Here is a 70,049-nt window from a genome sequence, read left to right as displayed (position 1 = left end):
AGGCAGGACTACACAGAGAAACTTTGTCTGAAAAAACCATTAAAAAAAGAAAGGAAAGAAAAGAAAAAAAGAAAGAAGGAAAAAGAAAACACAAAAACAAAAATTTAAAAGAAAAAAAAGATGCAGATCTGGGCAGGGATGTGAGTCATCGGACCGTGATGAAGCCATTTCTCTAAAGAACCCCCACAGGAGCAGGAAGAGTCACACGCTTCTCTCTCCAGCAAGCACAGCCATGGCTGGAGGCTGCGAAGACTGTGTCCCGAGCGAGCCTAGGTGAACCTTGAAGGACCTGTCATTAGGGGTTCTCACGGATGTACATGCCAAGAAAGGCCACAGGTCTGTATTTTGTTGTTGCTTTAGTTTGGGTTTGTAGAGACAGCCCTGTCTGTTTTGTGGTGCTAAGAATCAAAAGCAGGGTCTTGCTGAGCATGATGGTGCACCCTTCCCAGTACTCAGGAAGTAAAGGCAGGTGGATCTCTGTAAGTTGCAGGCGAGCCTGGTCTACATAGCCAGTCCATGCCTCAAAATAAAGCTTTTGAAAACAACTCAGGACCTTGTATATGCTAGGCACATAATCTACTACTGAGCCACACCCCAGCCCCTCACTGGGGGATTCTAGGCTGGGGCTCTACCACTGAGCCACACCCCCAGCCCCTCACTGGGGGATTCTAGGCAGGTGATCTACCACTGAGCCACACCCCCAGCCCCTCACTGGGGGATTCTAAGCAGGTGCTCTACCACTGAGCCACACCTCCAGCCCCTCACTGGGGGATTCTAGGCAGGGGCTCTACCACTGAGCCACACCTCCAGCTCCTCACTGGGGGATTCTAGGCAGGGGTTATACTGCTTAGCCACACCCCCAGAGCCCTTTTGGGTTTCTGGGTTCTGTTTGTTTTCCCTTTTCGAGATGGTCTGTCTTCCAGTTGTAGCTCCTGCCTCTGCCTTCCAAGCGCTGGGGTAAGGGGATTTTCCCACCACAACCTGGCACTTTTTACTGGAATGTATGCTGTGCCAGGCCTGTTCTGAGAGGGGCCGAACTCTTTTGCCCCGCATAACCATCTGATAAGGCATACATGTTACCCCACTGAGTCAAGGAGGAAGCTAAAGTTCAGCGAGGCCAGCCATTTACCCAGGTGCAAAGCTGGTAGGTCTGTTTTTTGTTTTGTTTTGCCCCCCCCCTTTTTTTTCAGAAATGCTCTTACTGTGTGGCCCGGGCTGACCTCAAACTCATGACCCTCTTGCCTCAGCCTCCAAGTGCTGGGATGGCAGGTGTGCACCGCCATGCCTGGATCAACCTGGTTTGACAGTGTCTCCCTCACAGATGAGGACCTGATGGCCCACATTCATTGCATGGCCTGTCCGCTCAACCCCTGTATCCTTCTGGTCTATACCCAACCTTCCAAAATACGCAGCCACCCACCGAGGGGCAGGTGCCCACCTCCCCACATCCTGATCCTGTCCGTCCTGGCCGGTCAAAGTGGTTGGAGGAAGGGCACATGGGGTGTCACTCTCCCAGGCGGCAGAGAGAACAAGCCAGATGTTGCAATGCCCTGACTCAGCTCCTGCGTGCAGACCCAGGAGAGAGAGGAGGAAGATAAAGCCTTGGCCAAGCCTCACATGGGCTGATTCTGCCCAGTGCCAGGGACTCAGGCAGTTGCCAAGGCCCAAGGGGAGGAGCCTGGAGGTCCAGACCTTGCTCCAGGAAGCTGGCCTGCATTCACCCCTGGGGGCAGGGCATCCTAGTGGACCCAGGGTGGATGTCTAGCCCAGAGAGATGGCTGCTCGCAATCTCCTCATCTAGGCTCTTGCTTGTTATGTGGCTGGAGTCTAACTCCATTCCTTCTTGTTGCTATGGACGGTCTCTGCCCACCTACTCACCCCTCCTTGCTCCAAGCTGCTTCCCTTCCATGCCTCAGTTTCTCCATTCAAACCATTCCTTCCCAAGGAGTAAGGGCTGAGAATTCAGGCTAGTTTGCGCCCTCCAGGGCTGAGGGCTACCTGATCAAGTCAGCAGGTTGGAGATGGTTCTGGAGCCACAGGAACCTGCTTAAACCCTGCTTAAAGCCTGGCTCCTTTCAGTTCCTTGTGGTGTGAGCTGGGGAAGCAACTTCAACTGGGAATCTACTGTATTTTCATTTCATCTTGAGCTAGGATCTCATGTAGCCCAGGATGGCCTGAGACTTCACAATGTAGCTGAGGATGACCTTGAACTTCTGACCCTGCTGCCTCCACCTCGGGAATGTTGGGATTACAGGCCTGTGTCACCTTGACAGGTTTATATGGTACTGGGGAGGCACTGTACCAACATAGCCACAGCCCCAGGTCAGGCAGAAATAGCAGCTGAATTTCCTCACAAGGTGTGGCAGAGATTAAGTGGGCTGACCCCGGTGGGAACTTGACCAGAGTGAACATGCCCTTTCGGTCTCATTTGTGTGCATAAAAGGTGACAAGAAGGCCTGGCAGCTCGGCTGAGAGTTGAGGCAAGGAATGTGGCCGGGCAGGGCACCACACACGCTAGGTAACCCCAGCACTTAGGAAACTGAGGCATAGTTTGAGTCCAGCCTGGACTACATAGTGAGTCCCAGCTACAATTACATAGTGACTTTCATCAGAAGAACCACAGAGGAGCTGGAGGGTCACTCAGCAGTCAGGAGCACTGGCTGCATTTGCAGAGGACCTGGGTTCAATTCCCAGGAACCACGTGGTGGCTCATAACCATCTGTCGGGAGATCTGATGCCCTCTTCTGACCTCTACGGGCACCAGGTATGTACATGGTGCACAGACACACAAGTTGGCAAAGCACTCATGCACATAAACATAAAACAAATACATATATATATATATATATATATATATATATATATATATATATATGTGTGTGTGTGTGTGTGTGTGTGTGTGTGTGGTTTTTTGTTTTTTTTTTTTTTTTTCAACTGAACTCAGGTCCTATGCTTGGCAGGGCAAACACTTTATATATATGTATGTATGTATGTATATATGTATGCCAGGTGGTGGTGGTGGTGGCGGCGGCGGCGGCGGTGGCGGCGGTGGTGGCGCACGCCTTTAAACCCAGCACTTGGGAGGCAGAGCCAGGTGGATCTCTGTGAGTTCCAGGCCAGCCTGGTCTACAGCACGAGATCCAGGCACCAAAACTACACAGAGAAACCTGTCTCGAAAAACCAAAAAAAAAAACAAAAAACAAAACAAACAAACAAACAGAAAAAAAGCCCAGCATGGTGGCTCACACCCACAATCCCAGCACTCAGGAGAGGCTAGCCTGAACTACATAGCAAGACCCTGCCTCAGACAAATAGACAGATGGAGGAGAGGCCAACAGGCGAGGGAGAAAGCGCTGTCAGTAAAGTGCTTGCATGGTGGCGCACGCCTTTAATCCCAGAGTTCAGGAGGCAGAGGCAGGCGGATCGCTGTGAGTTTGAAGCTAGCCTGGTCTACAGAGTGAGTTCCAGGACAGCCAGGGCTACACAGAGTAAAGTGTTTGCCCTGCCAAGCACAGGACCTGAGTTCAGTTGAAAAAAACAACAAAACAAAAAACCACACATTAAAAATACCCAGCATGGTCTGGCACTGTCTGTAATTCCCACACTAGGAAATATTGACAACACATCCCTGGTGCTCACTGGCTTCTGCTCGGCTAACCTAGCCCATTCGGTCTCCCAGGCCAGTGAGAGACTGTGTCAAAAAAAGAAAAGGTGGGTGACATCAACAGACAGGAACACCACCCGACGTAGTCCTCTGCACACGCACACGAATGCCCGAATGTGCACACACATTTCTTAAAAGGGAGGTTAAAAAAAAAAAAAAGAAAAATGTGTTTTCTTGAACTTGTCCATTTAGCCTATGAGAGGATCGAGACTGAGTGAGGTCAACCCTGGACGCCACAGGCTAAAGTGTGGCTGGTAGGATTTGCACCCAGGCCTGCAGAACAAAGCTCGGAAATAAAGGTGGATGGGAGAGAATAATCCACGAGAGAGTGTAATCGCACTCTGGAGGGGAATCAAGGCCCAGGTACCCTTTGGTTCTCCCTGGAGACTCCTCCTTCCCGCTTCCCCGGAGAAGTCAGGGACAGAAGCAGGAGAGAAGAAGAAAAGAGCTGAACAGAGACAACGAGCCGAGCCGTTTGCATGAGGGAAAGTGGTTAGACACCAAGCAGGACTTCCCAGTCCTCTCTGGGAAGTTTTTGGGACTCATCCAGGGGCTGCCCCTGCCAGTGGGTGGGGGCCTCCAAAGCTGCAGAGCCTTAGAGGAGAGACCCTAGTCCTCCCCGCCTGGGGTTTGAAAAGCCAGGGGGGAAAGAGGGGGGTGGCCATCCTGGTTCCGCATCCTCCATTCCCGACACTGGAGGGGAGGCCGCTGTGGGAGCTGGGACTTTCCTAAGCAGCTGAACATTCTGGGAAATCAGAGACAGCTGCCGGGCGGGGCTCATTCCAGGCCTCCCTCCCTTCCCCTCCCCTCTGTCCCCACCGGGTCCCCAGGCGCAGTACCTTCCCCCTTCCCCAGAGGGCGGTCCTCAAAAACTGCTCCTTTGGGCCGCTAAGATGGCTCAGTGGGTACAGGGGCGTGCTGCCAAGCCTGACGGCCTGTCTTCAATCCCGGGGACCCAATAGTGGAGGGAGAGAACTGACTCTTGCAGGCTGCCCTCTGCACATGTGCACCCCTGGGCACACACAGTAAGTTAGTAAGTGTGAGCATGAGCTGTGTAAACACGCAAAGGCCTCAATCCTTACTCTGTGATTCTACCTTCAGGCCCCCTGGTCTCCTCCTGCAGAACTGACCTCCACTGTCAGATCCCTTCCACCTCCTCCCTCAGGCCCTCACCTCCTCTCTCAGGCCCTCACCTCCTCCCTCAGGCCCTCACCTCCTCTCTCAGACCCTCACCTCCTCTCTCAGACCCTCACCTCCTCTCTCAGACCCTCACCTCCTCTCTCAGACCCTCACCTCCTCCCTCAGGCCCTCACCTCCTCCCTCAGACCCTCACCTCCTCCCTCAGGCCCTCACCTCCTCCCTCAGGCCCTCACCTCCTCCCTCAGACCCTCACCTCCTCCCTCAGGCCCTCACCTCCTCCCTCAGGCCCACACCTCCTCCCTCAGGCCCTCACCTCCTCCCTCAGACCCTCACCTCCTCCCTCAGGCCCTCACCTCCTCTCTCAGGCCCTCACCTCCTCTCTCAGGCCCTCACCTCCTCTCTCAGACCCTCACCTCCTCTCTCAGACCCTCACCTCCTCTCTCAGGCCCTCACCTCCTCCCTCAGGCCCTCACCTCCTCCCTCAGGCCCTCACCTCCTCTCTCAGGCCCTCACCTCCTCTCTCAGACCCTCACCTCCTCTCTCAGACCCTCACCTCCTCCCTCAGGCCCTCACCTCCTCCCTAAGACCCCCATCTCCTCCCTCAGGCCCACACCTCCTCCCTCAGGCCCTCACCTCCTCTCTCAGGCCCTCACCTCCTCTCTCAGGCCCTCACCTCCTCTCTCAGGCCCTCACCTCCTCCCTCAGACCCTCACCTCCTCCCTCAGGCCCTCACCTCCTCCCTCAGGCCCTCACCTCCTCTCTCAGGCCCTCACCTCCTCCCTCAGACCCTCACCTCCTCCCTCAGGCCCTCACCTCCTCCCTCAGACCCTCACCTCCTCCCTCAGGCCCTCACCTCCTCCCTCAGACCCTCACCTCCTCTCTCAGACCCTCACCTCCTCCCTCAGGCTCTCACCTCCTCCCTCAGATACCCACCTCCTCCCTCAGGCCCTCACCTCCTCCCTCAGGCCCTCACCTCCTCCCTCAGGCCCTCACCTCCTCTCTCAGGCCCTCACCTCCTCTCTCAGGCCCTCACCTCCTCTCTCAGGCCCTCACCTCCTCTCTCAGACCCTCACCTCCTCCCTCAGGCCCTCACCTCCTCTCTCACCTCCTCCCTCAGGCCCTCACCTCCTCTCTCAGGCCCTCACCTCCTCCCTCAGGCCCTCACCTCCTCTCTCAGACCCTCACCTCCTCCCTCAGCCCTCACCTCCTCTCTCAGACCCTCACCTCCTCCCTCAGGCCCTCACCTCCTCTCTCACCTCCTCCCTCAGGCCCTCACCTCCTCTCTCAGGCCCTCACCTCCTCCCTCAGGCCCTCACCTCCTCTCTCAGACCCTCACCTCCTCCCTCAGGCCCTCACCTCCTCTCTCACCTCCTCCATCAGACCCTGTCCTTCTCCCTCAGGCCCTCACCTCCTCCCTCAGGCCCTCACCTCCTCTCTCAGGCCCTCACCTCCTCCCTCAGGCCCTCACCTCCTCTCTCAGACCCTCACCTCCTCCCTCAGGCCCTCACCTCCTCTCTCACCTCCTCCCTCAGGCCCTCACCTCCTCCCTCAGGCCCTCACCTCCTCCCTCAGGCCCTCACCTCCTCTCTCAGGCCCTCACCTCCTCTCTCAAACCCTCACCTCCTCCCTCAGACCCTCACCTCCTCCCTCAGGCCCTCACCTCTTCCCTCAGGCCCTCACCTCCTCCCTCAGGCCCTCACCTCCTCCCTCACCTCCTCCATCAGACCCTCACCTCCTCCCTCACCTCCTCTCTCAAACCCTCACCTCCTCCCTCAGACCCTCACCTCCTCCCTCAGGCCCTCACCTCTTCCCTCAGGCCCTCACCTCCTCCCTCAGGCCCTCACCTCCTCCCTCACCTCCTCCCTCAGGCCCTCACCTCCTCCCTCAGGCCCTCACCTCCTCCCTCAGACCCTCACCTCCTCCCTCACCTCCTCCATCAGACCCTCACCTCCTCTCTCAGGCCCTCACCTCCTCCCTCAGGCCCTCACCTCCTCCCTCACCTCCTCCCTCAGGCCCTCACCTCTTCCCTCAGGCCCTCACCTCCTCCCTCAGGCCCTCACCTCCTCCCTCACCTCCTCCCTCAGGCCCTCACCTCCTCCCTCAGGCCCTCACCTCCTCCCTCACCTCCTCCATCAGACCCTCACCTCCTCCCTCACCTCCTCCATCAGACCCTGTCCTTCTCCCTCAGGCCCTCACCTCCTCCCTCAGGCCCTCACCTCTTCCCTCAGGCCCTCACCTCCTCCCTCAGGCCCTCACCCCCTCCCTCAGGCCCTCACCTCCTCCCTCAGGCCCTCACCTCCTCCCTCACCTCCTCCATCAGACCCTCACCTCCTCCCTCACCTCCTCTCTCAGACCCTCACCTCCTCTCTCAGACCCTCACCTCCTCTCTCAGGCCCTCACCTCCTCTCTCAGGCCCTCACCTCCTCTCTCAGGCCCTCACCTCCTCTCTCAGGCCCTCACCTCCTCTCTCACCTCCTCCCTCAGGCCCTCACCTCCTCCCTCAGACCCTCACCTCCTCCCTCAGGCCCTCACCTCCTCCCTCACCTCCTCCATCAGACCCTGTCCTTCTCCCCAGGCCCTTTTGTCTCTCCTCCTCCTTTTTCACACACACATCAGCACCAAGTACCACCTCTCCCAGTACCTTGTGGCACCTCTGAGCCTGGCACCCACACTTTGGGCCACCTGCTCCAGTCCTGTGAGGGCCAAGCCACCACCCAGCTGTCCCAAATCACGCCCCCTAAGCCCTGCCCTCAGCTTCCGAATAGTGGTCAGAGCTCCCCAACTTCCTCTTGGGCTTTGAGGAGTGGGCTAGCAGATGCTGAATCAGCCCCCAGCCTTTCCAAGGTGACTCTTATTCTCACCGTGCTGTGCCCCCCACCCCCACGCTGGCAGGCAGAGGTGACATTGCCTAGCTGTCCAGAACAAACTGAGTCTCAAGAGAGGATTGGCGCCTCTCAGTTCACACAGGGAGAAGGTTCTGAATATTGAACTCAGGTCATTCAGCTTGCTGGCCAGCACCTTTGCCTGATAGGGCATCTCCCTGGCCGTTTGTTCACTTTTGGGACCATGTAGCCCAGGCTGGCCTCAAACCTTCTCTCTGTAGGTAGCTAAGGCTGGCCTTTGAACTCCTGGCCCTCCTGCCTTCACCTCTGTGGTGCTGGGGTACTAAGCGTGCACTTTTGTTTTGTTAGCTCATTTTGTTGAGATAGAGTCTCCACGGGTTGCCCAGGTTGGCTTTCAACTCACTTTGTAGCCCAGGCTAACCCAAACCTTTCTATCCTCTTGCCTCTGCTCCTGAGTACCTGGAATTACAGGCAGACACAACTCCCCCGGTGGCTTAGAGGTGAGATTTAAACCCAGGTCTGGTTCTCTCCCCTAATTCATCTGAAGGGCATCCTGTAGGGTGGGGGGTGGGAGAGGGGGGCAGCCAGAGCGAGACAAAAGCAGTGGGAAGAGGTAAGGTCAGCTGGCACCTCGAGTCCCACAGACCAGGTTAACCATCCACTCGGGTGCGGCCCCAGCCGACCAAAGTCCCCTCACAGGTTCCACGCCCACCTCGTGGTCCCAGGGCCGCGGAGGACGCAGAGGCAAAAAGAGGCAGAAAAACGGGGATGGTGGGCACACACCTGTGATCCCAGCACTCTGGAGGCCGAGGCAGGAGGATTGCCCCTAGTCCGTGGTCAGCCTGAGCTACCTTTCTAGTAAAAAAAAAAGAGTCAGGGAACAGAACAGGAGACAAGGGGGAAGGTTTGTAGAGAACATGGACATCCGGAGAGAGAGCCAGAGGACCCTGAGAATCCTCTGAGCGTGTTTGAGGCGCAGTGCCCATTCCCCTGCCTCCCCAAGTCTCCAGCCGCCCCCCGCCCCTCCGCCTCGCTGTGACTCAGTGACCTGGACTCAACCCCAGCGGCTGCTCCACCTCCAGGGATGTCCGGGAAAGCCCCAGCTGCGGCCCCGCCCCGGGGCGGGCCCTGGGGAGGCGGAGCCTCTGCCCCGCCTCCCCTGCTCCTGCGCCTTTGAGTCAGGGCCCCAACCAGCCGGGCCTGTTCCCCACCCTCCGGCCCCTCCTCGGGGTGGGAAGGGAAGTGGGGGAAGCTGAGGGAGTCAGCCTGCACCCCCAAGCGCCACAAGTGTCTGGCCTTGAGCCCTCACTGCGGCCTGCTGGCTCAACCTCTATACTCCCTAGCTATCGACGACGCTCCCAGGATCTGTCTCCAGGTCTCTTCCCTCTGCTTCTGGGATTCATGGCGCTCACTTCTCCTCTGAGGCCTCGGGCTGGGTGCAGGGACCCGGCAGAGACACACATTCAAAGCTCCCCTGCGCACACACACACACACACACACACACACACACACACACACACACTGCCCTGCAAGCCGGGAGGCACAAGGAAGGCAGAGTGTGCCTAGTTCCTGGGCACCAGCCAAAAACAAGTCCCTGCCCTGGTCTGAGATTTTCATTCTCTCAAAGAGTGAGTCTGAGCACTCCCCCTGATGGTGTAGGCCTGCCATCCCACCTCCTCAAGGGGCTGGCAGGAAGATTCCAAATTCAAAGCAGTCCGGGGCTACCAAGCAAACGCAAGGCCTGCTTGGGCAGCTGAGAAAGCTTGGAAAACAGAAAGAAGGCTGGACATCTCAGTGCCGGGCGATTGCTTGCTGTGCACAAGTTCCTAGTCTTCGGTATTGCCAAAAGAGGGGGGGGGGGGTTAAAAAAGGAAACGACTGGGGGAGGGAAGTGCATGGTCAAGGTCACCCAAGAGGAAGTAGAAGGCAGGATTCGAACCCATGTCCTAGCAACCCTGTGGTCTCCAGGAATTGCAGGGTTGGGGCCAGAGGAGGTGACTGAAAGACTCAGGAACACTAAAGGAAAGATGGGACCTGTGACAGCAGAGTCAAAGACAGGAAATGTGGACTTGTCTAGCCAGACACAGCCGTGGGATTCAGAGCTAGGGACCACAGAGGGGGCTGAGAAGCTCTGGTCCCTGGCATGCAGGAGGCCCCTGCTCAACCAACAGGAAAATCTGCCTGTTAATGGTGGTCCTCGTCCACAGCCTCAGCTTTTGGGAGGGAAGATAGGAGGCAGAGGCAGAAGGATCCGGAGTTCAAGGTCATTCCCTGCTACATAGCAAATTCAAGGCTAGCCTGGGCTACATGACCCCTGGACTAAGAAAAAGAAAGAAAGAACCAAGACCAAGTGGAACAGGTGTCTTCTCAGCACCTGGAGGTGGAAACAGGAAGATCAGAAGGTCCAGACCACCCTCTGCTACAGATCCAGGTCGAGGCTAGCCTGGGCTACAGAGAGAGAAAGAGAGAGAGAGAGAGAGAGAGAGAGAGAGAGAGAGAGAGAGAGAGAGAGAGAGAGAGAGAGAGAGAGAGAGATTATCTCTAGGACCAGACTGAGCTCTGGGCCAGAGGCACGCTGAGCAGAGTGGCGGGTGGGGACCAGGAGCGCGGGCTCCGCCTCCGAGACGCGGGTCCAGGAAACCCCTGGGGCGGACGGGTGGCCCTGGGGGCCCGGGGGCGGGGAGGCGGGAGGCGGGCGCCGCCCCGGCTGACAAAAGTCCCTTCAGTTCAGTCGGCAGCAGGGGAAGTCCCGCAGCCCGGCGAGACCGCCTTCCCGTGCCGAGCTTGCCGCGCGCCCCGGCGTCTCCGGGCGGCCCGATGCCCCGATGCCCCGCGGGGGCCATGGACGAGGGGCCCGTGGACCTGCGCACCCGGCCCCCCCAAGGGCACGCCGGGCGCCGCGCTGCCGCTCCGCAAACGCCCTCTGCGCCCCGCGTCCCCGGAGCCCGCAGCCCCGCGCGCCCCTGCCGGACCCCTGGACCCCCTGCGCAGCAGCTGCGACACCCTAGCTGTCCCTGGGCCCCCCCACGGCGTGGCCAGGCCCGAGGCGCTTTACTACCCGGGTGAGTAGCCTCCCCCGCGAGGGCCAGGGCCGGGTGGGGGCCACCTGAGGTCAGCAGAGCACAGGACACAAATAGATGGGGTTCCTGGTAGCAGGGACTCTAGGATGGAAGCTAGGAAACAGGTTGCAAAGCCCTGGAGCTCAGCCATGAGGGTGCCGAGAAACTGGAGGTCAGAGGGGTGCCCAAGGGTCAAATGGTCTGGGGGGGGATCAGGGGACAGTGTCCAGTGGCGCAGATATGGGATCCCAGAGACACGAAATTTCAGTCTGGGAGGGACCAGACGTTAAGGACTATGAAGAATTGTCACTCGGGCCTTGGAAACCGGGGTTCTGGTGTGCGGATATGTGGGGGGCATAGAAACAGAACAAGGATCTAAGAAGACTGGTACCTTAGGTTAAAATCTTGAGAACTGATATTTCAGGGTCATAGGGATCCAGAGAAAGGCATTGGGGTTCTGAACACCCCCGTGTTTGGATCCCAGCTCTAAATGATGACACGTAGAGCCCCAAGGACCCCAATACTGAAGGTTTGGAGGAGTTGGGCAACAGACCCAGCATTCTGCACATCCAGTTGTGCGTGTTCCCAAGTGTCCCTGTGTCAGGTGGCCCTAGGGGCAGGCTTGGGAACTGAGGTTCTAGGAAGGGAACACAACCAAGCAATTCAGAAACTGAAGAACTTAGATCCAAGGAAAGGGATTCAGGGTCCTGGAAAGGTGAGACTGCAGAAAGGGAACCCCAAAGCTGGTCAGATGGCAGGAAGGCAGGTACCCTTCTCCCCAACCTTTATATCAAGGAAGGGGCATTCCCCTGCAGTAACCACCTTCCTATCTGCTAGACACCCCAGAGTTGCTGACGACGACGGTTTCCTTGGGCCCTCTGGGTTCTGCAGCTGCTAGCCTATCCATGCTTCAGCATGAGGGCATCAAGCTGCGAAACAGGAGGCCTTCCTTGGCCTGATGAGACCCCAGCCTCTGTTTTCCCATCTTTGCAATGGTCCTTCCCGAAAGTTTCATCTAAAAGGTTCTAGGGCCAAGTTTTCTAACTGTCCTGGCTCCCCAGACCCACTGTGTGTTTATTATACACCCAGCACCCAGATCTTTAGTCCATCAACTGCATCCTTCAGCTACAAAGTTTCTCACAGTGTAACTTTGTAACTGGGGTACCCCTGCCGGGTGGTGACAGGGTTCTCTCTGCCCTTAAAGGTCTCTTCTGTGGATGTAGAGGCCAGACGTTCATGAGAAAAGAACTCGTCATAGGAGGGAATGGGGATGAGGCTAGGGGTTAGGGTGAGGAATGAAGGGTGCAGAAGCTGAGGAGGGGAAGGAATGAGAATGTGGTCTTGGGCCTTAAGGACCAAGTTTGAGGTGCTAACAGAATCTGGGATAGTCAAACATGGTGATGCATGCCTGTAATCCCAGCACTTGGGAAGCTGAAGCAGGAGGATCTCCATGAGTTTAAGGCCAGTCTGGGCTAAAACATAGTGACACTGTGTTTCAAAGGCAGGGTGGGGTCTAGAGAAATGACTCAGTGGTTAAGAGCACTTGCTGCTCTTGCAGAAGACCTGGGCTTGTTCCCAGCACCCAGGTCTCACAAAACCATCTGTATCTCCAGTTCTGGGAACACAAAGCCCTCTTCTGGCCTCTGAGTGCTTCAGGCAGGCATGTGGCGCATATACATACATGCAGGCAAAACATTCATACACATTACAAAGTTAGTACAGCTCTTAAAAGTAATAACTATAAAAAGTTCTTTAAAAGAAAAGGGACCTTAGGGCAGGAGAGCTGGCTCAGCAATTGAAAGTACTTAGTGTTCTTGCAGTGGACTTGACTTCAGATCTCAACATCCACATTGTAGGGACTTACAAGTCCCTGTAATCTCCAGTTTCAGGGGATCTGGCGCCCTCTACCGGCCTCCATGGGCACATGCACAAATGTGGTGCACATAAATACACTCAGGCACACACACATACATAGAAAATTAAAAATGAGTAAATCCATATATATAAAGTGAGAATGTAAGTGAAGTGATGCAGGTCTATAATTCCAGCACTGAGGAGATGGAGACGGGGATCAAGGTTTTGAGGTTATCTTCAGCTGCATATTAAATTCAAGGCCAGCCTGGGCTACATGAGAATGGGAGCAGGGGATTTGGGGAGATACCAAGGCCTGAAGGGAGAGACCCCTAGCTGAGGGTCTGTGGGTTTGGCTTCATCTGGGTCTTCCCTTTGTCTCTGCTGTATCCAGGACCTATGATGCCCATTTACTCTACCCCTACGGTGGGACCCCCCTTTCCGCTGCTGAACCTGCCTACACACCTCTACTCCAGGATGTGCCCTATGGAACACCCCCTTTCAGCCGACATTGCCCTGGCCACCCGTGCAGATGAGGATGGAGATACGTAAGTGACAGAGTGTGGAGGAGCCAAGCCCTCCATAACATGGGGACATTTGGCTCTGATCCACATTAGGATCTACCTCCAGACACTGAACAGGACCCTCCCTCTCTCTGAGCCTCAGTTTCTTCCTATGGAAAATAGGCACTTAAGAGCACTCATTGGCTAGGGCTGTTGTGGGGGTGGGAGACTGAACATTGCGCATGCTCCTTGCTTGCTCTAACAGGAAGTCACACCGCCAACCTCTCAATTTTTATCATAATCCAAAAAACGAGAACTATGTATCTTTCTTTGTTTTCAGTTTTTAAAATCGTATTTACATATATGGGTGTTTTGTCTGTGTGAATGTCTGTGCACCAGGTGCATGCCTGGTGCCTGAGGAGGCAAGCAGAAGGCACAGATCCCCTAGAAATGGAGTTACAGATGGTTGTGAGCTCCTATGGGTCCTCTGGAAGAGCAGCCACCCCTCTTAACCGCTGAGCCATCGCTCCAGCTCCCACCCATTTTTGAGTCAGGGTCTCACTATGTGGCCCTAACTGGCCTGGAACTCCTCTGTAGCCCAGGCTCAACTCAAACTTACATAGATACGCCTTCATCCGCCTCCTGAGTGCTGGGATCAAAGGTGTGCATCACCACGCCCAGCTCTGGGAACTGTATTTTATCTGCTGATTTTCTGGAGGTATTACAAAGTACATGAGAGATTTGAGTCTAGTGTGTCATATGTCCTGTGTTCAGCAAACTCTGATTAGAGTTCGGGGTGGTGATGTCCACCTGTAAGCCTTGTTCTGGGGGAAGCTAAGGGTAGAGGCTGGAGAATTCAAGAGTTCAAAGCCAGCCTGGACTACAGAAAATAAAACAAGTGGTTGGGGGTTGCAGCTCAGCACACATGAGACCCAGATTCCATTCCCAGCACCACAGAAGACACTGAGTGTTGTTTAGCCTTGCTGTTACTGTAGGGCGAGCCGATCCTGCCTGCTTTCAGGGTGTGTGCACACTCACATTCAGAGTGGAGCAGCACTCACCCTGGCTTGCTCCCAATCTTGGATCATTCCTATCCTAGTCCACATCATTCTTTCATGGCCATAGCCCACTGAGCTGATTTCCCAACCCTCTGACTTATCTCTTGGGTATCTGCTAGGTCACAGGAGGATTTAGGCCTGGGCGGAGCATATAATGAAGGTCCCATGCAATTGACTGCTGTTGTTCAACTAACCTGGGCATGAATCTCAGCTAGCTGTTTTCTCCCTCCCCTGTACCTCAGTTTCCCTCTCTGTAAAAACAGGAATTGTAAGTATGCCCCTCTTTGGAGAAGATAAACTGTTTTGTTTTGTTGAGTAAAGGTCACATGTAGGCCAGGCTGGCCCGGAACTCACAATCTAGCCTAAGACTACTTTGATCCTGCTCGCATCCCCCAGTGCTGGGATTCCAGACCTGCACCTCCATGTCCAGCTTTTCCATTTAAATTGAAACAGGGTCTCACTCTGGAAGGGAGTGGCCTGGAACTCACTATGTAGCCTAGGCCAGCTTATAACTAACTCACAGCAATCCTCCTGCCTCAGCCTCCCACATACGGGGATTATCATTTGGCAGAAATGATTTTTATAAGGAACCCTCATATGGGAATTGGCTTGGGGTCTGGAATCCCTAGCCAGAGATCAATAGGCCCATTTGTATAGAGAAAGGGTGGATATGTGGCTGGATATTATGAAGCCTCAGTTTCTGTTTGGAAACCAGGCCTGGTCACAGACCTTTCACAATGATGTATACACAAGAGCACACAGAACAGGGCTGGACAAACAGTAAGCGCTCAATACTTGAGTAGGTAATGTTTGAACAGAGTTGCCCTGGGGAGGCTGTAGGCTACCACGTGAGTTCAAGCAGGAGAAAGTGTCAGAGGTCCATAAAAGACTCAATAAACTCTAGCTGCTTCCCACCCCAGGGGCCAAATACGGAGAAGGTTTCATTCGTAACTGTCCCCTGGGGTGAGTTGTCTGTGGTCTGGTAGCAGGGTGCAGCCTGCAGTCACAGCCCCTCACCCCTCTCCCAGCCCCTCCCCGCCCCCCCAACGCAAACACTTCTGCCTCAGCTGCCGGCTCGGGGAAATCCCTTCTCGCAGAACTTGACCGCAGCCCAGCTGCTCTGCCTCCCCCACGTCAGCACCCTTCACTCACTCCGGCGCTCCCTCCAACCTTAACCCCTTCCGCTGGGGCCGAGGCTTACGGGAATGGGCAGCCGGCCAAACCCCAGCTTGCCTGCGCCAGCAGCCCCACTTCACACAGGCTGGGGGAGGGCAGGGCAGGGAGGCTGGCCAGGGGACCCTAGGTCTAAATCCTAGAGAACCAGAGGCCTGTTGTCTGGACTTGGCTTCTTTGAGGGCAACAGGAATCTCAGGAAAAGTCAGCATGGTAGTTCAAGCTTCTAATACTCCCAGCAAGTTCAGGGAGGGTCATCTCCAGCTTGAGGTTAGCCTGGGCTATAGATTAAGGCCATTTGGAGTCCAAAGACGTCAGAAACTGCAGATCTTTCTGCAAGAGACATGGGGTACATGCCTTAAGTCTCAAGGCAGGAACTGGGGTATAGAATTCCTCCATCTTCAAGGAGAATAAGGAAAGAGATGGGCGCGCGGGGTGGGGGTGGGCTTGTTTGGGGACCAGGCGCTTACACAGGTCTCATACACGAGTTTTCAGTCCTTTGTTCAAGAAAATTAATATTTCAGACAGTGGTGTGCATACCTGTAATCGCAGCACCAGAAAGGCGGAGGGTGGCGAGACCTTGTCTCAAAAACCAACCGTGGTTCCATGCATTTTAAAGGAAAGTGAAAGGATTTCCTTACGCCGGGAGAGGGTCTCGGGGGTCACGGCCCTCGGCTAGCCACGCGCACCAGAAATCAAGCAAACTTTAGAAACCGATGCCCGGTCGTTTGTAATAATGTGGTCTCACAGGCTAGTGAAGCTGCCTGCCTGTGGGCCTGGAAGTGTGTCCCCCAACGAGGTAAAAGATTGGAGTATTGTGATCCTGCGTCCTCCAAGGAACATGGAAGAGAGAGGGGCTACTTGGGGAGGGGGGAACCTCCCTGCTCGGTAGACTTATGACAGTGTATTTCCGAAGTCCCAAGAAAGACCTTGGTATGGATGACCTTGGAATGGAGAGGGGAAACGAGCCAGCTGAGGCTGGGCCCAGGGAAGCTGCAAGAGGGGCCCTAGGACTGGAGGACTCGGGGTTCTGTCTCTCTCCTCCCCCACTGGGAGAGTGGAAGTTGGGGTGCCAGGGTATGGCCGGGTAGATCCCCAACTGGCCAGGCTTCCCTCCCCCGGGAGCAGGAAGCCCAGCCCCGCCCCGCAGACCTGTTACTGGAAGTCCGAGGGCTGGGCCGCCCCTCCCGTCCCCACTTCCTCCAGCCCCGCCCCACCCCCTGCGGCCCGCGCATTTATGGGAACTGAAGCCTGGACGGTTTCTCTGAAATCATTCGCTCCCTCTGCCCTCGTTTAACCCCGCCCGCGCCGGGAGGGACCCTGGCGGACTGCGCACCTAGGGAGATGCTGCTGCCGGGGCATGCAGCGAATCCAAACTGGGAGGGGGCTCGGGGCTCGCCCCTCCCCCAGCATTTTCGATTTCCATCTGATTAACAACATCTGGATCTAGATTCAGGGATTCGCCCACTGTAATCTGTTCTTGTCTGCGGCGCTATTGTGGGAAGAAATGCCAGGCTACACAGGAGGCACTTTGCCCAGGCCTTCGCTAGGGAGCGCTGCTATCCAGTGTGCATTCCTGGAGGGATGAGCCCCTCCTCACCAAAGCCCCTTGGACCCTGAGATTTCAGGGCTCCCTCTGAATAATATGGGGAGGTGATTTGAACTGTGGATTCTGGATGCTCACTGGACCTTTCTGCTTTGGTAAGGATCTGGTTAATAAGAAGCAGTTGGCACGTGAGAAAGTAGATGCTTCATTAATGGACTTTTTTTTTTTTTTTTTTTTTTTTTTTTTTTTGTGGTGGTGAGAATGGAACCCAGAGCCTTGCAGGACCTAACCTAGATTCTAAGCAGGGGCTCTACCACTGAGCCACACCCCAGCCCCTCACTGGGGGATTCTAGGCAGGGGCTCTACCACTGAGCCACACCCCAGCCCCTCACTGGGGGATTCTAGGCAGGGGCTCTACCACTGAGTCACACCCCAGCCCCTCACTGGGGGATTCTAGGCAGGGGCTCTACCACTGAGCCACACTCCCAGCCCCTCACTGGGGGTTCTAGGCAGGTGCTCTGTTGCGCTGCATCAAAAAAGCATTTCTTTTCTTTTTTTTTTTTTTTTTTCCAAGACAGGGTTTCTCTGTGTAGCTTTGCGCTTTTCCTGGTACTCGCTTTGGAGACCAGGCTGGCCTCGAACTCACAGAGATCCACCTGCCTCTGCCTCCCAAGTGCTGGGATTAAAGGCGTGCGCCACCACCACCCGGCCGCAAAAAAGCATTTTATTCATTCATTCATTTATTTATCTTTATCGATTTATTTATTTGTTTGTTTGTTTGTTTATTTTGAGACAGGGTTTCTCTGTGTAACAGTCCTAGCTGTTCTGGAACTCGTTTTGTAGACCAGGCTGTCCTTGAACTCACAGAGATTCACCTGCCTCTGCCTCCCAAGTACTGGAATTAAAGGGGTGCGCCACCACCGCCCTGCCAACAAAACAAAACAAACTTTTTTTGGTTTGTTTGTTTTACTTTGTTTTTGAGACAGGGTTTCTCTGTGTAGCCCTGGCTGTCCTGGAACTCGCTCTGTAGACCAGGCTGGCCTCGAACTCACAGAGATCTGCCTGCCTCTGCCTCCCAAGGAGAAAGCCAGTCTCAAAAAGGAAGGTGGGCCGGGTGGTGGTGGCGCACGCCTTTAATCCCAGCACTCGGGAGGCAGAGCCAGGCGGATCTCTGTGAGTTCAAGGCCAGCCTGGTCTACAGAGTGAGATCCAGGAAAGGCACAAAGCTACACAGAGAAACCCTGTCTCAAAAAACCAAAAAAAAAAAAAAAAAGAAGGTGGAAGAGTGATGGGGCATAGTTTCTGACACCAACACACATGCGTGTGCACAAATGTGTACTCACACAAGGGCAAAACCGTGCATGCACACCACACTCACAGGAAAAGCAGAAAAAAGAAAACAATATAATAAATACAGTAGAGGGGTTGGGGGATGGCTCAGGGAGCCGAGAGGCTATAAGCAAGCCTAACAACCTGAGATTGATCACCAAAACCCACACGGTGGGGGAAGAGAAATGACCTCTGCGGGCCTCTGACCTCCAACAGGTGCTGGGGCACATATGCCCACACTCGTGCATACATGAACAATAAAGAGACAAATAAAGCCAGGTATAGTGGCGCACACCTTTAATCCCAGCACTGGGGAGGTAGAGCCAGGCGGATCTCTGAGTTTGGGGCCAGCCTGGCTTCCATATCGAGTTCCATGTCAGTCAAGGACTGAGATAGTGTGTCATATTATCAAATAATTAATTAAAAACTTGAAAGTAAGGTGGAGAGCACAGAGGGAGACACTTGATGCACACACAGGAACACATACACCCGCATACACCACAATGCACACACAGCAACACATACACCCGCATACACCACAATGCACACACAGCAACACACACACCCGCATACACCACAATGCACACACAGCAACACACACACACATGCCCACATACACCACAATGCACACACAGCATTACACACACACACACAGGCATACACAACAGTGCACACACAGCAACACACACACCCACATACACCACTATGCACACACAGCAACACACACACTTGCGTACACCACAATGCACACACAGCAACACACACGCCCGCAAACACCACAATGCACACACACCAACACACACGCCCGCAAACACCACAATGCACACACAGCAACACACACGCCCGCAAACACCACAATGCATGCGGGCATGCAGTCTGCCCAATGCTCTCCCTCTGAGCCCATGCACCAACAGATACAATGCTCCTGTTTGCCCTCAGCTCTGAATGGCAGGCTGGGATTCCTGGGAAGAGGGCAAGTGCCTCAGTGGGGAGCGCACTGAGGAGTCTGAAGAGGGCTTCGGGGATCCCACAGGAAATGGTGAAGCTGATGTGGCCTTCCTAGATGGGAGAGTGGGTAAGTGGAGCAATGACCAGTCTCTAGGAACTGTTGCATGGCAGCTGCTCCCATCCCACAGGGCATGACCTTGAGTGAGCAGCTCTTCCCAGCAGAGATAATCGTCAGGTTGTCAGAAGTGGAAGCCTTCGTGAGCTGGAGAACGGGTCCTTCACTTATAAGGACTGCTGAACCCAGCTCCAGAGCCAGGATCCATATCCCATGTGGGTCCTTCCTCCTTATTTTATTCTTTTTTGTTTGGTGGGTTTTTTGTTTGTTTTGTTTTGTTTTTTGAGGCAGGGTTTCTCTGTGTAGCCCTGGCTGTCCTGGAACTCATTCTGTAGACCAGGCTGCCCTCGAACTCACAGAGATCCACCTGCCTCTGCCTCCCAAGTGCTGGGATTAAAGGCATGAGCCACCACCTTATTTTATTCTTCTGAGACAGGTGTCACTCTGCAATCCTGACTGGCTTGGAGCTCCCTATGTAGGTCAGGGTGATCCCAAAATCACTGAGATCTTCCTGCTTCTGCCTCCTGAGTGCTGGGAGTAAAAGTTTGCACCCCACCACACCCGGGCTTTTCTCCTTTTAATCAAAGTCTGTGCTCCACAGAAAGCCCTGGAATGTCTTCAGCTGGAGGCTGAGCCTGATGTATGGCAGAGACCTTACAATGAGTTCACATGCCCCACTTCCCAGATGAGGAAGCCACAGCTTGGGGAAGGCTGGGGAAGCGGTCACGCAGCATCCAGGGTGACCATTTGGGATGTGCTTAGTCACTGTGTGCCTGCTCTCTGTCAGGTACGCCCTAGACTCTGGGCAGGGAATGTTGTCCTGCTGTGGAGCAGACATTCTGATGGAAAGAATCAAACAGGACATGATTGCAAACTGCACAATGAGCCACAGAGCACTTGGAGGCCAATGTGGCAGGGGAGGGGTGAGGGCATGCGAGTCTGCATGGAGGCCAATGTGTCCAAAGCGGAGAAGAGAGAGAGCAAGGAGATGGTAGATGACTTAGGGAGGCTGAGGCAGGAGGACTGCCCATTTGAGACCACTCTGAGTTACATAGGTAGACTGACACCCACTCACATAGGGCTTATCCATTTGTGATGTTTCCAAGCCTGTAATCGTAGCATTCAGAAGACAAGAGAATTACCATGAAGTTGAGGACATCTTGGGCCATTTAGTAAGATAAGAGACAACTTGAGTTATACAGTAACAACCTGTCAGAAAAAAAGTCATGTGAAGACTGGGGGCATGGTTCAGCAGCAGTATGCTTGCCTAGAATCCCCCAGTGAGGAACTTGGAGGGTGGCTCAGTGGTAGAGCCCCTGCCTAGAATCCCCCAGTGAGGGGCTGGGGTGTGGCTCAGTGGTAGATCCCCTGCCTAGAATTCCCCAGTGAGGGGTTGGGGGTGTGACTCAGTGGTAGAGCCCCTGCCTAGAGTCCCCCAGTGAGGGGCTGGGGGCATGGCTCAGTGGTAGAGCCCCTGCCTAGAATCCCCCAGTGAGGGGCTGGGGTGTGGCTCAGTGGTAGATTCCCTGCTTAGCCAGTAGAAACATTTTGTTTTGTTCCTAGCACACTAAAACCAAAAACTATCCAGTTTTTAAAAACTCACATTTTGGAACAAAAGACATATCTGAAAACGTTCCTCTGATGTGAGGGACTGACAGGGCAGGTGAAAGCCAGAGTGCCGGGATGGGGTGGGGTGGGGGCTGTAATGATGCCAGAGGAAGCCAATTTGAGCTGTCCCAGGATGGTTGTAAATGACTGTACTCAGCTGGGTGGTGGTGTTGGTGCACACCTTTAATCCCAGCACTAGGGAGGCAGAGGCAGGTGGATCTCTTTTGAGTTGGAGGCCAGCCTGGTCTACAGAGTGAGTTCCAGGACAGCCAGGGCTGCTACACAGAGAAACCCTGTCTCGAAAAACCAAAACCAAACAAGCAAAAAGCCCGTACTCTGAACGCCCTTCCAAAGCATCCCACACAGCACTTTCAGCAGTCTAGTGAGCAGCCCCTAATCCCATGATTGCTCCTGTGTGTCCCCTCAGGCCTCTTCACATTGCTGTGGTCCAGGATAACATGGCCGTTGCCCTCCGGTTAGTCCTCCTTTTCCAGCAGGGAGGCCGGGAACTGGACGTCCACAACAACCTGCAGCAGGTGAGATGGGCTGGGGAGCCGGAATTGGGGCTAAACAAAAGGCACTCCACACCCCAGCTTCCCTGGGGCTTTGGGGGTCTTGCTCCTGGGAAGGAGAAGTCCCGGAGGAGACATGCAGCAGGGAGCCAGCATCCAGGTCCCGGGAAGAGAGGGTACGGAATCTGGGCATGGTAGCATAAATCTGTCATCCAGCCTTTGGGAGACTGAACGCGAACTGGGCATAAACAATAGAGGGCTGGAGCCCAGCTGACTCTGCAGGTAAAGGTGCTTGCCGCCAAGCCTGACATCCTGAGTTTGAAACTCACTGCCTCAAGTTGTCCACTGACCTCCACCAGTGAACCGTGGCACACACGTACTCACACACGCAGACAACGTAAATATATAAAACGTTTAAAACCAAACCAAACAAGCAAAAGTCAGCATGGCCGCTCACTCCATTGGTCTCAGCACTTGGAGGGAGGTGGAGGCAGGACCATCAGGAATTGAGGTCATCCTCATCTATAGAGCAAGTCCGGGGTGGGTCCACATGGGCTCCTTGACACCTTATCCATATCACAACATCTCTATCGAGGCAGACTCTCTGGGTTCTGAGGTAGACGCGGGGGTCTCGGCCTCTTGAACTGGGAGAGACGTAAAAGGCTTCCATTAATAGACTCAGAAAACCCGAGGTGCACGCACAGGAGTACTCTGATCCCTCGCCGTCACTGTTCCCCAGACTCCACTCCACTTGGCTGTAATCACCACATTACCAGAGATGGTCCGGCTCCTGGTGACAGCTGGTGCCAGCCCCATGGCCCTGGACCGCCACGGCCAGACTGCAGCCCACCTGGCGTGCGAGCACCGCAGCCCCAGCTGCCTGCAGGCCCTGCTGGACAACGCAGCCCCGGGCTCCGTGGACCTGGAGGCTCGCAATTACGAAGGTGAGTCTCCAGAGGGGACCGGGTGAGATTGACACCGTCCAAACACAGGCCGGGGACTGACTGCGGTTTCCCCTCCCTCAGGGCTCACCGCTCTGCACGTGGCCGTGAACACCGGGTGCCAGGAGGCTGTTCTGTTGCTCCTGGAGCGCGGTGCAGACATCGATGCAGTGGTGAGCCAGGGAGGCAGGCGGTGAGGGGCGTGGCCTTGCTTGCGCGGGGGTGTGGCCTAGGAGGCGGAGCTGGCAAAAGGCGCCAGGGGGGCCGAGGGTTCAAGTGTCTAACGCGCCCGGAGGCTGGACCAAAGGGAGGGATGCTCAGAGCCTGCAGAGAAGGGGGTGACTGAGAGTCCTGCCCTCCCGCAGGACATCAAGAGCGGCCGCTCCCCACTCATCCACGCCGTGGAGAACAACAGCCTGAGCATGGTGCAGCTGTTGCTGCTGGTTCGTACCCATCTTTGGCTTCTCCTTCCCCTCCCCCTCCACCCCCCCCCCCCCCCCCCCCCGCCGCCTCTGTGGTCAGCTCAGCTGTCACCTCCGCCCCTGGCGAGGACCCCATTTTCCAGTTCAGACTCTGGTTACTGCTCCGCCTCTGGTGACTCTTCCCTTCAACATCTCATTTGCAAATTCAAGTTTCTTTTCTTTCTTTCTTTTCCATTTTTTTTTTTTTTTTTGAGAAAGGGTCTCGCTATGTAGAGTTGGCTAGCCTACAACTCCCTCTGTAGACCAGGTTGGCCTCAAAGTCAGAGATCTGCCTGCTTCTGCCTCCAGAGTGCTGGGAGGAAAGGCACAGAGCTACTAAGTTTGTTTTTTTTTTGCGGGGGGGGGGGGAGCTGAGGATCGAACCCAGGACCTTGCGCTTGCTAGGCTAGCGCTCTACCACTGAGCTAAATCCCCAACCCTGTTTTCTTTTTTTGTTGTACATAGGTGGTTTGCCTGCAAACAGGTCTGTGCACCAGGTGTGTGCAGTGTCCTCTGAGGCCAGAAGAGGGCGTCAGATCCCCTAGAACTGTAGTTACAGATGGTTGTGAGGTGCCATGTGAGTGCCGAGAATCAAGCCCTGCCCTCTGGAAGAGCAGATAGTGCTCTTAATCAGTGAGCCGTTTCTTCATCCCTCAAGTTTATTTTATTTTTTTTAAATTAATTTATTTATTATGTATACAGTGTTCTGCCGGCGTGCATGCCTGCAGGCCAGAAGAGGGCACAGATCTCATTATAGATGGTTGTGAGCCACCACATGGTTGCTAGGAATTGAACTCAGGACCTCCGGAAGAGCAGCCAGTGTTCTTAACCTCTGAGCCATCTCTCTAGCCCTCAAGTTTATTTTTTAATTTTTTGTTTCATTTTGTTTTGTTTTGTTTTATGTCTTGTTTTGTTTTGTTTTTGAGATAGGGTCCCACTACATAGTCCTGACTGTCCTGGAACTAACTCTGTAGACCAGGCTGGCCTTGAACTCAGAGAAATCTTGCCTCTGCCTCTTGAGGGCTAGGATTAAAGGTGCGTGTGCCATCATGCTGGCCCCTTTTTAAAATTAGACTTGGTCAGCCATATTGCGGAGGTCAGAGGACAGCCAATGTTGTCCTGCCAGCCTAGGCTTTAGCCTGGGATGACCTTGTTAACCCTGCTTCTGGCTTTCCCCTTGTCCTTCTGTCCTCTGCACTCATTCCATCTACTATCTGGAAGCCTCCCCTCCCTATTCCCCCCTTGAATGACTGGACCACAGTGTCCAGCTCTCCTAGCCTCCCTCCTTAGAGTCTGATGTAGCTGGGGCTGGACTTGAACTCACTTTGCAGCTCAGGTTAACCTTGAACTCTTGATCTTCCTGCATCCACTCTCCAAGTGCTAGGATTACAGGCCTATGTCATCTTGGACACTCCCCCCGCCGCCGCCCCGCCCCCCAGTCCCCTGTCAAGAATCGTTCCAGGTTCTGGTCACCCGTGTGAGCCCCAGTTGTGATCACCTGTCCCCTTCCCCCAGCTGACCCAGGCCAGGTGAGGCCACTAGCCCGCGTGGCTCCTGACCGGAATGTCCCATCCCACAGCACGGCGCCAACGTGAACGCGCAGATGTACTCCGGCAGCTCCGCTCTGCACTCTGCGTCCGGCCGCGGGCTCCTGCCTCTGGTGCGCACGCTGGTGCGCAGCGGGGCTGACAGCGGCCTCAAGAACTGTCACAACGACACGCCCCTCATGGTGGCGCGCAGCCGCAGGGTGAGTGCGTCGGCCTGGGGAGGGGTGTGAGCGTAGGCAGGCGAGGTAACAAAAGTGCCGGGAAGGGAGGCGGTGGGAGGGGGAAACCGAGTCACGAAGCAAAGGAAATGCCTGCACGCCCTCAGCTGGGACACCTTGCAGGGGGTGGGGGTGAGGGGTGTATGGAGGGAGGGAAGGAGGGCTGCGGAGGAGAGAGGGAAAGAGAGAATGAATAAAGGTTGGAATAGCCTCGGGTGACCCTCATTTTCCTACAGGTCATTGATATCCTAAGGGGGAAGGCCTCCCGGGCTGCCTCAGGGTCACAGCCCGACCCATCCCCAGACCAAAGTGCCACCACTTCCCCTGAGAGCGGCAGTCGTCTCAGCTCCAATGGTGAGAGTCTGCCCTGGGGCGCTCAGGACCCTGGAGCCAGCTCAGCCGCCTTCTCCCCGCCCTAACCCTGGTCTCTTCCTCCGCAGGTCTCCACTCCTCGCCAAGCTCCTCACCCTCACTGTCTCCCCCGAAGGACCCTCCTGGCTTCCCAGTGGCCCCCCAAAACTTCTTCCTCCCGACTACATCTCCACCTGCCTTCCTGCCCTTCCCAGGGGTCCTCCGAAGCCCGCCCGTGCCCCCGTCCCCAGCTCCAGGAAGCAGCTGAGACGGATGGGGGGGCAGACCCGGACTCATGAGGAGGGGCCTCCCTGCCCTGTGGGGACCACTCTTCTGGAACCTGTGAGGACCTTGTTCTGCTTCCCCCCAGTCTCCAGGACCAGGTTTTGCACGACCTCCTACTACTGAGCACAGATAGCCCTGATCTCACCCCTTGCCCAGGACTCTCAGTGTCCCATTATTCTCAGGCACCAGGTACCCTGTCTGGAATCTACTAGATGATTGATTCTTGGTTCCGTCCCAGGAGTGGAGGAACCAGAGGACAGCCCCTCCCCTGCCCTCCTCCACCCTGAGGAACCAGGAGGAGCACAGGGGTCTGGGGCAGCACTGATCACAATGTAAATTATTAGGTTTGGGTCAGATTTCTTTTGTAATAAACTATTTTTGTACCATATCCCTTGCTTTGGATCTGTCCTAACCAGGTGTGGCAGAAGTGTGCCTGTGAGTGCTCACCTGTGCACTGAGTGGCCTTGTGTCCCAATGCCGTTGAGAGAGGGGGCTGGGGCTGGTGATGGCTTCGGAGCTAAAATGAGTTACTAGAACATTGTGACATCTTCCCTGGGGATGCTGTGGGTGTTTCTGAGGAACTCAGCAATTTGTGGGTCACTGTGGGAACCTCAGCTGACTGTGGTGTTTGGGCTTTAAAGAAACATAGATGTATATAAATATATGTGTATATAATGAATGTAAATAATATATAATTATATCTTATATGTACATTTATATTATATACATTATATAATAATACAAGATGTTGTATGTAATGTAATGCATATGTACATATTATAATATATTTTAAATGTAATATATTATAATATAATGTATATAATATGTAGTAAGTCTTTTTTTTGTCCCACCAGCCAGCTTCCAAATAATGACATGGAGACTTCTTATTAATTATGAAAGCTTGGTCTATAGCTTAGGCTTTTTCCTACCTAGCTCTTATAACTTAAATTAACCCATTTATATTAATCTATGTTCTATCACATGGTGTTACCTCTCTTCCATCTTGCACCTCCTGTTTCCTCTCCGCGTCTCCCGACGTCTCCTCCTCTTCCTTTCTCTCCCTGGAAATTCCACCTATACCTCCTGCCTAACTATTGACAGTTCAGCTTTTAATTACACCAATCACAGCAATACACCTTCACACAGTGTACAAATATCCCACAACATTTCCCCCTTTTTGTCTAAATAAAAAGGAATGATTTTTAACTCTAACATAGTAGAACTATATACAATAAGAACAATTATCAAGTAAGAATTACATTCACAATGTTTAGTCCATATGTATTTGGCAAATTCAGAGAAAGTACTGTATTATCTATCCTATCGTAGTGAGTCCAAAGTTTTACACCTAAATCATTTTCTATCATAACTTGGATTACCATCCTAAAAATACCTTTTTAGACCTAAAAACATCTTAGATAAACAGCTTAAGCTTTTATGGTTCTCAACTTTATAAACTTTATATCTCTTTTATATATAAGTTTTTTTTTCTGAATTTGGTAACAAGGAAAACTGTAACTATTTAGTCTTCAACCTCATCAAAGACCCAAGATGAATATAATATTACCTGAGTAAACAGGAAGTACAGAGCAAACAACTTCCAAAACTATAGAAATGACAGAAACAGCTAGCTGCCTGGACAGTTACCCAAGGTTCCTCTGCAATGTTGGGGCATCCTTCTTCGGCCTACGGAATATCTGAAAGGCTTTTCTGTGAAGCAAGAATTTTGAAGGACTGTCCTACTTTGTCTTGGCAAAGCTCAGCAGTCACCTCCTTTTGTGCCCTGCTCATCCAGTTTGGACAGCATACTGTCAGCAGTCAAGGCAAAGGCAGTTTCTTTGCTCAGTGGCTAACTTTGCCACAATGAAAGCAAACTCCATATGGAGGTTATTCAATGCCTTGCATCCTCTTTTGTAGTAAATTGGTACTGCCAGGAGCAGACATGTCTCATTGTCATGAAAAGCCTTGTTATTAAAACATCTTAAAGATCATATTCTGTAAGTCTCTGAAGTGTTTGAAGACCATCTGGCTATCTAAAATACATCTCTGTTTGACCTTGGAAACATACCTAATACGACTGCAAGTTTGATTGTTATAGATGACTAACTACTATCCTACATTTCTTAATTATCTTAAACAGTTTGCACTAATAGCCTTTAAGGACTAAGACTTTACATTTTAAAATGGGCTACATAGGTATAATATCTTAAGCAAGAGTAGAAACATATATATTATGCTAAAACAAAAATAACCTTAAATTTGTATCAATATACAAAAATCCATGCCAATGTAAAATATCTGAGACAAGCAGTCACTTTTTTAGTTTCAAAGGAGATTCAATTCAGTAATCTACCCTTTTATCCTATCATTTCTATATCCCTTTTTCTTTTCAGAATGAGATCCCTGAATCTAACTTCCTTTGCTTAGCTTTCTCCCTGATCATGACCAACAACAACTTGCAATCAACCCCCTTAAATGATGATAAACATCCATAATCCATTGAATGATGAAACACCACCCACCCCACCACTTGGGAATGTGAGCATCCTGTTCTCTAGACTGCTTCCTGTTCTCAGTGGGTGACAGCATCTTTAGGGGACTCTGAGAAAATTGAGATAATGGTCAAATACTAGGAGACCTAACTGTATCATTTGTTGTTCAGTCTCTGTATAATGGGAAAGTGAAGGGCTTATTTGAAGTCCTGGCTGGAGTACTGAGTGAGGCTGGACCATCTCAGCTAGCAGCTTTGAAGTTGTTCTGGATGTAAAAATATTTTTTAACTGTTTTTGATTTTTCAAGACAGGGTTTCTCTGTATAGCCTTGGCTGTCCTGGAACTCCCTCTGTAGACCAGTCTGGCCTCAAACTCACAGAGATCTGCCTACCTCTGCCTCCAGAGAGCTGGGATTAAAGGCATGCACCACCACTGCCCAGCTCTGGATGTAAAACTTTGAGGAAACTCCACCAGAGGCATTCTGAGAAGCTGAATCACCTGGGCTGCCTGTTTTCATTAGTGTTTGATCCTTAAAAAAAAAGACTTTAAAATGTAATATATATATCTGCATTAACACAAGTATGGAATGTGCAGGGTACACAAGCCAACTAAAGATAATTTATTTTATTATTGAGCAGGTAATAGGTGTCGGTCAACTTTATAAGTCCATTTGGACTACATAACCAAACATCTATCCATGCCATATGAAAGGATGGCATGTAATAATAAGTCATGAGGATTCTGTAGCCAACAAGATTTATCATGTCTCATCCAGTCTCAGAGATGTTCCCATGTAGAAGGATCAGCATACACATCACCTGTCTTGTAGTCTTTTCTGTCTTTCTCCCCATGTCTGCAGCCAAGATCCTCAGATCAAATCTGACCTCCACTAACTTTGAAGGAATCCATAGCTTTTTGTTTCCAGTGGAAGCAAATTCATAACCTTTCCCCCAATGCAACACATTTCCTGATTTTCATTCTGAAGCAAAGACATCTCTAAAGTATATAGACTGGTTTATTTCAGCTGTCCCTTTCATAATCCAGTGTCTCTCAGCAGCTTCAAAGATTCAAAGTCAACAAAACATCATACAGGTTGCAGATGCCTTGTGTCTTTCCCATCCTTACATGGCTTTTTCCTTTTACATTACTTTATTCTCTCTTTAAAGGCTTTACTTATTGTTTTTAAACTATTTTTATGACTGTATCTGTACCCATTTTCTTTTCTTTCTTTAGCATCTAAGCACATTTTGGGGCGAAAGTTGAGACAGGGTTTCTCTATGTAACAGCCCTGCTGTCCTGGAAGTCACTCTGTAGACCAGGCTGGCCTCCAAATCACAGAGATCTGCCTGCCTTTGCCTCCTGGGTGCTGAGATCAAAGGTGTGTGCCACGCAGCTTCTAAGCACATTTTTTTAAAGCATACTATATCTGTTTAGAGGTTTTTCTCAGTCTTTTTTTTGTTGTTGTTGTTGTTGTTGTTTTTTCAAGACAGGGTTTCTCTATGTAGCTCTGGCTGTCCTAGAACTCTGGCCTCAAACTCAGAGATCCACTTGTCTCTGTCTCTCAAGCACTGGGATTAAATGTGTGTGCCACCACTGCCCAGCTTTTTGTTTTGATTTTTGTTGAATTTGGTTTTTTGAGACAGAATCTCATGTAGCACAGGCTAGCCTCTAACTCACTATATGACTGAGGATGAGCATGAACTCTTGATCCTCCAACCCCCAAGTCACACGGGATTACAGACTTGCAGACATATGCCATACACCTGACTTTGTTTTTCAATTCATTTTTACTGATGTGTACATGTGTGCCTGCATGAGTTTATGTGCACCATGTGAGGCCAGAGGTGTTCTGTCCCTAACACTTGAGTTAGGGGTAGCTGTGAAATGCTTAGTGTGGGTGCTGGGAACCAAACCTGGATCCCTGTACAAGAGCAGTGAGTACTCTCAATCACACAGGTCTCTCCAGCTCCTTTATTGCTGTTTTGGGGGGAGTGTTGAGACCAGGTCTCCCTGTGTAGTCCTAGCTAGAACTCACAAGTAGACCAGACTGGCCTTGAACTCACAGAGATGCTCCTGCCTCTGCCTCACAAGTACTGGAATTAAAGGCATGTGCCACCATACCCCCAGTTCTTTGTTTCAGGATGGAGGGGTCTCACTATGCAGCCCAGGCTGGCCTGACGTCTCCATCCTCTTGCCTCTGCCTCCTGAGTACTGATATTACAGACAGGAGATTCCACACTTGAGCAAAGATTTGGATATTGGAGGGGTCTCTATTCAGCCTGCCATAATCAAAGAGACACAGAGGCTTGTAGATGACTCTGGGTGACGGTATGCACCCCCTACCCAGGTGACAGGTGTCCTTGCATGTACATATGTCGGTGTTGCTGGCCCTGCAATGTCCCAGTAGCCATCTGACTTAGAGGGTAGATTGTTCCCTGTGGTTATTATAACAAATAAGACATAGACTGGGTGCCTTAAAATAAGAAAAAGGGTAGCCTGTCATCCCAACACCCCCGATATGAAGCAGGGGGATCACAAGATGAAGGCCAACCTGAGTTACATGGGGAACCCAGACCACCCTAGGCTGCATAATATCTAGTCCAAAAAAAACAAAAAAAAAAAGGAAGAGAAAGAGAGAGAAATGAAAAGACAAGAAACAGAAAAGTATCCTCTGTCCTGGAGAGCAGAAGCCTGGAGTCTAACACAGGGTGGTACTCCCTCCAAACTCTAGAGAGGACTTGTCTTGAAAAGAGGGGTGTGTGGCTGGGGCTGGGATTCAGTGAGAGGATCTCTCCTGTACATTTCCAGCTTTGGGTGGCCCCAGGCAGTCCTTGGCTCATGGCCACACCCTCCACCCTGTCTGTGTACGGCTATGTGCCACTGTGTGCCCACCCCCCAGTACCTCTATCTTCTTCCTTGAGACGCTCACTATGTATCCCAGAGTGACCTTGAACTCACAATCCTGCCTCCCCTCCTGAGTTCTGGGATTGCAGGCTGGGCCACTGTACCCTATCAGGCGGAGAACTGGTTTTGAGGGGGTCTCTCAGTGGAACCCTTTAGTCTTCGCGCTGAGGGGCAGGGAGATGATGAGGTCTGAGATGAGGACAGTAGCTGAGTTTTGTGGGGCTGGGGGCAGGGAGTGGAGACAGGGTCTCTATAACTCGTGATTGATCCTCCTCTGCCTGGCGAGCCCTAAGCTCACGGGTGTGTCTGCCACACCCACTGTAGCTTCAATTCCGGGCTTGTGATAAACAACAACAGTAGTTCGGTGGGGCTTGGCGGCTGTGCCTGTAATCTCAGCCCTGTGAAAGCTGACAGGGGACTGTGAGTGGAAGCCAACCAGGGCTACACGGAGAGACTCTGTCGTGTGAGACAGGAGGGGCTGGAGATATGACTCAAGAGGTTAAGAGCACTGGCTGCTCTTGTGAAGGACCCAGGTTCCATTCCCAGTACCCCCAAGGAGGTGCACAACGGTCCGTAACTCCGGTCCTGGGGATCCAATGCCCTCTTCTGGACTCTCTGGGCACTTCATGTGGTGCGTAGAAACATTCACGCAGATGAAACATCCATAAACGTGAAGTAAATTTTTAGAAATATAGACAGAAGGCCTGCGATGTTGGCGCACGCCTGTATTTTTTTTTAAATTTATTTATTTATTATGTATACAGTATTCTGCTTGCGTATATCCCTTCAGGCCAGAAGAGGGCGCCAGATCTCATTACAGATGGTTGTGAACCACCATGTGGTTGCTGGGAACTGAACTCAGGACCTCTGGAAGAGCAGCTGGTGTTCTTAACCTCTGAGCCATCTCTCCAGCCCGGCGCACGCCTTTCATCCCAGCACTCAGGATGCAGAGGCAGGCGGATCTCTGTGAGCTCGAGGCCAGCCTGGTCTACAAATTGAGTTCCGGGACAGCCAGGGATGTTACACAGAGAAACCCTCTGTCGAAAAAACAAAACAAACAAAAAGAAAAGAAAAGAAAAAAGACAGGCAGGAAATGGAAGAGAAAGGGACACAAACCCGATGAGCCTCTGTGGTAATGTATCCCTGTGAGTTCCCAGGAGGCAGAGGCAGGAGAATCAACGCCAGTTCAAAGGCCAGGGAACCAGAAACAAAAGACTGGTGAGATGGCTCAGTGGGGTAAGACACTCACTCGCAAGCCTGAAGCCCCGGGTTCGATCCTTGGGGTCCAATGGTGGGAAGAAAGAACCGACTCCTGTAAATTGTCCTCTGCCCTCCACCCACTGTTCACATACATACATACATACACACTAAATAAATAAATAATAAATAAATAAATGCAACAAAAACTAAAAGTGAATAAATGTAAAAAAAAATAACAAACAAGATGGGTGGTGGTGGCGCACGCCTTTAATCCCAGCACTCGGGAGGCAGAGGCAGGCGGATCTCTGTGAGTTCAGGCCAGCCTGGTCTACAGAGCGAGATCCAGGACAGCCAGGGCTCCACAGAGAAACCCTCGCTCAGGAAAAGTAAGAAGAAAACGAAAACAAAAAAAACTAAGATTCCCCCCCCCCAAAAAAAAGTATGCCCTTGTTCTTTGAAGCTGCAGTCCACACAGCACACACCTCACATCGTGGACTGAATTAGCCACATGGTCACGCCTGACACCTAAGCATGCAGGGAAATGTAATTTTACAAAAAAAAATTTTAAAATATTCTTTATTTAAGGGGACGGGGCACAGGCTTGCCATGTGCATGTGTGAAGGTCACAGCGTACAACACGGGAGACGGTCGTCTCCACCCACCACGTGGGTTCCGGGGCATCAGGCTCGGGGGCAAGTGTCTTTTCCTTTACAAGGGAAACTTGGCTTTATCTTGGAAGCACACGCCCAGGTAAAGCTCACAAGTTCTGTTTCTAAAGGGAAAGAAGAAAATGAACGGGGGGCGGGGGTCATATATCAGGGAGTAAAAGGCTGATGGCCTGCGTTTGGTACCCAGCACTGCGAAAGACCATCATGGCGTCGTACACCTTTCATCCCACTCTGGAGGTGGAGGCAGGAGGATCACGGTGATTGTTGATTACACTTTGAGCTCAAGACAAGCCTGGGCTACAGGAGACCCCCCCCCCATCTCAAAAGAGTGAAGACACCCAACAAGTCACACTACCAGAGCTCCACAAACGACTCCTCCACCATGGCCAATGTGACTTCAACACCCCAAGCCTTTCTCTTTTTGTCTCTGCCATGAGAGTGGCATCCACCCTTCAGGTTTGCCGCCAGAGTTCTGCACAGCCCTGGCCTGTGCATTCTGGAAGCTTCTACAGTCTGTGGGTGACGCGCCTCTTTGTGCATGAGAAACTGGGGTTCAATGACTGACCTTAGCATGCTAGTTCCCTAAAACAAAGGATCTGGCTTCTCCATGCATGGAAATCCCCTCTCTGGCCTCCCCGACCTTGGGACTGGGCGTGTGTCCTTCCACGTCCCCTGGAGACAGGCAAAGACCGAAGGGGGAGGGCCCTATGTGGGGGTCTCCAGATCATGTCCTCACTATCTCACCAGCCACCGAGTGAGTATTGGTGATGGTCTCAGCAGGCTGTGGTCACATCCAGAGTCATGGCTTCAGTACATTCCTCAGGGCCACTGGGCATTGTTAAGAAATATCGCTTGTTCTCACTAGCCTGTGCACACCTAGACAAGAGTGCACGTGATCACCAAGTCCTATTTTTTGATGATATTTAAAGATTTATTTCATTTTTATTTAGTGGGGGGGGTTTCTGAGTGTGTGCAGCATGTATTCGGGTGCCCAAGGAGCCACGAGCTTTAGGTGTGTTTGCACACAGTCTCGTAAAACCAACCGGCATTGCAGAGTTTGAGCCAGGTGTGGTAGCACACATCTCTAACCCCAGCACTCAGAAGGCCGAGGCAGGAGGATTTTGAGCTCAGTGTTAGTCTGGGCTACGGAGTGAGACCAAGAAGAAAGGCAGAGAAGGGGGGGGGGTAGGGGATGGTCAGGATGGCTCGGCAGGTTAAAAACTTCCTTTGAGAGTTTGACAGCTGAACTCCAACCCTAGAAGCCGCACAAAAGAGCCAAATGCAGGGCCAGTGAAATGGCTCATTACCAAAGACACTTGCTGCCAAGCCTGAGGACCTGAGTTCAACTCCCAGGACCCATGTGGTAGAAAGACAGAACCAATTTTTGCAAGTTGTCCTCTGACCTCCACACATGCACCGTCACATGTCCACACAGACAGACAGGTAGATAGGAAGATAGATACATAGATACATAGATAGATACAGAGACAGATACATAGATAGGTAGATAGATAATAGATACAGAGACAGATACATAGATAGGTAGATAGATAGATAATAGATACATAGACAGATACATAGGTAGATACAGACAGATACATAGATACATAGATAGATACAGAGACAGATACATAGATAGGTAGATAGATAGATAGATAGATAGATAGATAGATAGATAGATAGATAGGTAGATAGGTAGATAGATAGGTAGATACATAGGTACATAGATACATAGATAGATGCATAGATATATAGATACATAGTTACATAGATACACAGATAGATACATTAGATACATAAATACATAGATAGATACATAGACAGACAGGTGGATAGACAGACAGACAGACAGCAAACTGGATGCTGGTGCATATCTATAATCCCAGCATTGCTAATGCAAGGTGAAAGGCAGAGGCAAAAGAATCTCCCAGGAGCTCGAGAGCTCCATCTAGTGGCGGTACACCATACAGCAGGGAAAACCGGGGACACCCAGCCCCAAAGGAGAGAACCCATTCCTGAAAAATGTCCTCTGACTTCCACACTTACCATGACTGGGGTGTGCCCACATTCACACACACTCACACTTTAAAAATGAATAAGTAAGAAAGGAAAAGAACAAAAAAATGGAAAGAGGAGGGAGGCACAGAATGGACAGATACCGGCTTGCGGAGTCCTCGCCATTTTTGTGGGTCTCTTTTGTTTGTTTGTTTTTAGTTTTTTTAATGTGAGGCTCAGTAGAAAGCCCAGATGTTTTTATTATTTTTTTCTTTCTTGTTTGTTTTTCGAGACAGTGTTTCTCTGTGTAGTCCTGACTGTCCTGGAACTCATTCCTTAGACCAGGCTGGTGTTGAACTCAGAGATCCACTTGGTAAAGGCATGCAACCTGGTTGTTTATAAGGATTTCTAAGTTAGGTCCAGGGAGACGGCTGGGGGGGGGGGGGGCGGGGACACTTCTCATGAAGGCCATCTGAGTTCAGAGCCCTAGAACTCACAGAAAAGCCAGGTGTGACAACATTCCGCCGTCACCTGCATAAATTATGTCAGTCACGACACAAGCATAACTTAGTGCTTTGTACAAGGATAAAGAAATGTCTGTGCCGGGCGGTGGTGGCGCACGCCTTTAATCCCAGCACTCGGGAGGCAGATGCAGGTGGATTTCTGATTTTGAGGCCAGAGTTCCAGGACAGCTAGGACTACACAGAAAAAAAACCCTGTTTTGAAAAAACAAAAAAGGGGGGAGGGAGGAGAGGAAGCATAGGAAAGAAAAACTGAATTGGGGGTCTGAGCAAGGCTTTAGGTTATGGTTAAGGTTTAGGACTGGAGTCCTGGCCGGCGGCAGCCAAAGGCTAGGGAGTCAGTCTGGCCTAAGATCCTCAACCAGGGAGGCGGGAAGGCTGTTCTCACTGTGCCCTCTAGTGGTCAGGCTCAGTTCAGACCACATTTAACCCCTAATGGAGGTCTAAAGCCACAGGACACCCAACCAAAGTGTGCTATTTCATCATCCTCTTAGACTTTCCCAGCACTGCGGGGCACATCTGTCAGTCATGTCCACTGCAGGGGCACACATCTGTCAGTCATCTCAGCACTGCAGGGACACACACCTGTCAGTCATCTCAGCACTGCAGGGGCACACACCTGTCAGTCATCTCAGCACTGCAGGGGCACACACCTGTCAGTCATCTCAGCACTGCAGGGCACACACCTGTCAGTCATCTCAGCACTGCAGGGCACACACCTGTCAGTCATCTCCGCACTGCAGGGGCACACACCTGTCAGTCATCTCCGCACTGCAGGGCACACACCTGTCAGTCATCTCCGCACTGCAGGGACACACACCTGTCAGTCATCTCAGCACTGCAGGGCGCACACCTGTCAGTCATGTTCACTGCAGGGCACACACCTGTCAGTCATCTCAGCACTGCAGGGCGCACACCTGTCAGTCATGTTCACTGCAGGGCACACACCTGTCAGTCATCTCAGCACTGCAGGGCACACACCTGTCAGTCATCTCAGCACTGCAGGACACACACCTGTCAGTCATCTCAGCACTGCAGGGCACACACCTGTCAGTCATCTCAGCACTGCAGGGAAACACACCTGTCAGTCATCTCAGCACTGCAGGGCACACACCTGTCAGTCATCTCAGCACTGCAGGGGCACACACCTGTCAGTCATCTCAGCACTGCAGGGCACACACCTGTCAGTCATCTCAGCACTGCAGGGCACACATCTGTCAGTCATCTCAGCACTGCAGGGCACACACCTGTCAGTCATCTCAGCACTGCAGGGACACACACCTGTCAGTCATCTCAGCACTGCAGGGGCACACATCTGTCATCTCAGCACTGCAGGGAAACACACCTGTCAGTCATCTCAGCACTGCAGGACACACACCTGTCAGTCATCCCAGCACTGCAGGGCACACACCTGTCATCTCAGCACTGCAGGGCACACACCTGTCAGTCATCTCAGCACTGCAGGGCACACATCTGTCAGTCATCTCAGCACTGCAGGGCACACACCTGTCAGTCATCTCAGCACTGCAGGGACACACACCTGTCAGTCATCTCAGCACTGCAGGGGCACACATCTGTCATCTCAGCACTGCAGGGAAACACACCTGTCAGTCATCTCAGCACTGCAGGACACACACCTGTCAGTCATCCCAGCACTGCAGGGCACACACCTGTCATCTCAGCACTGCAGGGCACACACCTGTCAGTCATCTCAGCACTGCAGGGCACACACCTGTCAGTCATCTCAGCACTGCAGGGGCACACCTGTCAGTCATCTCAGCACTGCAGGGGCACACCTGTCAGTCATCTCAGCACTGCAGGGCACACACCTGTCAGTCATCTCAGCACTGCAGGGGCACACCTGTCAGTCATCTCAGCACTGCAGGGCACACACCTGTCAGTCATCTCAGCACTGCAGGACACACACCTGTCAGTCATCTCAGCACTGCAGGGCACACACCTGTCATCTCAGCACTGCAGGGCACACACCTGTCAGTCATCTCAGCACTGCAGGGCACACACCTGTCAGTCATCTCAGCACTGCAGGACACACACCTGTCAGTCATCTCAGCACTGCAGGGCACACACCTGTCAGTCATGTTCACTGCAGGGCACACACCTGTCAGTCATCTCAGCACTGCAGGGGCACACCTGTCAGTCATCTCAGCACTGCAGGACACACACCTGTCAGTCATCTCAGCACTGCAGGGCACACACCTGTCAGTCATCTCAGCACTGCAGGGAAACACACCTGTCAGTCATCTCAGCACTGCAGGGCACACACCTGTCAGTCATCTCAGCACTGCAGGGGCACACACCTGTCATCTCAGCACTGCAGGGAAACACACCTGTCAGTCATCTCAGCACTGCAGGACACACACCTGTCAGTCATCTCAGCACTGCAGGGCACACACCTGTCAGTCATCTCAGCACTGCAGGGAAACACACCTGTCAGTCATCTCAGCACTGCAGGGCACACACCTGTCAGTCATCTCAGCACTGCAGGGACACACACCTGTCAGTCATCTCAGCACTGCAGGGGCACACACCTGTCATCTCAGCACTGCAGGGAAACACACCTGTCAGTCATCTCAGCACTGCAGGGCACACACCTGTCAGTCATCTCAGCACTGCAGGGCACACACCTGTCATCTCAGCACTGCAGGGCACACACCTGTCAGTCATCTCAGCACTTCAGGGCACACACCTGTCAGTCATCTCAGCACTGCAGGACACACACCTGTCAGTCATCTCAGCACTGCAGGGGCACACCTGTCAGTCATCTCAGCACTACAGGGCACACACCTGTCAGTCATCTCAGCACTGCAGGGCACACACCTGTCAGTCATCTCAGCACTGCAGGACACACACCTGTCAGTCATCTCAGCACTGCAGGGCACACACCTGTCAGTCATGTTCACTGCAGGGCACACACCTGTCAGTCATCTCAGCACTGCAGGGGCACACACCTGTCATCTCAGCACTGCAGGGCACACACCTGTCAGTCATCTCAGCACTGCAGGACACACACCTGTCAGTCATCTCAGCACTGCAGGGGCACACACCTGTCATCTCAGCACTGCAGGGAAACACACCTGTCAGTCATCTCAGCACTGCAGGGCACACACCTGTCAGTCATCTCAGCACTGCAGGGACACACACCTGTCAGTCATCTCAGCACTGCAGGGGCACACACCTGTCATCTCAGCACTGCAGGGAAACACACCTGTCAGTCATCTCAGCACTGCAGGACACACACCTGTCAGTCATCTCAGCACTGCAGGGCACACACCTGTCATCTCAGCACTGCAGGGCACACACCTGTCAGTCATCTCAGCACTGCAGGGCACACACCTGTCAGTCATCTCAGCACTGCAGGGCACACACCTTCTTGTATAATATTAGAGGGACCAGCCTTAATATTACACATCCCAGGGGCTCAGGAGAGAGAACTACGAACAGCGAGGACTATTTTCAGGAAATAGAATCTCAGCACACCGAGCTCTTAGTCCAGTCATTTATTTTTCCAAATCTTCTTCTCCATCTTTCCGTGCCCTGGGAGTCCCGGTATATATACACTTATAAGCAGTAATCCCTTGGCAGTGCAAAGCCAGGACTCCAGGGTCAAACGGAGGGGTGATAAGAATCACATAGAGGGGCAGTAATTGTTAATTGTCATTTGCAACCCAAGAGGGAAGTGACTAATGGGGAAATGAATTAACTAAAGGCTAAATTCGGGTAATATCTAAGAAGAGGGATCTTATGTGCTCAACTAAAATCTTAAACATGATTGGTAGACAATGTTAAGAATCTATAAGTTGCTGGATCAATGGGAGAAAATAAAACTGTCTTCTCCCCCCACAACCCCCTCCTGGGACTCCTATCTGTCCAAGCTATCTGCCATTTTTCTGCAGGGTGGGGGAAGGTATGCTCAGTCGCTAGGCAACCTGTGTTCAGCTAGATGCCTCTGGCGATAGTTAAAGGGACATCTGGAACCAGAGGTAAGATTTGGGAAAGGAGGAAGTAAGGCTTAATTGGCATATCCGCCAGGCCTTTTCAAACCGGTAGTCTGGACGCTCAAGTCTGTTCTTGAGAGTACAGAGGTATCTCTGATAAGGTACTTTCCTTCGTCTGGGGATGGACCTGGCCGGATGCTGCTAATGACGATAATTACAGGGAGGCTTGAACTGGGGTTCTGGCTGTGCATAGCTGTCAGCACACAAGGTTATCTAAATATTCCTTTAGTAGAGGGGAAATGGTGCCCAATCAATGATGGAAAAGCTACAATAGCACACAAGAAACTCATAGCAGGAAACGGCTGATAATCAAAAGCCAAATATCACCAAGGCTCCTTGAGCCTCAGCTTGACCTCTGGAAGGCCCTTGGCTTCTTCCAGGTATTAGCTTTGTCGTAATCAGCTGAAATCCTACTTGGTATATTTTTGCGGCTTGCAGCAAATCCTGTCAATCATGTCCACTGCAGGGCACATACCTGTCAGTCATCTCAGCACTGCAGGGACACACACCTGTCATCTCAGCACTGCAGGGAAACACACCTGTCAGTCATCTCAGCACTGCAGGGCACACACCTGTCAGTCATCTCAGCACTGCAGGGCACACACCTGTCAGTCATCTCAGCACTGCAGGGCACACACCTGTCAGTCATCTCAGCACTACGGGGACACACACCTGTCAGTCATCTCAGCACTGCAGGGACACACACCTGTCATCTCAGCACTGCAGGGAAACACACCTGTCAGTCATCTCAGCACTGCAGGGCACACACCTGTCATCTCAGCATTCCTACAACCGAAAGTCAACACAGAAAATGTGAGGCCAGCCTGGGCTACAGTAAAACCCTTAAAATAAGGAGCTGGAGAGATGGCTCCGTGGTCAAGAGCACTGGCTGCTCTCGAAGAGGACCTGGGTTCAATTCCCAGCACCCACATGGTGGCTCACAACTGTCTCCAGTTCCAGGTGGTTCACAGACATACATGCAGGCAAAACATGCATGCACGTAAAATAAATAAACTATAAAAACTAAAGAAAGAGGGAGATGGAAAGATGGCTCAGCAGTTAAGAGTGCTTCTGCTCTTACAGAGGACTGTGGTTCCGGTGCCAGCACCCATGCGGCAACTCAAACTGCCTGCAACTCCAGCTCCCGGGGCTTCTGGCTCTCTTTTCTGGCTCCCTTGGACACCTGCACACAGGTGTACACAACCCCAGACAGACAGACAGACACACAAATAATTTAAAATAAAAATAAAATCTTAACAGAAGGACCCAAAGAAATGATGAAAGTTTGAGGAGAGAACAATTTAAACCTCATTGAGATCTTGCAGGACACTTTCCAGGTGTGGGTCCCACCGATGTTTGGGGGATTTTTTTTTTTGCCTGTTTTTGTTTCATTTTGTTTTTTTGGTTAGTGGGTTAGTTTCTCAAGATAGCGTTTCTCTGTGTAGCCCTGGCTGTCTGGAACTTGATCTGTAGCCCAGGCTGGCCTCGAACTCACAGAGATCCACCTGCCTCTGCCTCCCAAGTGCTGGGATTAAAGGTGTGCGCAGTACCACACCTGGCTTTATATTTTTATTTTTTAATTAATTAATTATATAACTGAGCCACAATTTCCCCTCCCTCCTCTCCTTCCAGTCCCTCCTCCCAATCACTCCTCTGTCCCCTACCCCCCATCCACTCCTCCTCCATTTCTGTTCCTGAACAGAAAGGGCAGGTCCCCCATGAATATCAACAAAACATGGCATATCAAGTTGCAGTAAGACTAAGCACCTCCCCATGTGTTAGGGCTGGGCAAGGTGACCCAGTATGAGGGGTAGGGTCCCGAAAGCCAGCAAGAGTCAGAGACAGCCCCTGCTCCCACTGTTAGGAGTCCCACAAGAAGACCAAGCCACACAACTGTAACACATATGCAGAGGGCCTAGGTCAGTCCCAGGCAGGCTCCCTGGTTGTCAGTTCAGTCTCTGTGAGCCCCTATGAGGCCAGGTTAGCTGATTCTGTGGGTTTCTTGTGGTTCCCTTGACCTCGTTGGATCCTACAATCCCTCCTCTCCCCTTGTTCAGGATTCCCCACGCTCCGCCTAATGTTTGGTAGTGGGTCTGCATCTGTTTCCATCAGTTGCTGGATGAAGCCTCTCTGGTGACATCTGGGCTCAGCACCAATCTCTGAGTGTAGCAGAATATCGTTAGGCATCGTTATGCTGACATGTTTTCCTCCAGTCGTGACTGGTTCTATCCTAGGTCTCTGGGCCATCCAGCCTCTGGGTCCTGGTGCTCCAGGCAGTGTCAAGGGGTAGGCTTACTCTCCTGACATGGGTTCTGGGCTAGATCAGTCATTGGTTGGAAACTCCCTCAATCGCTGCACCACGCTTACCCCAGCACATCCCATAGCCAGGACAGACTGACTGACTGTCAAAGGTTATGTGGCTGTGTTGATGTCCCATTCCCTCCACTTGAAGTCTTGCCTGGTCACAGGAGATGGTCAGTTCAGACTACATATCTGCTATTGCTAGGGGTCTTTCATTTTTAAAGTTAGCTATTCTGGATGTCTCATACAAATAGAATCATACTATACATAGTATTTTTACTTTATTCATTTTATCAGGGAGTGGATGAGGCAGGTTCTTATGTAGCCCAAACCCACCTAGAACTTGATATGTAGATGAAGCCAACTTTGAACTGGTAATCCTCCTGCCTCCACTTCCCAAGTGCTGGGCTCTGGAGGCATGGGTCACCACATTTTGTTCCTGTTTATATGATGCTGGGAGGGACCCTGTTGTACATCAGGTGTTGGTGTAGGTTCACGAGGAATCAAGAGACAGGCACCTCAAGGATGATTCTAGCCCTTTCCAGCTTCAGGAGGGTCATCTCTTCGGACTGAACCACTGTAGCTTAGCAAAGGGCCCTTTTTAGCAAGTGAATCTTCGTCGCCCAACACCTCTCATCTAAGCTTCCCAAAGGGACAATGCCAAATGCAAATTCTCGTTTTTCAAGTGTTCCAGGTTCTTTTTCAACCAAATTTGCATAGACTTTGCACCTTCAGAAGACTCTCAGACAAGATTCACGCACAGCATCCTGGGAGATACAAGGTAGCAATCACAAAAGGCAGATTAAGGCTAGGTGTGAACTCTCAAGTCACACCAGGTGTAGCTCTGTGGGAATTCTCCCAACAGACCCCATGGCTTCCTGTGTTCTAGACAAGCATTGGCCAGCTGAGCTACATCTCCCCCCCTCCGACCCCCAAAGATTAACCTTTTTCACAGATTTTATTTGTGTGTGTGCATGGGGTGGGGACTGGTAGAAGTCTGTGTTTGGTTTTTATATGGATTTTATAATATATTGATTTTATATATTTGTACACACTTATGTGTGTGCTTGTATGTGGACACATGTGGAGGTCAGAGGATAGCCCACAGGGGTGAGTTTTCTCCTTCTACCCTGGGGTTCTGAGGATCAAATTCAGGTTGTCAGGTTGGTGGCAAGCACCCTGACCCATTGAACCAACTTGCCAACCCTGTTTGTTTATTTTTGGAAAAAGAACCTTCTTTTGTAGCCCAGGCTGGACCTTAACTCAGTGTTTTGTTTTTTTTTTCTTCCTTCAGAACAGTTAGGTTTACTAGTATCTGAAACCACATCCAGCTCAGATTTTCTTTTTTTTTCTTTTTCTTTTTCCAAGACAGGGTTTCTATTGGAACTCACTCGGTAGACCAGGCTGGCCTGGAACCCAGAGAGATCTACCTGCTTCTGCCTCCTGAGTGCCGAGATTAAAAGTGTGTGCCACCACCTGGCTCAATTTTAAAGAAAAATAATAGTTTTATTGCACTCATGTGGAGGTCAGAGGATACCTTGTGGGAATCGATTTGCTCCTTTTTCCACATGGTTCTGGAGTTTCAGCTCAGGTCATCAGGCGGAGTAGCAAGCTCCTTTACCCACTGAGCTGTCTCAAGACTCAGACTTTTTTCTTTTTTCTTTTCGTTGTTTATTATGGCTATTACTGTGGTGATTTGCATGAAAATGGCCCCCGGAGGCAAAGGTTTGAATGCTTGCTCTCTAGTTGATGAACTGTTTGGGAAGGATTGGGAATTTGTTAAAGAAGGTGTGTCCTTGGAGGAGGTGTGTCATGGGGGTAGGGCTTTGAGGTTTCAAAAGCCCGGCCCAGGCCCAGTGCCTCTCTGCCTGCTGCCTGTGGATCAGGATGGAAAGCTCTCAGCTACTACTCCAGTACCGTGACTATCTGTTTCTGCCCTGATGATAATGGACTAATCCTCTGAAACTGTAAACAAGCCCCCAATTAAATGCTTTCTTTTGTAAGAGTTGCCTCGGGGGTGGGAGGGCTGGAGAGGTGGCTCAGAGGTTGAGAGCACTGGCTGCTCTTCCAGAGGTCCTGAGTTACATCAGAGGACAACTTGCAGAAGTCAGTTCTCTCTATCCATCATGTAGGTCCTGGGGATCCAATACAGTTGGTCTTGGTGGCAAGCACCTTTACCTCATGAGACATCTCATCAACCCAGCTCATAAATTATTTTTTTATTATTTTTAAAAATTGTTTGTCTGTTTTTCGAGACAGGGTTTCTCTATGTAGTTTTGGTATCTCTCCTGAATCTTGCTCTGTAGACCAGGCTGGCCTCGAACTCACAGAGATCTGCCTGGCTCTGCCTCCCAAGTGCTGAGATTAAAGGCATGCACCACCGATGCGTGGCTTTTTATTATTTTTAAATTATGCCAGGCATGGTGAGTCTCTCACTCAGCTCTCGGGAGGCATAGGCTGGCAGATCTCTGTGATTTTGAGACCATCTGGTCTACATGGGGAGTTCCAGGACAGCCAGGGTTATATGATGAGACCTTGTCTAAAAAAAAAACCAAAAAAACAAAAGCCAAGTGGTGGTGGCTGTGGTGGCAGCGGTGGCACACGCCTTTAATCCCAGCACTCAGGAGGCAGAGGCAGGCGGATCTCTGTGAGTTCCAGGCCAGCCTGGTCTACAGAGTGAGTTCTAGGACAACCAGTGATACACAGAGACACTCTATCTCAAAAAAAAACAAAAAAGCCCAAAATAAAATATATCGTTCTGTGTGTGTGTGTGTGTGTGTGTGTGTGTGTGTGTGTGTGTGTGTGTGTGTACAGGGTGCCCTCAGAGGCCAGAGGCATCAGATCCCCTGGATCTGGAGTTATTGTTGAATGGTGATGAGTGTGTTGGGAACTGAACTCTGGTCCTTTGAACACATGGTGAGTGCTCTTAACCACTGAGCCATCTCTCCGGTCCCAACCCACCCAGGTCTTTTGTTGAGACAGGGTCTTACCATCCAGTCCCAGCACTGGAGGCAGATGTAGGAGGAGAGAGGCAACTTTGAGGCCAGCCTGGGCTACTCAGTGAGTTCAAGGCCAACTTAAGCTATTTAGGAAGACCCTAGCTAGAATGAGGAGGAGAAGAGGAAGAGGAGGAAGAGGAGGGGGAGGAGGGAGAGGAGAGGGAGGGGGAGGAGGAAAAGGAGGAGGAGGAGGAGGAGGAGGAGGAGGAGGAGGAGGAGGAGGAGGAGGAGGAGGAGAATGCAGGCCGGAGAGGCGTCAGCACCCCAGCCTGCCTTGGATGTGGCTGGCTAGTTGGGTGCCCTGGGTGCCCTGGGGCGGAGAGAACCATGTCCACGGGGAGGCCCCACCCCACCCCCACCCCCACCCCCCGCGGCTGCCTGGAGTACAGTCAGGGTGGACCCTACAGGTCTGACAGGTCGAGGAGCAAACCTGTCTTGCAGCCGCTCCCTGCAGCCCCGCGCATTCCTGAACTTCACTTTCCGCCACACCTCTTTCACCCCTTTTGAAAATCTGGGTACTTAAACTCCCCTTACCTGCCATGGGACCCAGAACTCCAGTCGTTCTAGGACTTTCTCTCTGGGACACAGAGTAACTACTTGACTTTCTGTTCTTAGGAGACTCAGCTGTCTGAACTTTGATCCCACGCTATGAGCAAAGACTGAAACCTTCAGCCACGATTGCAGGAAGGGGTGTTGTGTGTCCCAGAACCCTCCCTGCAGGGTGTGGAGAACCAAGCTTCCAATACCCTCCTTCTTTGCCCGCCACCTCTTTCTACACAGCAAGGAACCCAGGCTCCAGCCCTCCTCCCTCAGACCCGGGGGTCCAGGATCCCAGCCCTCCTCCCTCAGACCCAGGGTCCAGGATCCCAGCCCTCCTCCCTCAGACCCGGGGGTCCAGGGCCAGCCCTCCTCCCTCAGACCCGGGGGTCCACGGCCAGCCCTCCTCCCTCAGACCCGGGGGTCCAGGCTCAGCCCTCCTCCCTCAGACCCGGGGATCCAGGCCCATCCCTCCTCCCTTAGACCAGGGGGTTCAGGCTCAGCCCTCCTCCCTCAGACCCGGGGGTTCAGGCCCATCCCTCCTCCCTCAGATCCGGAGGTTCAGGCCCATCCCTCCTCCCTCAGATCCGGGGGTCCAGGCCCATCCCTCCTCCCTCAGACTCTGCAGTCCGGGCCCCTTTAGGGCAGTAGCCTCCTGAAGTCCCCTCCCGTTTTCCAGAGCCCGCCCCTTGCTCCCTCCTGGTCCCGCCCCAACCTGTAGCCTTCCCCGCCTCACCCCTCGGCCCCAGGCCACCCTTGGCTGGGATGGCAGCCCCGCGAGACCCTTGGCTGGGGTGGCAGTGGGGAGAGCCACGCGCGCTCGGCCGGGCGGTGAAGTTGCTCCAGCGCCTGGAGGAGCAATGCCGGGACCCCAGGCTGGTTATGGGGCCCCCGTCGCTGCGGAACCTGCTGCCCCGCACCGCTCAGCTACTGCGGGAGGTGGCAAGAGCCCGGCGCGAGGCCGGGGGAGACCCCGAGGGTGCCGGTGGCGCTGGCGATTTTCTGGTCATCTACCTGGCCAATCTGGAAGCCAAAGGCAGGAAGGTGGCCGAGCTGCTGCCACCCCGAGGCAAAAGGGATGCGAACGAGGAGGTTTTCCGGGAGGGCTCCAGATTCAGGTGAGCACTGACCTGCCTGCCTTGGAGACAAGTCATAAACTAGAGATTTCCGGATCGGGCCACCAGACACCTCTTTCCTCAGATGCAGGGGTCCAGGCCCAGCCCTCCTCCCTCTTCAGGGGTCCAGGCCCAGCCCTCCTCCCTCAGACCCTTAAGCACCCCTGCCATCAGTGTCCCTTTCTTCCTTTCCTGGATCACCTTGCACCTGGGGTCCAGGCGTGCCTCTCTCCTGGGGGCCTAAGATACACACCGGCCTTGTGAATGTAGGGATCCCAGAAACTTCCGGGTGAGGGGGTGAGTGGACTCGCCTCTGGTGCCTGAGCTCCGGGCCAGCCCCGGACCTGCGTGGGTGCCATCGCGGACTTCCGTACCTGAAGCCGAGGCTAAGGACCTTGGACTTGCCTGCTCTCTCTCCCGAGGAACAGGTGCACTGACCCCAGAGCAAGGTCTAAATCGGTGGTAGCAGTGGCTTCCCCGGGCTTGTTATATGGCCTCAATTCATGAGGAAATGAAATAAATCACCTGCCTGTCCATATTGTTTAAATTCCCATCATCCCCCAATTATAATTGATGAAAGAAATACTACTCAAAATATATTTACATATATATACTGCGTGAAAAATGCAAATTTCTTTTTTATTACATCGATTTATTTCTCACTGTGTGTGTGCACCCTGGCCGGGGTCACAAGACAGCTGGCCAGCGTGCTGAACGAAACTGTTACAATTTTTGTTGCTTTCCTTTGGCCTACCTTGTTGCAATCTGGTGTAAACTCCAAGCACCTGCTGGAGAGGGGACTTAGGACAGTGGTTCTCAACCTGTGGGTCGCAACCCCTAGAGTTGACCGGCCCTTTCACAGGGGCCGCCTAAGACCATCAGAAAACACAGAGATTTACATTCTGACCCATAACTGTGGCAAAATTACAGTTATGAAGTAGCAGTGAAAGTAATTTTACGGATGGGGTCACCACCACATGAGGAACTGTGACCACATGGGGTCACAGCATTAGGAAGGTTGAGAACCTCTGGCTGAGAGGTTAAGAGGGCTTCCTCCTGTAGCAGAGGATCTAGGCTTACAGCACCCAGGATTAGTGGCTCACAGTCACCTGTAACTCCAGCTCCAAGGAATCCGACACCTGGTCTCAGAAATCCACCTCATGAGCACATACCTACACACACACACACACTTAAAAATAAAAATAAATCTTAAAAAAAAAAAAAGAGCCGGGCGGTGGTGGCGCACGCCTTTAATCCCAGCACCCGGGAGGCAGAGCCAGGCGGATCTCTGTGAGTTCAAGGCCAGCCTGGGCTACCAAGTGAGTTCCAGGAAAAGGCGCAAAGCTACACAGAGAAACCCTGTCTCGAAAAACAAAAACAAAAACAAAACAAAAAACAAACAAACAAAAAGAACCAGTTCGTTACTCTGGGCTGATTGTGGTAGCAGAGGCCTTTGACTCCAGCACTCAGGAGGCAAAGGCAGATGGATCTCTGTGAGTTCAAGGTCAGTCTGGTCTACAGAGTGAGTTCTAGGCCAGCTGGGACTACATAATGAGACCCTGTCTCAAAAAAGGAAAAAAAAAAAAAAGTACCTTCCCGTCTGAATCACCCTGAGTGGCGGTGGTGGGTGACATCCTCACTGGGCTACACAGCTCTACGTTCTGGGAAGCGAGGTTGCTAAGAAACTGCCAAGAGCCCTGCAGACCTGGCCAAGGAAGCTATTAATATAAATGAAAAATATAACATAATCATCATGCACTGAGTGTTAACTCAATATGACATGCAGGTTTTTTTGATTTTTGAGATGCTGGGCATGGAGCATGGTAAGCAGAGGCTGAACCACTGAACCACGCCCCCAGCCCCTCACTGGGGGATTCTAGGCAGGGGCTCTACCACTGAGTCACGCCCCCAGCCCCTCACTGGGGGATTCTAGGCAGGGGCTCTACCACTGAGCCACACCCCAGCCCCTCACTGGGGGATTCTAAGCAGGGGCTCTACCACTGAGCCACACCCCAGCCCCTCACTGGAGGATTTTAAGCAAGGGCTCTTCATCTGAACTGTGCCCCGAGCTGTGCTCTCTCTGTGCTCATAAAGCATGGCCAAGCACCTCGTTGATCCCCAGTGATTCAGAAGCTATACTCACCCGTTTATTTCCCCTTCACAGGTGAGGAACTGAGAAGACTTGGAAAAACATTGTTTAATGATTTTTCAATACTTTCATAGTTATTAAGTGTCAAAAAACAAACAAAATTACTGCGTTCTGTATCCTGATCTAAAAGCTCAGGGTGATCAGCGCACCGGCTGGTGTGGAAGATAGTTGTGGGCATGCGCTGAACGCAGACTGCAGATGGTTGGTCCCCACCGTCTCAGCAGGCGAGGCTTCTCCGGCCACAGCAGGCTTTGGGCCTGGGCTGTGTTGGCTGGAGGCTAATTTGGATATTAGCTTCCATGCTTTCTTCATAGATGGGGAAACTGAGGCTCAGAGAGGAGAGGCCTCAGGACTGAGATGCTCCTTTGGTGCATTGATTGATTAGAGGGAATCGGGGGGCCTTGCACCTCTGACGACTCTCCCTACGTCCAGCGTGATGCTCACAGCTTTTTCCTGCAGGCGACAGCTGGCCAAGCTGGCCCTCATCTTCAGTCACATGCATGCCGAGCTGAGCGCACTCTTCCCTGGAGGAAAGTACTGTGGACACCTGTACCAGCTCACTAAGGGCTCGGCCCACACCTTCTGGAGGGAGCGCTGTGGAGTCCGGTGAGTGAGCCTTCGCCAGGGGAAGATGAGGCCCTAGATCGCCCTACCCAAGGCCCTGAAGTGTGTGTGGGGCTGGGGGAAGCAGTAGCCTCCTGTTGTAGACCCCCGCCTCCACCCGCAGCCGCAACCTGACCCCTTCCCATCCAGGTGCGTGCTTCCCTGGGCAGAGTTCCAGTCACTCCTGTGTAGCTGCCACCCTGTGGAACCAGGCCCCACCACGCAGGCCTTGCGTTCCACCCTGGACCTCACCTGTAGCGGCCACGTGTCTGTCTTTGAGTTTGACATCTTCACCAGGCTCTTCCAGGTCAGAGAAGGTCAAGGCTGGGCCTAGAGCCCTGGGTCTGAGGGAGGAGATGGGGACTGGGTACACCGGATCTAAAGGAGAAGGGCTGGGTCTGGACCACTGAGTCCTGGGCAAGGTGGTGGATTCTTGAACCCTGAAGACCCTAGGTCATATGCTACTTCCTTGGTCTCTCGGTGACCATCCTTGTCCCTCCCAGCCGTGGCCCACCCTGCTCAGGAACTGGCAACTCCTGGCTGTCAACCACCCGGGCTACATGGCCTTCTTGACCTACGATGAGGTCCAAACGCGCCTGCAGGCCTGCAGGGACAAACCAGGCAGGTGAGCAAAGCTGGGCTCCTGGGATCGGGCTGGGTAGCTGGGGGGGGGGTAGGGGTAGGGGGCGGAGGCGGGGGGCGGGGCCGGGCCCTGGGGGGCGGGGCGAAGGGAGGATGTCTAGTCCTGGCTAGTGTGTGGGAGAACGCCAGAGGTTCTGAGAGACCAAGAATTGAGGTTCCTGGGGAACCCAGAGGTCAGGAATGCTGCAGCTGGAGACCTGTGATGTTCTCCTGTAATCCCAGCACTTGGGAGGCAGAAGCAGGAGGATCTCTGTGAATTCTAGGCTAGCCTGCTCTACAGAGCAAGTTCTAGGACAGCCAGGGGTACACAGAGAGACTCTATCTCAAAACAGGACAAAAAAACCTGAGTCTTGATGCCCAGCCTCTTTTTGCAGGGGCCTCCTGCCTGGGTCATCCCATGGCCCAGAAACTAAAGCAACAATACCTAGTCACCAAGGCGTCTTGAAGCCCCTACCTGAGGCACGACCCATTTCTGACAAATTGGAGGCTATGCAGTAAATCCATTAAATGGTTTTGTTTTGAGATAGGGTGTAAATGGGGTTTTACTGTCCTGACCACCCACTCCCAAATAACCACTCAGAGTCTTAATATAAATTGTAAATGCTCGGCTAATAGCGCAGGCTTATTACTAACTAGCTCTTACATTTTAAATTAACCCATATTTCTTATCTACCCTTTGCCATGTGGCAGTACCTTTATTAGCATGGCATGTTCATCTCCTGCTCCCTCTGCGTCTGGCTGGCGACTGCTCTGACTCCTGTGACTCTGCCCTTTTTCTTCCCAGCATCCTCTTAGTCTGGTTTTCCTGCCTAACCTCCTCCAGGCCAGCTATAGGCCAGTCAGCTCTTTATCAGCCAATGAAAGTAGTACATATTCATAGTGTGCAAAAAGGTTGTTCCACAGTAAGAGGGCTTGCTTCATATAGCCCAGGCTAGCCTCAGACTTGCCATGTGGCCAAGGATGACCCTTGAAATCCTGATCATCCTTCCTTTCCCTTACAAATGCTGGGGTTACAGAGGTTATCCCTACACTCAACATTTTTCTAGGGTTTGTTTTCTTTTCTTTTCCTTTCTTTTCTTTTAAGACAGGATCTATCACCCAGGCTAACTTTGAACTCTCGCCTCGGTGTCCTGAGTGCTGGGATTACAGGTGGGCAGCATGCTCAGCTTGTCCACCTCTTAAATATTTCGCATGTGAGCCCTCCCAGGTTAGAGACTGGGAAACTTGACATCGGAGACCTCACGTCCTTTCAAGGCAGGAGCTTGGAGTAGTTGGATCTCCTCCATGGGCTAAGGATGAGGAGCTGAGCATCCTCAGGTGGAGGGAAATGTCTGGTTTGTCGGTCTCTGCAGGGCTCTGGAAGGCCAGGGTAGAATATCAGCTGCTTTCCAGAGCTCCCCATTCACTTCGAGCTGGGGGAGAGAGAGGAAGGAAGAGAAAGGGGAGGGTCTTCCCCAGTCTGTCCGTCTCAATCTCTGTCAGTACCTCTGTCCCTATCTGCTATCAGAAGGGCTGATCAGTGGTAACATCCTTGTCTAGATGGGTCCCTAGACAAGGTCTCTGGTAGCCCAGGCTAGCCTTGACTCTGCTGCAAAGAGGCGGGGAGAGACGGGAAGGTATAAAACTGAAAGAAAGAACCAGAGCCGGGTTCAGGCACAGATGGAGACAAGCCTTCAAGCCCTTTATCGGGGGACAGTGTCTGGGTGCCCCTTGCCTTGTTTCTTCCTGTTTTAGCCTCCTCAGATGTGACCCGTCCCCATGGTGGGCCATGGCTAAAGCTGTAGCCACACACCCTCCCAGCCCATAGTTGTGGATGGGGAGCAAAGCCCCCCTTCCATAAAGTGAGAGAAGGTGAGGATGAGGACCGAGATACCTGGATCCCGGGCAGGGCAGACCACAGGCTGTTCCCCGCAGGGACAGCAGTGACCACTCTCTCTCTGCATCCCGCCTATCTTCCCACAGCTACATCTTCAGGCCCAGCTGTACCCGCCTGGGGCAGTGGGCTATTGGGTACGTGAGTTCCGATGGAAGCATCCTACAGACCATTCCTCTCAACAAACCCCTGTTCCAGGTGCTCCTGAAAGGACAAAAGGATGGCATGTGAGTCCCCAACACGAAAGGAAAAGAGTATCAGCAAAAGCCAGATTATGCACAAATCATGGCTGGGGGTGGGGGCGCGTGTAAGGTGGGCAGACACACCAAGCTGCAATGCCAAGGGTGCCCGGCAGGGGGCGGCAGGGATCTCGAGGCAGGGGAATGTCTGTGTCCACCCAGCGGGTCACACAGCACAGGATTCCTTCCTTGGACTAGTAGGCTCCAGAGCCTGTGCCTCTGGAGGCCATATCCTGCTCTAGGATCTAGACTGGCAGGGCAGGGGCGGGGAAACAGCCAGACTAGTGGTTTTCCACCTGTAACCTCAGCTGCCTCCGGTTTCCTGCGGAAAGTTGCCCGCTGTGGGGTGGGCAGGGGAGGGGAGAGGCGGGCTGTTCTCTCTCACCCAGATCTTATGTGATTTGTACAGCTGGGGACGTGACCTAGCTGGGCAAGGCGCTACCAAGGAGCAGCATGGCTAGTGTGAGATAGAGGTGGAGATGAGAGACAGGTGGATAGACACAGGTGGACAGACAGACAACTGACATGTTGCTTCCCATTGTTCGCTGGGGTTCTGTTCTATAAGATGGAAAAGGCCTTGAATCATAACACAGAGAACAGTTACTCTCAGGAAACAGGCAGACCCACGTCACCTTCATGACTGGTCACATTCCTTTTGTTACATTATTTATTCCATTAGATTTCTTTTGGTCTTTTGTTCTTTGTTTTGAAAATGTATTGGTCATTAGCAGGGATGGTGTGTGTGTGTGTGTGTGTGTGTGTGTGTGTGTGTGTGTGTGTGTGTGTGAAAGTATTCAAGGTTTCAAGGTGCAGGAGGATCCTGAGATCTGTCTTCGAAGCTATATAGTGAGACCTAGTTTCAACAAGAAAAAGAAAAAAAAATGTATAGGTCACGCTGTGGGTGTGGCTCACTGGTGAGCACTTGCCTAGAATCCCCCAGTGAGGGGCTGGGGTGTGGCTCAGTGGTAGAGCCCCTGCCTAGAATCCCCCAGTGAGGGGCTGGGGTGTGACTCAGTGGTAGAGCCCCTGCCTAGAATCCCCCAGTGGGGGGCTGGGGTATGGCTCAGTGGTAGAGCCCCTGCCTAGAATCCCCCAGTGAGGGGCTGGGGGTGTGACTCAGTGGTAGAGCCCCTGCCAGAATCCCCCAGTGAGGGGCTGGGGGTGTAGCTCAGTGGTAGAGCCCCTGCCTAGAATCCCGCAGTGAGGGGCTGAGGTGTGGCTCAGTGGTAGAGCCCCTGCCTAGAATCCCCCAGTGAGGGGCTGGGGTGTGGCTCAGTGGTAGAGCCCCTGCCTAGAATCCCCCAGTGAGGGGCTGGGGGTGTAGCTCAGTGGTAGAGCCCCTGCCTAGAATCCCGCAGTGAGGGGCTGGGGTATGGCTCAGTGGTAGAGCCCCTGCCTAGAATCACCCAGTGAGGGGCTGGGGTGTGGCTCAGTGGTAGAGCCCCTGCCTAGAATCCCCCAGTGAGGGGCTGGGGTGTGGCTCAGTGGTAGAGCCCCTGCCTAGACTCCCCCAGTGAGGGGCTGGGGTGTGACTCAGTGGTAGAGCCCCTGCCTAGAATCCCCCAGTGAGGGGCTGGGGGTGTAGCTCAGTGGTAGAGCCCCTGCCTAGAATCCCCCAGTGAGGGGCTGAGGTGTGGCTCAGTGGTAGAGCCCCTGCCTAGAATCCCCAGTGAGGGGCTGGGGTATGGCTCAGTGGTAGAGTTCCTTACTAGAGTCCCCCAGTCAGAGGATGGGGGTGTGGCTTGGTGGAAGAGCACTTGCTGAACATACTCCAGGCTAGGTTCAGCACTGCAAAATAGCAGTAATAATCACCACAATAAATCCTTCCAGGACCAGCTCTCAAGAGCCGAGGGATCCTTGAAGGACAGAGGTTTGGATTCCTTTCTTGGTTTTCAGGCTGGAGGCCGAGGATCAGTGCGGCTTCCCTGAGATGGTCAAGTGGATGGTTCTGTCCCAGGGACTGGAGAGTGCTTGCTCTGGGGAGTCCCAATATGGGCTTGTGGCAGGTCCTAACACACACACACACATACACACACACACTCATACGCACACCAGACAGGTGAGGCAGGCTGGTCCTTGTGAGTCCAGCCACTCAGAGTTCAACTCTGTTCTTCTCTCAGCTACCTCTACCCCGATGGAAAGAACCACAACCCAGACCTGACTGAGCTGTGCCAGACAGAACCCTACCAGCGCATTGAAGTGTCAGAGGTGAGTCTCATATGCTACACCTACTACCCACTCCCTGCTCCTAGCCCCAACTTGCCTTAGCTCAGAGACCTTGAAATGTAGTGTCGGCTTAGGGCTATGTGACCTGGAGACAATTCTGGCTTCTCTGCAGTTCTCTGAGTTCTTCCACTGGGAACTATAGCCTCTGCAGTCTCCTTCCCAAGGGTTTTATTGGATATGAAATAAAGAAAAGAGCCTCTGAGATCATCAAAACAGCTGATGTAGTTGAGTGTTTATCAGCTCTGAGTCTGAACAGACACCCAGGAGCAGGAGAAGAGCCAAGATATTTCCTTTTAGTTTTTAGGATGGGACCCAGAAACTTGTGCATGCTAGGCAGGGACTCTACCACTGAGCCACACCTCCAGTCCCTCACTGGGGGATTCTAGGCAGGGACTCTACCACTGAGCCACACCTCCAGTCCCTCACTGGGGGATTCTAGGCAGGGACTCTACCACTGAGCCACACCCCAGCCCCTCACTGGGGGATTCTAGGCAGGGGCTCTACCACTGAGCCATACCCCCAGCCCCTCACTGGGGATTCTAGACAGGGGCTCTACCACTGAGCCACACCCCCAGCCCCTCACTGGGGGATTCTAGGCAGGGGCTCTACCACTGAGCCATACCCCCAGCCCCTCACTGGGGGATTCTAGGCAGGGGCTCTACCACTGAGCCACACCCCAGCCCCTCACTGGGGGATTCTAGGCAGGGACTCTACCACTGAACCACACCCCAGCCCCTCACTGGGGGATTCTAGGCAGGGGCTCTACCACTGAGTCACACCTCCAGCCCCTCACTGGGGATTCTAGGCAGGGGCTCTACCACTGAGCCACACCCCAGCCCCTCACTGGGGGATTCTAGGCAGGGGCTCTACCACTGAGCCACACCCCCATACTTGTTTGTTTGTTTGTTTGTTTGTTCGAGACAGGGTTTCTCTGTGTAGCCCTGGCTGTCCTGGAAGTGCTCTGTAGACCAGGCTGTCCTCAAACTCACAGAGGTCTGCCTTCCAATAACTTAATTGACTATACTGCAAAGGGCTGGGCATTTACAGGAGTACTGGCCAAATATGCTGCATCCAAGCCTGATGACCTGAGTCCAGTTCCCAGGATCCACATGGTCGAAGGAAAGAACATAGTCTTGCTGCTTGTCCTCTGACTTCCACATGGCTAATGCCATGCGTGTCCACAGAGCACTACCAACAATTCAGCCCTTGGTTCTTTCCCCCGCCACACATGGTGGTTGTTAGTATTATTTTGAGACAAGGTCTCTCTGTGTAGACCTGACTGTCCTGGAACTTATTTATTTAGTTATTTAGTGGTCCACCAGGCTGGCTTCAAACTCTCAAAATCCATCTACCTCTGCCTCCTAAATGCTGGAATTAAAGGTGTGCACCATCATGTCTGGCCCTCAGATTTTTGGTACAAGATCTTTCCACATAGCTGAGGCTGGCCTGGGTGTTCCAGTCCTCCTGCCTCAGCCTCTGGAGAAATTACAGGCCTTTGACACCAGGGAATTTTTTTTTAGCCTAAGTACATCCCATCCTATATTTGAGATACACTTATTCTTCATTTTATTTTAAATACTTATTTTTATTATTTTTAAAAAATTATTTTATGTGTATGAGTGTTTGCCTGTACCTATGCGCAACATCTGTGTGTAGTGTCCACAGAAGATGGCGTTACAGGTGACTGTGAGCTTCCCAGTGGTGTACTGGGGAACCTCACTCTGGTCCTCTGCAGGAGCAGCATGGGCTCTGCTCAGAGGAGCCGTGTCCCCAACCCTTCTGCTTCATTCTCTATTTGCTGTTTATCTGAAATTCAAGTGGAACGGGTCGTGCTGTATTTGCTAAATCTCGTCGTTCTGGGGCTGGAGAGGCAGCTCGGTGACTAAGAACACTTGCTGTTCTTTCTTAGGACCCAGGTTCGGTTCCCAGCACCCACGTGGCAGCTTCACCTAGAACTCCAGTCCAGGGGATGCAATGCCCTCCTCTGCCATCCCAAGGCACCAGGCACACAAGTGATGCCCAGGCATACATGCAGTCATTCACACGGATACATAGAATAAAAACAAAAGAATCTTTAAAAAATAAATAGCTAAAAAACAAAACAAAACAAAACAAGCTAGCATTCTCAAGTGAAGACAAGTCCGCAAATGAGTCTCTTGTCCAGGGTTGAAGACATGCTTGGCCTGTGGTGACATGTGGCTATAATTCCACTGCTGGGTAGGCTCAAGCCTGCCTCCGGGCTGCTTAGTAGCCTTGTGGCCAGGTAAAGGTGACAACACCTGTGAGGACCTTAGGTGCACTGGACTTCAACCTGGTTGGTGGTTCTCTGTGAGGGATTTTATTCTGTGGTTTGGTTTGGTTTGATTTGGTGCGGAGACAAGGTTTCATGAAGCCCAGGCTGGCCTCAAGGTTCCTATGTAACCGAAGGTGACCTTGAACTTCTGAGCCTCCTGCCTGCATCCCACCCCCAGCACGGGAGCTGCGGATGGAACACAGTAAAGCAAACCATGCTCCATCCCCAGCGCAGTCTTGGACTTGGTTCAGTATTCAGGCTGGCACAGACATTGGGGACCTTCCTTCCTCCCACCCACCCCCACCTCACCCCCATCCATTTACCTCCCAGGAGCAACTGCAGCTCTACCAAGCCATGAACTCCACATTCGAGCTATGCAAGATCTGCGCTGAGAGGGACAAGGACGTGAGGATTGAGCCTTGTGGGCACCTTCTCTGCAGCCACTGCCTGGCTGCCTGGCAGGTGGGGCTGCCACTACCCTCTTCCAGTCCCCATCCCTCCCCTAAGAGCCCCGCCTGGATCTCCCTGGGGCCTCATTCAACATAGGAGGAAACAAAGTTCCAGGTAGAACAGTGGTCTGGTGGGGCCACTTCGGGCCCCAACTATCTACACTGATGCGCCTGTACCCACCTCACTATCTACATTGATGCCCCTGTACCCACCTCATTATCTACATTGATGCCCCTGTACCCACCTCATCCTGAGTCCCAGCCTCCATTTCTCCCTGAGCAGCTACATAATGAGCTTTAGAAAGGGTTCCTTTCTCCCTTGCAACAGGCTATGTAGAGCCAAAGCGTTCCCTGATTGGACCTTGCCCTCAGCCTCGAAAGGCTAGCGCTGAATATTCCATCATCAGTGGCGCAATGAGAGGCCGGTCCTTCGAAGCCCTTAGCCAAGACCTCAGCAGCAGCGCTGCCCGACTAGGCCCTGGCCTGCGAGTTCCTCCTGGATTCAGAGCAGGCCAGCCCCAGGCCAGCCCCAGGCCAGCCCACGGCCAGCATCTGCCTCCCCACCCCCCACCCCCAGAGCTCGGTTCTCTCCAGCCTTCCCACCCTCCATCACTTTGCTGGGGGTCGTTTGAAGTCAGAAGGGACACCGGAGACAGCAGGATAATTGACGTTTTTCCTTCTTTGCCCCCAGCACTCGGACAGCCAGACCTGTCCCTTCTGCCGCAGTCAGATCAAAGGCCACGAGGCTGTGAGCATCTGTCAGGCTCAAGAGAGGTCAGTGGAGGTCAGGACCACGGCAGAGGACTCAAGAGACAGCTTTCACCAGGAGGCTGCGCAGTGGAAGCTGGAGCCGGTGAGCAGCAGCGTCAGGCAGGACCAGGAACCATTGCTCCCGGGGTCTGATGGAGGGGTGCTAATGCTTGGAATCTTGGTCTTAGGGACCTAGACTCTGGGTTTGAGGGAGGAGGGTCTAGAACAGGATTCCTAGATGCTGCAGTTCCCAGTGTCTGCCCTGGCTTTCCCTGGTGGTGTGGCCTGAGGGTGAGACCCCGAACCTGCGGCCTGTGGTCTGCACAGCGCCTCCTGCTGGCCACTAGTAAAAGCACATGCAGGTGTGAGGAAAACGGCTCACACAGTCCACCTCCTCTGTCTCCTTCAGGTGGCTCCCTCTGCTCCCCCACTGCCCCCCGAAGACCCATCCCCCAGGAGACCCCAAGACAAAGGCCGGCTGACAGTGGTGAGTGAGGTCTGAGGTGGGTGACTGGGGGGGTCTCGCTTCACCTCCCCCTCCATGTGACCCCAGTGTGGGGTCGCGGTGGTGATGGGCTCATCCTTAGCACCAATATTCAGGATGCCCTCCCCACTTCCTCTATTTTATCATTTTAAAACGTTTGATGCGGATGAGCGTTTTGGCCGCATGTCCTTCGGGGCACCATGAACACGTGGTACCCACGGAATTCAAGCGCCAGGCCGCTGTGAGCCGCCATGCGGGAGCTGGGTATGGAACCTGGGTCCTCTGCAAAAGCAGCCCGTGCTCTTAACTGCAGAGCCATCTCTCCAGCCCGTGCTCTGTTTTCCTCTCCTCTTCCACCTCTGCTTCCTCCTCACCTCCCCCCTCCTCCTCCTCCTTCTCCTCTTTCTTCCCTCTCCGTTTGGCGTCTGATGTACGCGCTGGCTTAAACTCTCCATCTTCCTGCCTCAGCCTCCGGAGTGCTGGGGTCAACGACGCGCTCCTCAGCCCAGCTCCTGCATGTCCATTCCTTGAATAAACTCTATTTTTCTTTCTGGGCCCTCCCACTCCACCCCCCCGCCCCCGGACCTTCTGAGACCCTCCCCGACGGGGCCTGGCGGGGAGGGTGGGGCAGCGGTGCCAGCAGCCTAGCTTAGCGCTGCTCACGGCCTCCGATCAATATCCAGCTGACTTCAGACAAACAGCTCAGGAAATCCGGGAACGTTGTTCTACCACAGCAAGCCAGAGCGCCAGCAGGAAGGGGGGCCGGGGAGCCCAGGGAGGGGAGCTAAAAAACGGATCTGGACCCATAGCCAAGGGCAAATGGAAACATTAGGAGGCACTCAGCTGGCTCCCTGAGGACAAGGAGGGGCCAGAGCCAGGACGGCAGACTGCCGGTCACCTCCAGCCAGATGGGTGCACCTTGGCCTGGGCGGCGCCCTCTGCCTGGCATGAATCTTCCCTGCTCCTGCTTGTGTTCCTGTCAGCTCTTACCCCTTCGTTCTCCCTACACCACGGGGAAGAGATAGCCTTGAGCTTGCCCGTTACAGGAAATGTGACTAAACTTTTGGAGCCCTTCAAATGTCCGTGGCTTTTGTTATGTCCTTCACCCCCCCTCTCTCATGATGATTATTTATTTTTTTAAAGATTTATTTATAGGCCGGGCGGTGGTGGCGCAGCCTTTAATCCCAGCACTCGGGAGGCAGAGGCAGGCGGATCTCTGTGAGTTCGAGGCTCAGCCTGGTCTACAGAGCGAGATCCAGGACAGGCACCAAAACTACACGAGAAACCCTGTCTCAAACAAACAAACAAACAAGCAAACAAAAAGCCAAAAAACAAAACAAAACAAAACAAAAGATTTATTTATGTTTAGGCTGGATGTGGTGGCACAGGTCTTTAATCCCAGCACTTGGAAGGCAGAGGCAGGTGGAGCTCTTGTGAGTTCCAGGCTAGCCTGGTCTACAAAGCAAGTTCCAGGACAGCCAGGACTATATAGAGATTCTGTTAAAGAGAGAGAGAGAGAGAGAGAGAGAGAGAGAGAGAGAGAGAGATATTTATTTTAGTTTATGATCATTTTGCCCATATGTATGTGTGTTTGTGTGTATGCCCAGAAGTGTTGGATGGATCCCCTAGAATTGAAGTTACAGACAGTCCTTAAGCTACCATGTGGGTGCTGGGAACTGAACCCCAGTCCTCATCAGCTGCTCAACCACTGAGCCATCTTTCCAGCCCCATTATTTTATTTTATTTTGAGACAGGGTCTCACTATGTAGTCCAGGCTGGTCTAGAACTCACAGAGATCTACCTGCCTCTGCCTCCTGAGTACTGGAATTAAAGGCGTGGGTAACCACGCCTGGTGTCTCTCTTCTTACATGTATCTGTGTAGACCTGAATGTATGTTGTGTAGCGTGTGCATACAAGTGTGTACAGTGTCTGCAAAAGTCAGAAGAGGGTGTCCAATCTCCTGGAATTGGAGTTACAGGTGGTTGTGAGTCACCTTGTGGGTGTTGGGAGCTGAACCTCACTCTAAATCTCTGAACCATCTCTCCAGCGCCCCTCCCATCTTTGAGGTTCTAAGGATTGAACCCAGAGTTTTGTGTATTTTAGGAAAGTATTCCACTGAGCCACACCCCCAAGCCCTTCACTGGAGCACTCTGGGCAGGCCTTACCACTGAATCACATCCATAGCTCCCCTCCCCCCTTTTAAAGGGACCTCATGGCTTCTTCACATACTCCATTACCGTGACAGCCAAGTATCCAGAGGTGACATCGAGACCCAGCTCACAGGGAAGGGATGGAGTAGGTGTGGGACGCAGATCTCTGGCTCCAGTTTACAGAGCCTATGAACCACATGTTCTGTGGTCCCTACCACCAAGGGCCACCACGGGCACTGGGTCCACATTGGGGTTGTAGTTACCGTAATGAAGATTAGTATAGAGTCGTTTTGGCGTGTGTGCTTTCCAGGCAGGATCATTGCTACATAAAGCCTTGGCTCTGAATTCGAGATCCTCTAGCCTCGGCTTTCCCAGTCCTCTTAGTGTGGGTCTAAACTACCAAGCCTTGTTTTCCCAATGGGCCAGCAAGCCCCGCCCACCACAGCACCTCCTACGGTGGAGCCCTTGGCTTCTGGCCAGTCATTCCAGTCTCCCAGAGGCCTTTGCAGCTGCCCTCCTCGCTCTGGCCAACGTCACTCTCTCCTTTACTTGAAAGGACTCAGAACATCTGAGCTGTCTCCTTGCTTGGGAGCTGCCAGGCGGTCCTCCCTCCCCCTCCCCCCCACCACTGCAAGAACCTTCTTATGTCTCCATGTATGTCCGTTCTGCCAGAACAGAGATGTTTTTCTCCTTCATGGCGGTGTCCCCAAAGCCTAGAACAGTGCTCTAGAAATGCCTGTGGCATGAGTGTGTGAGTATTTTTGAGACAGGGCCTCATGTACTTCAGGCTTGCTTCAAACTGGCTATTGTAGCCAAAGATGGCTTCCCACTTCCTTTCTTTGGGTTTTGGGGTGTTTTGCAGGGGCCGGGAGTGTTGTTGGTTTTTGATTTGGGGATTTTTTTTTGTTTTGTTTTTGTTTTTCAATACGGGGTTTCTCAGTGTAGCCCTGGTTGTCCTGGAACTCACTCTGTAGACCAGGCTGGCCTTGAATTCACAGAGATCTGCCTGCCTCTGCCTCCCGAGTGCTGGGTTTAAAGGCGTGCGCCACCACCACCCAGCTGGTTTTGCTTTTTTGAGACAGGGTTTCTCTGTCCCTGGCTGTCCTGAAACAAAGCTGACCTAGAATTCAGAGTTCCTCCTGCCTCAGCCACCATGCCCACCCCACTTGGGAGATTTGTGTTTTCTTTTAAAGTTTACTATGACTGTGTGTGTGTGTTTGATGTGTTTGTGAGTAAAGCTCTGGGATGCTGAGAAGAGGTCAGAGGGCAACTTTCAGAAGTCGATTCTCTCTTTCCATCATTGGCTTCCGAGGACTGACTGCAGGTCATCAGGCTGGACAAGCACCTTTTACTAGTGAGCTGTCTTGGCAGCCCAGTCTGGGATGTTTCCATGCAGAAGAAAAGGGTGTTATTTGTTTGTTTATTATGGGTTGGCTTTTTAATTTTATTTTTATTTTACGTGCATTTTTTTTTTTTTTTTTTTTTTGCCTGCCTGTATGTCTATGTGAGGGTGTCGGATCCCCTAGAACTGGAGTTACAGACGGTTGTGAGCTGCCATATGGGTACTGGGAATTGAACTCAGGACCTCTGGGAAGAGCAGCCAGTGCTCTTAACCGCTGAGCCATCCCTCCCTCCAGCCCCTAGATTTGATTTGATTTTTTTTCTTAAGTGCGTTGCGTGCGTGCGCGTGTGTGTGTGTGTGTGTGTGTGTGTGTGTGTGTGCGCGCGTGTGTGTGTTTGTGTGCCTCTGCCTCAGTGCACTTATAGAGGTCGGAAGACAGCTTGAACAACTTAGTTCTCCCCTTCTACGGCGTGGGCCCCGGGGACGGAACTCAGGTCACGTGGTTTGACGGCAAGTGCCTTTATACACCGAGCCGGCTCATCGGCCCAACCAAACATTCCCCAATTCCTTCCTTCCAGGCACCCCTCACCCTGCCCAGGCTCCGAGCTCCACTTCCTTTACCAAAAATGGCCTCGGTCCTGTGGGAAGTCACCGCCAGGCCCCAGGCCAGGGAAGGGGCCACAGAGTAAGTAGAGAGGCCCTTCATGGAGGGGTGGGCAGAGGGAAAACACTGACCTTCACTAACCCAGGGCTGCTGGTTTATGACTCTCCATGACAGGAGCTCCTGAAAGGGGATAGGTACCCTCCAGCCGGCCCTCTGCAGCCCCAGTTATGTCCAAGATCCAGAGGCCAGGTGAGCCCAGCTTCCCTCCCCTGGCCGCGCTCTGTCCCAGATGTGACTGAATCTGATGCCACTGTCAGCAGAGCATTCAAGATCCTGTCTCAAAATAAAGAAGTGGGGGGGGGGGGCAGCCATGTGCTTGCCTATCACAAAGTCCTGGGTTCAATCCTCAGCACTTTGACAGATGTCTGTAATCACAGCACTCCGGAGGTGGAAGCTGGAGGATCAGGAATTCAAGGTCATCCTCAGCTAGATAATGAGTTCCAAGTCAGCCTGGGCTACATGAGACTTTGCCTTATTATTATTATTATTACTATTATTATTATTATTATTATTATTATTATTATTAATCTTCTAATTCTTATTCTTTTTTATCATTTATTTTTATTTTATATGCATTGGTATTTTGCCTGCATGTATGTCTGTGTAAGGGAGGGTGTCAGGTCCCCTGGAACTGGAGTTAACAGATATGTTGTAAACTGTCGTGTGGATGCTGGGAATTGAACCCAGGCCCTCTGGAAGAGGAGTCAGTGCTCCTAACCACTGAGCCATCTCTCCAGCCCTAACGCTTATTCTTTTTAAATTACATTTATGAGTTTACTTGGTGGTGGGGGATATGGCACAGGCCACAGCATCAGAGGTGTCTGCGGTCAGAGGACAACTTCTGGAGTAGATGCTCCCCTTCCCAGGTCATCAGGCCTGCAGGCGATTCCTGCTGAGCGGTCTTTGCCTGCTCTCTGTCTTTATAAAAACAGAAAACAGCCGGGCGGTGGTGGCGCACGCCTTTCATCCCAGCACTAGGGAGGCAGAGCCAGGTGGATCTCTGTGAGTTCGAGGCCAGCCTGGGCTACCAAGTGAGTCCCAGGAAAGGCGCAAAGCTACACAGAGAAACCCTGTCTCGAAAAACCAAAAAAAAAAAAAAAAAAAAAAAAAAAAAGCAGAAAACAAGGTTTGGGAGGGACAGTTCAACAGTTAGGAGTGGGCACTGCTCTTTCGGGAGACCTAGTCTGTTCCCAGCACCCACGTCGGGTGACTCACAGTTGTAACTCCAGCTCCAGGGGAACCCAGCCTCCTCCTCTGGCCTCCTCGGGCATTGCACTCACAAGCATATGCACACACACAGACACTGAAATTAAAAATAAACTGGTTTTTTTTTTCTCTTTCAAAAGAAGAGTTTCTCTGGCTGTCCTAGAACTCAGCCTGTAGATGAGGCTGGCCTCAAGTTCAGAGAAACGCATGCCTCTGCCTCCCAAGTGCTGGGATCAAATGTTCCACCACTGCCCAGCTAATAAACTACTTTTAAAAAAACGTAAATAAATGTTCAGGCAAAAACAAAACAAAACAAAAAACCATAAATAAGCCGGGCGGTGGTGGCTCACGCCTCTAATCCCGGCACTCGGGAGGCGGAGGCAGGCGGATCTCTGTGAGTTTGAGGCCAGCCTGGTCTACCGAGTGAGTTCCAGGACAGCCAGGGCAGTTACCCTGTTTCAAAACACATAACAAAACAAAAACCATAAATAATAAATAAATAAATAAACTCTAACGCTCTTTTCTTCTGCATGACAGGGCACCTGGACTGGAGGAAGGGAGCCCTGGGGCTCAAACAGGTGATGAAAGTGAAATAAACAGAATCCTGGCCTTTCAATCCTCTGGCGTGTGAGGGAAACCCACAACGCCACACAGTGCGGGGAGGCAGCTTGTCCCTGGGGTGGGGTGGTCTTCAGTCCTGACCCCCGCCCCTTCCCCCCTTAACTCAGGATCCTGGGCCCCTCCACCCTGAGATCTTCCCAACCAATGGAGCCCCAGGCTCCTCCGTCAGACATGGAGTCCTACATCCAGTGCCCAGCTCATCACACATCCAGTCCTGTCCCCCATCCTGTACCTCTTGGGACCAGATACCCCAATCCAAGAATCTCTTGTTTGTCTCTTTGGCAGTTAGGGACTTGGGTTGCCACAGCCTGATGTATCCCTATATAGCCCAGGCTGGGCTCGACCACATAGCATCCCCCTGCCTCTCCCTCCTGGGTGTGAGGATCGCAGATGAACAGTGTCACAGGCAGGTCCCCTCCTTTCTTCTCACCCCTTCTCCCAAACTAGTGTGACCACTGGTCTCAGTCAAACTCCCCAAATTCCCCAGCATCGTCTAGAGGGATCAGGGTGCATTTGCTGTAAGTTCAACCAGCCACGGCTGAGCCCCCGTCAGTGTGTCCATCTGTCCACAGCCCCTCTCTTACCCCTCCTGCCCTGGGCCACTTGTACCATGTGCCCACACTACACTGGAGGAGGCAGACCTGGGCTGGCCTAAGATGGGCAAAGTTGCTTTGGAAGGGGACAGCGGGGGACTGTAGGAAGCAAGAAGGAGGTGCCTTGCCTGACCTGGGTAATCAAGGGAGGCTTCCTGGAAGAGGGTGGGGGGCGTCGAAACTGAGATTGTAGAAAATCAGTGTCCCATGGGAAGGGTGCCGGAAAGCTTGACTCACAGATAAGTAACTAATAATAATAAGTAACAAAAGCCACCTCAGGAATACAAGGGGATTTATTGAGAGGAGTTTTTTTGGGTCAGTCACAAAATCCCAGGAGCCACTTGGAGAGCTGGGATTGGAAAGCAAAGAGACTAGTGGCCTCTAGCCAGCAACGGTCCCCAACTGAAACCTCTCCACAGAACCGGTTTGATGAGGACACCACAGGTTCCCCAGTGACCTAAGCATGCTACAGTCACCACTGCCTGCAGTCAGTAAGGCAGGGTGTGGCCACCCTTCTGTAAAGCACTCACTCATCACAACTCACTCCTTAGAATAGCGGATGACTGGTGATGATAATTTAACTGCTGGGATAGCTGCAGGCGGGGAATGGAGGCTGGGGGGCGGTCTTACTTGAGTGATACTGGTACAGAGTTTTATCAGAAGATGCAACAAAGGGGTCCTTGAACCTGGAGGTATCACTTAGCAGAACAGCACCTGCCTAGAATCCCCCAGTGAGGGGCTGGGGGCGTGGCTCAGTGGTAGAGCCCCTGCCTAGAATCCCCCAGTGAGGGGCTGTGGGTGTGGCTCAGTGGTGGAGCCCCTGCCTAGAATCCCCCAGTGAGGGGCTGGGGTGTGGCTCAGTGGTAGAGCCCCTGCCTAGAATCCCCCAGTGAGGGGCTGGGGGTGTGGCTCAGTGGTAGAGCCCCTGCCTAGAATCCCCCAGTGAGGGGCTGGGGTGTGGCTCAGTGGTAGAGCCCCTGCCTAGAATTCCCCAGTGTGCTGGCTAGTTTTATGTCAATTTAACATAGGCTAGAGTTATTTGAGAAGAGGGACCGTCAACTGAGAAAATGCCTCCACAAGATCAAGCCTGTAGTGCATTTTCTTTTTCTTTTTCTTTTTCTTTCTTTCTTTCTTTCTTTCTTTCTTTTTCTGTGGTGGTGGGGGGAGTGTTTTTTTGAGACAGGGTTTCTCTGTGTAGCTCCTGCTGTCCTGGAACTCGCTCTATAGACCAGACTGGCCTCAAACTTGGAGATCTGCCTGCCTCTGCCTCCTGAGTGCTGGGATTGCACCAACACTATGCTGCTAGGCATTTTCACATTCTAATTAGTGATTGATGGGGGAGGGCCCAGCCATTGTGGGTGGTGCCGTCCCTAGGCTGGTGTTCTCTGTTCTATAAGAAAGGCTGAGTAGGCCGTGAAAGCAGGCCAGTGAGCAGCTCCCCTCTACTTGCTGGCCTGCTTTCACGGCCTCTGCGTCAGCTCCTGCCTCCAGGTTCCAGCTCTGCCTGAGTTCCTGTCCTGACTTCTTTCAGTGATGAACAGTGGAAGTGTAAGCCACATAAACCCCTTCCTCCCTAAATTGTTCTTGGTTATGGTTATGGTATTTGATTACGACAATAGAAACCGTAACTGAGACACCCAGGGAGGGGTGGACCATAGCCAAGTTGTAGAGTGTTCCCTCAGCGTGCATGAGGTCCGGGGCTCTGTCCTAGCCCTACCCAAAGAAAAGAAAAGAGCGGAGAAGAAAAGAAAAGAAAAAAACCAAAAGTTTCTGGAGAGACAGGCATGGTGATTCACAACTGTAATCCCAGCACTCAGGAGTCGGAGTCAGGACAATCCCAAGTTCAGGGCCAGCCTAGGCTACATTGCAAGACTATCAACAAAAAATAAGAAACCAAGCTCTCAGATATGGAGAAATGACTATTCCAACGACCCTGGCAGAAGTTGTGTGGCCTGTTTGCCCTCGTGGCGGTGGGTGGCCCTGCTTCTAGTACCCCCTGTTGGTTATGAACCAAACTACTCAGATCCGAGAGGAAGAAACAAAGACCCTGCCTTTCTTTTCACCTTTCCTTCCTTCCTTGATTTTCTTGTCTGCTAGGATGGAACCCAAGGCCTCCGGCTTCCTAAACAAGCACTCTATCATCGAGCCTCCTGTCCCAGCCCCTCACTGGAGGATTCTGGGCAGGGGATCTACCACTGAGCCACACCCCAGCCCCTCACTGGGGGATTCTAGGCAGGGGCTCTACCACTGAGCCACACCCCCAGCCCCTCACTGGAGGATTCTGGGCAGGGGCTCTACCACTGAGCCACACCCCAGCCCCTCACTGAGAAATTCTAGGCAGGGGCTCTACCACTGAGCCACACCCCCAGCCCCTCACTGGGGGATTCTAGGCAGGGGCTCTACCACTGAGCCACACCCCAGCCCCTCACTGGAGGATTCTAGGCAGGGGCTCTACCACTGAGCCACACCCCCAGCCCCTCACTGGGGGATTCTAGGCAGGGGCTCTACCACTGAGCCACACCCCCAGCCCCTCACTGGGAATTTCTAGGCAGGGACTTACTGCTGAACCATGGCACCTTTCCACTTCCTCATATAGGGAATGTCAAGATCTGACTATAGATGGTCTTGTAGGATGAGAAGTTGTTTCCTCCATCTTTAGAAAATAGGATCTGCTTCCAGCTGCCATGGCTGGAAAGCCTAGCCAAAGCTGGCTTCCGCTGCAGTATTCACTCCTAATTCAAAAGTCTGGCATGGTTTCCATGCTTAGATCATCTCGGCTCCCAGAGGCGGCACAGCCAACACCTGTCACTGTCAGTTTTTACAGAGGGTGTGGAACTTCCAGAGGAGGCAGGAAGGGGGCAGATGGCAGGTAACTGATACCTAACAGGCAGTAGGCAAAAGTGCTTGGCATCGCCTGACCACCTGGACTGGGTTCCTGGAATGCACAGGGGAAGGACAGAATAGACTCCAGAAGGTGTCTCTGACCACCACTGTGATATGCCCCCATACTAATATTAACAATAGCAACGTATTTTAAAAATACATAATTGTTGTGAGTTCGAGGCCAGCCTGGTCTATAGAGCGAGATCCAGGAAAGGCACAAAGCTACACAGAGAAACCCTGTCTCAAAAAACAAAACAAAAAAAAACATAATTGGTCGGGCAGTGGTGGCGCACGCCTTTAATCCCAGCACTCGGGAGGCAGAGGCAAGCGGATCTTTGTGAGTTCAAGGCCAGCCTGGTCTGCGGAGCGAGATGCAGGAAAGGTGCAAAGCTACACAGAGAAGCCCTGTCTCGAAAAACTTAAAAAAAAAAAAAATCCATAATTGACCACCCTTTTGGATATCCTACAGACATATATCCTTGGTGTTCACTTTTTTTTTTTTTTTTGGTTTTTCGAGACAGGGTTTCTCTGTGTAGCTTTGCGCCTTTCCTGGAACTCACTTGGTAGCCCAGGCTGGCCTCGAACTCATAGAGATCCACCTGGCTCTGCCTCCCGAGTGCTGGGATTAAAGGCGTGCGCCACCACCGCCCGGCTGGTGTTCACTTTTTTATTTTGGGTTTTTATTATTTTAATATGTCATGTCGCCCAGGCTGGCCTTGAATCTACCATGTAGCCAAAGCTGGCTGAACTCCTGATCCTCCTGCCTCCACCTCCCATGTGCTAAGGTTACACATGTGTGCTACCATGCATGGCTCTTGTGTTTTGGTGTGTGTGTGTGTGTGTATGTGTATGTGTGTGTGCATACTTATGTAGAGGCCTGAAGCTGAGGTTGAACGTCTTCCTTAGTCATTGTGGTGGTTTGAAAGAAAATGGTCCCCAAAGGGAGCAGCACTATTAGGGGGTGTGGCCTTATTGGAGGAAGTGTGTCACTGTGGGGGCGGGCTTTGAGGTCAGTATGACAGGCAGTTGTCTTCCTGCTGCCTCCTGGTCAAGATGTAGTTTGCACCCTGTCTGCCTGCATACTGCCATGCTGCCCCTCATAATGATAATGGACTGAACTTCTGAAACTGTAAGCCACCACCTCAATTAAAAGCTTTCCTTAAAAGAGTTGTCGTGGTCACTCTTCACAGCGATAGAAAACCCTAACTAAGACAGACATGCTTCAGGCTCTCTGCCCAGAAAGCACCAGCCATCCACCTGAGCTCTGCCTGTTGTGTAGCAGTTTCCCCCAGCTAAAGCATTCCATCCTAGAGAGGAAAGCTCCAGGCTTGTTAGGACTCAGGAAATAAGCAATTCACAAGTCTCAGGAAGTCCCTGAAACTGACGAACTGCGCAAGACTCCCCTCAGTCCCCAGAGTTATACAATCAGTAAGGAGTGCTAAGGAGAGGAGGCCCCTGACCTCTTGAGCGGCCTGGGGGCTGTGCAGTGTGCTCCAGGGCCCCAGCTTTTGGAAACCATTACCCATGCCAAGGTGGCTTTTGGTGACACAGCTGTTTTTGAGTCATCCCTGCTCCTGTTAAGTGACCCCAACACACTCATTTGCTCACTTTTCTGTCACTGGTCCTCTGTCCAGGATGGTTAGACGTTTCTGCATATTTCCCCAGGAATGGTGTCACACAACCCCACGGTGCCAGGATTGCAGATACATGCTACCAGCCCTGGCTTTGACGTGAGCGGACACTGGGGATTCAGACTCAGAGCCCTATGCTTGTGTAGCAAGCTCTTTACCGAGGGAGCCATCTCTCCAGTCCCCTTTGCTGGCCTAGAACTATTTAGAACAGGCTGGCTTTGAACTTTTGGTGATCCTCCAGCCTCTGCCTTCACATGTATGGTGTTATTGTATACACACACACACTTACACATACATACCACATATACACACTCACCACACACACACTCCATATATACACACTCACCACACATACCACATACCATACATACCACACACATACCATACTCAACACATACATATACCACACACTCACCACACACCACACACTTACCACACACACCACACACTACATACATATACCCCATATACATTCACCACACACACCACACATATCACACACACCACACACCACACACTTACCACACACCACACACTCACCACATACCACACACCACACACACCATACATATCACACACACCACACTCACTACACACACACACACATATCACATACATACACCACACACTCACCACACATACCACACACATATCATACCCACCACACACACGCATACACACACCTCACAAAGACTCAAACCAGACATACCACACTAACACTCACACCACACACACTCACTATACACACACACACACACACACACACACACACACACACACACACACACACACTCACACACACGTAGCCTGGGCTGATCTTGAACTCCTCCTCCTGCCTCGGTCTCCCAGGCTGTGACTACAGCTGTGGGGCCAGCCTGCCCTTGGTTTTTACATTTACACTTTGCCCCCACTAGAGCTGTTTTCTAAGATAGCCTCACACATGTGACTCTCCACATTCAACCCAAAGTGAACTCACACAACAGGAAACACCAAGAGTTATTCTCCAGCTCCAAGCCTGGAATCAGGCAGAATAACCGTCCTCCTGAGCATGCCACGTGTTCTGTGAGCTGTGGACCGCTGCACCCTGGGCGCAAGTCATGAAAGACCCATAGCTTTGGCTCCCGTCTGTAATCCCAGCACACGGGAGGCTGAGGCAGGAGGATCGACAGGAGTTCAAGGCCAGGGCCTGGAGAGACAGCTCAGCGGTTAAGAGTGTTTACTGTACTTGCAGAGGACCCGTGTTCAGTCCCCAGATCCCATGTGGCAGTACAACACTCAGTAACTCCAAGTCCAGGGGTACCTGTCACTCTCCTCCGGCCTCCCTATGCACACATGTGCCTGGTACATGTAC

The 70,049-nt window shown here is 52.4% G+C and overlaps 2 protein-coding genes across 2 annotated transcripts; both read left to right on the top strand.

Moving 5' to 3' along the window:
- Positions 1–10,357: 10,357 nt before the first annotated feature.
- On the top strand, positions 10,358–25,784 carry Bcl3 (BCL3 transcription coactivator). The gene is given in 10 exon segments (XM_052713813.1): positions 10,358–10,524; positions 10,526–10,709; positions 12,952–13,105; positions 21,265–21,373; positions 22,089–22,293; positions 22,375–22,463; positions 22,656–22,733; positions 24,331–24,498; positions 24,753–24,870; positions 24,957–25,784. Coding segments are annotated over 10 exon segments (1,344 nt in total). The 5' UTR covers positions 10,358–10,464; the 3' UTR covers positions 25,136–25,784.
- Positions 25,785–42,955: 17,171 nt separating this feature from the next.
- Cblc (Cbl proto-oncogene C) lies at positions 42,956–61,789 on the top strand. The gene is made up of 11 exons (XM_052760298.1): positions 42,956–42,974; positions 45,507–45,903; positions 48,509–48,655; positions 48,803–48,959; positions 49,156–49,277; positions 51,257–51,394; positions 53,527–53,614; positions 56,256–56,387; positions 57,066–57,227; positions 57,534–57,611; positions 61,679–61,789. The coding sequence occupies exons 1-11, from the start codon at positions 42,956–42,958 to the stop codon at positions 61,787–61,789; spliced, it is 1,551 nt and encodes a 516-aa protein (XP_052616258.1).
- Positions 61,790–70,049: the final 8,260 nt, after the last annotated feature.

The sequence above is a fragment of the Peromyscus californicus genome, unplaced genomic scaffold (genome assembly GCF_007827085.1).
Source record: "Peromyscus californicus insignis strain IS unplaced genomic scaffold, ASM782708v3 Scaffold_4__1_contigs__length_199733344, whole genome shotgun sequence".
NCBI classification, from domain to species: Eukaryota; Metazoa; Chordata; class Mammalia; order Rodentia; family Cricetidae; genus Peromyscus; species Peromyscus californicus.
Note: the sequence above shows the minus strand (reverse complement) of the source record. Positions and strands in the feature narration are given on the sequence as shown.

Excerpts from the sequence above, each read along its gene's own strand:
- Cblc (XM_052760298.1), top strand. Across the intron at positions 51,395-53,526 it reads AAAGGACAAAAGGATGGCAT|CTACCTCTACCCCGATGGAA; the intron begins GTGAGTCCCCAA and ends TTCTTCTCTCAG. Across the intron at positions 57,228-57,533 it reads CGCAGTGGAAGCTGGAGCCG|GTGGCTCCCTCTGCTCCCCC; the intron begins GTGAGCAGCAGC and ends TGTCTCCTTCAG.